General features: G+C 32.2%; 2 protein-coding genes and 1 long non-coding RNA gene across 4 annotated transcripts; all 3 read left to right on the forward strand.

The window, feature by feature from the left end:
* Nucleotides 1–15,803: 15,803 nt before the first annotated feature.
* Nucleotides 15,804–35,857, forward strand: LOC134694327 (A disintegrin and metalloproteinase with thrombospondin motifs 16-like). Its single transcript, XM_063555331.1, has 16 exons — nt 15,804–15,821; nt 16,998–17,000; nt 17,276–17,353; nt 20,856–21,003; nt 21,260–21,362; nt 21,834–21,927; nt 22,203–22,280; nt 24,816–24,967; nt 26,673–26,710; nt 28,081–28,186; nt 29,211–29,375; nt 30,204–30,348; nt 31,005–31,121; nt 32,326–32,377; nt 34,686–35,414; nt 35,838–35,857. The coding sequence occupies exons 1-16, from the start codon at nt 15,804–15,806 to the stop codon at nt 35,855–35,857; spliced, it is 2,046 nt and encodes a 681-aa protein (XP_063411401.1).
* Nucleotides 35,858–35,988: 131 nt separating this feature from the next.
* On the forward strand, nt 35,989–37,365 carry LOC134694834 (uncharacterized). Its single transcript, XR_010102620.1, has 2 exons — nt 35,989–36,042; nt 37,127–37,365. It is a non-coding gene; the product is annotated as an uncharacterized LOC134694834 (long non-coding RNA).
* Nucleotides 37,366–41,981: 4,616 nt separating this feature from the next.
* LOC134694699 (sodium/hydrogen exchanger 9B2-like) lies at nt 41,982–60,243 on the forward strand. Of its 2 annotated transcripts, none has more exons than XM_063555743.1 (12): nt 41,982–42,351; nt 49,537–49,995; nt 51,678–51,768; nt 52,131–52,313; nt 52,911–53,086; nt 53,678–53,784; nt 54,455–54,619; nt 55,094–55,202; nt 56,274–56,410; nt 57,855–58,026; nt 58,463–58,867; nt 59,499–60,243. In XM_063555743.1, exons 2-12 carry the CDS (start codon nt 49,554–49,556, stop codon nt 59,984–59,986), a joined length of 2,475 nt encoding a protein of 824 aa, XP_063411813.1. In that variant the 5' UTR covers nt 41,982–42,351; nt 49,537–49,553; the 3' UTR covers nt 59,987–60,243. The 2 variants fall into 2 exon arrangements, with proteins under 2 accessions (XP_063411813.1, XP_063411812.1); XM_063555742.1 differs by having other exon boundaries at nt 41,982–42,191.
* Nucleotides 60,244–64,137: the final 3,894 nt, after the last annotated feature.

Here is a 64,137-nt window from a genome sequence, read left to right on the forward strand (position 1 = left end):
AGTAATCGAAAGTGCAAAAGTTATCTAGTATCCTTTAAATTCATTCGTGGGGGGAATGTAAGTTGACAATGTCGAAAACTAATCATGCACTTTCGACGAATAAATTTTACTTATTTGGAAACATAAGTATAAACAACCAATTATAACTTCAGAATGATTTAGTATATTGTATGTTGGTCTTATACCTACAATTGATAAGTTTGGTTAATGTTACATACATTTGAAAATGCAAATAGTATAATCTTAATTTTATATTGATATTATTTATTTGGCACATTCAACCTTCCATGTTTAAAAATTAATTGCTTGTTGTGGAGTATTTATCTTTATTAATTATTATGTTCACTTCCTTGTGCATGTTGGTGCGGTGGTGTAGTAGACTACTAACACAAAATTTCCTGGTTAGATACCCGTTCCAGAGAAAAAAATTCAAGGAATGAATTTTCGGTATTCCCTTGACACCATTTTCCAGTATGGTCTTGAGAATCGAGCCATACATCTTGCACGTAAAAGATACCGTTGTAGACTGCGGAAAAGAACAGGCAAAGTGGAAAAGGATAAATAAAATTGCAATTACTTGTTTCCCAATCCACTATAAATAAATGTGTTTTTTATAAATTTATGAACTTACAGCCTCGGAGATTAATATAATACAATTTAAAGAAAATGTTCGGCTCTCTAGAATATAAAAAGTAGAATTATGCATAAGTTAAGCAATTTACTTTCCTTCTTTTGTATCATTTAATAACCACTTGGTCGATGCCATTGATGGTTAAATATTTCGTCCACATGTTACCAACAACTCAGTTGTCAGCACATTGTTTTGACACGAAATCACATAGATTTGGTAGTTTCCTATAAACAAACACATCTTAGATACCAAGCTTAAATATTCTGTTTAATATCATTTTAATAATTCGAAGAAAAAAATGGTTATTCATTCATAAATTCATCATAACATAGACGGACTAATACGTACTTGTGATTATGGACTTTCCGAATTTATTTTCCTCTAAGTTCCGTATTTTTGTGATTTTACTTTTTATACCATTTTTGGAATGTTCAGCATTAAAATGATCTATAACGTTTTGTTTGATAGGGCATTCCAACTTTTAAATTCGAGTAGATGATCAAATATATGCCTTGCATCTATAGTAAGGTATTGTTTCATTGCCGTGTTCAATCTTCATTTTATTTTCTATTGAACTATTTTCTTCCGTGTTAAGCAGTTAATGATTTATTTTATTCAGGTGTAAAGAAATATTATTAAAGTGATACTTTGTATCTTAACTTTGATGTTTTATTCAATATTTGATCTTTATATCGATAAGATATATACTTGTGTCGAATTGTTTAAATGGAACAAAAGATGTTCTGTTGCTTTCATGACTAAAATCGTGTATGATAATCCAAGGTTAATATTATCAATCATATGCATGATGACATGTAAAACCGGCAAATAATATATTTTAACTTCGAACATACAGTCTGCGGAATTACATAAGAAATAAAACACTACTCCCCAGGGTAAATTCTCAATTTATTCAAAAGTCCAACAAATTCATGGGACTTTTTTCAATAAAGAAAGTTCAACATATATATATTGTAAGATTTTTTTTAACCTTGCAAATATAATGCATATATTTATACATACAAAACATTTTCCGGAATTTTCACAGTTTTTGATTTGGAGATTCGAAAGATAAAAAAAAGCGTATATAGCAGTTCCCAATCAAAAATATCATTTGTACTTTGAAGAGTATATTTAATAATAATGGACTCATCTAGCTAAGGTTGTAAAAAGTGACTCGAGACTAAAAATGTTTAGAAATAGTTCAAGTACTGATTTATTATTATTTGTTGGATGCCAATTTTCGTGGTAAACCACGAAATTGAATGTTCGACGAATGACAAATTTTCCATAGGTTTGTATGCAGAACTCGGTAAAACCACGGAATTAAATCTCCACGAACATAAAAGTTTTTATCCACGAAAATTGGTACCAACGAAAATAAACGAATCCGCAGTATTTGAAGACAGCTAAAATCTTTATTTAAGTAACTGACAAAAATCTGTGAAAATCTCAATTTCAAATGGTTAACATTTTGAAAAAAGGAACTTATGAAATTCTGTGAATAATTGGTGGTGTTGCTAACAGTGAAAACATCTACTCTTAAAAAGACTCACTTTGAATTGTTTACAGTTTTTTTAATTGTCATCGTGTTTGTTGATTTGAAGTTTTTCTTTAAACAGGAAGGAGGTAATTGAAAGTTATATTTTTAGTTCATTGCAATAGTGAATCAAATCTTTCAATGCCGAAAACTTATCATGCACTTACGAAAAATTAAAGTTATGTGATTGGTATAGTGTTGATATATATGTTACAGATTACAAAACTCAGAACAATTTATTTTATCGCTATATAGGTCTTATTCCGTAAATTATTAGTTTTAATACTTTTTATAAACATTGTTAGCATGCATATATAATCTCACCGTATTTCTCATTATTTCATATAATCTACCTTCCGTGTTTAATTTTGATTTACTTATTATGGATTATATATCTTACAGTTAAATCAATAAGTCAACTTCCTCCTACCACGAAACATAGCGTTAATTAAATATTTGACGGGAAAATTTTTATATATATATATATCTTTATTCTCATAAAGCCAATGCATAACATCAGTACAGAGATAACAACAATAATTATTTACAATATATACAAAACAAGGAGAGAGGTTGCAGAAGTCTCTAGCCAGGAGGACAAACACAAGTATTAATATGTTTTATAAATAAACAAAGTTTCTTCAGGACTGGTTTTCGTGTACTCGACATAAGTTCCAAAAATTTAAATGTATTATGTCGTTGCACAAAATAGGAGGATAAATACTCTGTACGTTTTTGATCGAAAAAAGTACATTCCAATAGATAGTGATATTCGTCACCAATTTGTCGATTTTTACATAGATGACAAACATGGTTTTCTCTCAGTACTTTTTGCCACCTTCCTGTTTCAATCGGCAATTTGTTATTGGTCGTTCGAAATCGACAAATAACAACGGCATCTTTAAAGTTCAAAATGTTAAAATATTCCTCAAATTCTCAGTTTTTCTTAAAAATTTTGTAGTTAATAGCTTTTGGCGAATTTTTAATTAGCGAATTCCAATTCTGAAGAAACTGGTCCAACAGTCTTTGCTTTATTACAGTTTTTAACCAATCTTTATCTATAAAATTTTGTGTTTCCCATATATATGAGAAACCACAATCTTGAAATATTTTTTTGACAAAAAGAATCCATTTAGTCTGCATGTTAAAATGAACGTTTATATGGCGGGAAAGTTGATACAATATACAGGAAAACTTTGCTTGTTTGCCGGATATCAAATTTGCCCAAAATAATACTGCTCGAATTTTTATATCGATGTCAACCGGATGGCGACCTAGTTCCCCGTAAACCATATAGTTTGGTGTTGAGGATTTTAGATTTAAAAGTAATTTACAGAATTTCAAATGTATCTTTTCTAATACCTCATTATTACTAAAACCCAATATTCAGACCCATACAACAATATGGGCGTGACAATTTTGTCAAAAAGATCTAGCTGACATTTTACGGAGAGCTGATACATCCTTCATATTTTCAGGACTTCGTACATGGCTTTTAAGGCCTTATCTGATAAATGTTTTTTGTCATATTAAAGTTCCCCGTTTTAGTAAAAATAATTCCCAAATAGGTACACTGCTTTACTATCTCAATGTTAGTGTTATTGTAAGAAAATTTGAGATTTTTGGGCAAACGTCCAAAGCCAAACACTAAAGCTTTGGTTTTGTCAACGTTTACTGTCAATTTCCAAACCTTACAATATTCATGAAAGGCATTGAGTTGAGTCTGCAGGTCCTGTGCTGTTTCGGCCAGCAATACCGTGTCATCTGCGTACAAAATTATAAAAAACTTTAAGTATATTTCCAAGTCTCTTTCCAAATCTTCTGAAATAGTTTGAAGTCCTGTGATATTTTTACTGACTATGAAATTTTCTAAGTCATTCAAAAATAATGAAAATAGGAAAGGTGATACGTTTTCCCCTTGTCGTACACCATTATCACAAGCAAAGTATTCCGAATAACAATAATTATATGATATACGAGATTTAATATCACTGTACAACAAAACAAACCATCTCGCCATACAGTATCAAATGCCTTCTCAAAATCTACAAAGGCACAATATAACTTCTTCTTCTTACATTTCAACAATTCAAAAAAAGAATATAAGGTAAATATATTATCTGTAGTAGAATAATCTTGGCGAAAACCACTCTGGTTTTCTTGTATGATAATAAATTCATCTGAAAAATCATTTAATCTTTTATATAGTATTCCAGTAAATAAATCCCAAGCAACTAACAATAGTGATTGGTCTATAGTTCTTTGGATCTTTAGAGTCACCTTTATTTTTAAATACTGGTTTAATAGTACCAATAAGCCAACTTTGTGGAATTAAGCCTTTATCGAATATAATATTAAAGAGTTTCTGATAAATACAAATAAACTGGGTAGATGAGGATTTTATGTATTCATTTATAATTTCGTCTTCTCCACAAGCTTTTTCATTCTTCAGTTTCTTAATGCACCGAAGAATTTCATCTTGTGAAAAAGGCGAATTTATATTCTCATTTAGCTGCTCACTTTGCATGGGATCAATGTCGGGAAAACGCACAGTTTGATCATCTTCCGGTGCAGCGTTTAACTTTTTGAAAAAATCGTGTAATTTTCCAATATCAATATCCGGTTGCTTTTTCTTCTTTCCTTTATTTAAAATTTTCCAAAATTCTTCGGATTGTTGCCACGCAAATTTTGATTTTTGTTTGAAAGATCATTTCTAAAATTTCTGTCTTTGTTATCGAGAACCTTTTTATAAACTTTTTCGGCATTTAACATGTCTAAATGGTTTTGGCAACTATTTTTAGACTTAAATCGTCTCTTTAATTTTCGGTAATTTTGGCGCGTAAATTTACATTCCACATCAAACCATGGTTTATTTTTATTTCCACTTTCACCTTTGTTTATATTCCGTTTTACGGAAGAAATACCAAACGTAGCTTGCCCACACCTGACAAAAATGTAAAATAAGTCACCTATAAATGTATTATAACAGGAAATTAGATAGATATTACTATCCATATGAATGGTATATGGATTTTTCCTAAATTGTGAAATTAGCCGTTGTGTTGATTCCCGACAGACTCTCAACAGACGAACTACATCTGTGAGAGCTGGTTCTGGAATCTTTACATGTTGTGGGGGAAACTAGCTGTGACAATGCCAAGGATGGTACATGGCATTGCTGCCGATATAGAGGCAGGCCGGGCGTAATTGCCGATGTAGAGACAGGCCGGGATCGACTGACACCTAGAATATCAAGAAACTCGCTATTTATTCAATAAACATAACATCAAAGTAATTACAATATAATTTGTACACATTTTGAAGTCAAAATAAGTTGAAAACAATAATAAAATACTACAAACAATTCCAATTCAATACCAAATAATAACAATAATACTTGCTGTTAAAATAAACATCTGAATTTAAATATTAGTTACTTATAAGCTTTAAAATTATTTATTTTTTTCAAATTAAGATTAAAAGAAAATTGTTTTAAATCTAAATTATTTTCAAAACTAAGAGACTCACCAAGAAACTCGCTATTAATTTCATAGCGGCTTGATAAGTTTATATACTAAGTTCTGAATGTCCTAGCAACCCTTAACTGACTGTAACAAACAAAAGAATGTATGGTTTGAGAGTTATTGACAAAATGTATAATACACAAATAAAGTTGCTGACGTCGCTTGACCGTTGTCCGAACTTTTAAGATGCTCTTTATAACTTTACTAGACATATATATAATTTGGTAACTGCTGCAGTCTCATTGTCCAGACAAGTTCAATAGTTTATAAAAGTGCTTATTTGACATATTTGAAGTATCCAACGCTTGAAAAATGTATAGAACATTTAGACAATAATTTTATGTAAAATAGTTTACAAAGTATAACCCCCATACATTAACTAATAAACCATGTGAAATAAAATAAACTACCTTTTTCTATTACAATAATCGCTCTTGCTTTGAAAAAGAGATTGTTCCACCAATCTAAATATATTAGCAGACAATAACACGCAATAATAAAGCAATATTTTTTTCTTTGTTTAATATTTTGTTCTTTGTTTCTTTTTTCTTTTTGAAACTTCATGTTAAATGTGTTATTTTTTTATTTTATGTTTAAATCTTTTTAAATTAATTGATGTTTATGATGTTACAATACTTTGGTATTAATTTTAAATCGCTGCTCTTGATAGGAATTGTGTACAATTGTATGTTTACTATATCAATTTGAAAATGGATTTATAACTTTTAATTATTAATGTAAGTAAATAATCAATATCCATATTTAAACCTCAAAACAATAAAGAAAACAAGCAATTTAGTGATGAAAAACCAATGGATATATAAAAGTATAGCATTTAGTTTTTTGATTTTAAGCGATAAAAAAAAACTTGAACTTATTTTTGATATTTGTCTTATCATTTTGATGGCGTTTCTGCTCCTGAGGTAACCCATTTTGTCAATTATATGTGGCGTCCCTGCTCCTGAGGTGACCCATGCGTATATTTTTTTATGGTGTTCCTGCTTCTGAGGTAACCCATTATTTATTATTTGTGGCGTCCCTGCTCCTGAGGTGACCCATTATCTATCATTTGTGGCGTCCCTGCTATTCAGGTAGCCTGAACATTATGCTTGCCTGCATATGTTTATATAACTCTGATTTCTTCAAAATGTACAGTAAACGGGAACAAGAATTTGACTAACTTGTTCCTAATAGGTAACTTACATTGTACAAACAAGGATATTTACTTTATGTAACCCTTAATGAAGTTTGAACCTAATCTTAAAGACGACTGATTGCAAATATTAATATTGACATGCGTTTGAAATACAAACATTCAGTTCTAATTAACATCATTCTGAAAAGTTATTCAATGGATGATGTAAGGTAGCACAATACAAAGATTTTTTTACTTCCAATCACTAATCTTTGAAATGCTGTAACTTTCTTATGAATGCATAGAAAATAATAACAGAGGTATATATAGATAGATAAAAGATTATTCTTTTAGATGATTGCAATATTTTTATTATGCAATCATTATGTAATTAATTATTACGTAATTAGTGGCAAAATATAAGTAAGTTCACTTGAATGAATTTAGCTCTATCATCTCTTGTACTATACAGAAAATTTTAAGGAAATCTTAATCAACACATCATGGGCTTCAAAAGGATGTCTCAGATTGTCTCTTTGGTATTCCATTCTCTCATAAATCTCTAATTAGTGTAAACATCCTAACCACATAAAAGAAGATAATGTTTAATTAGGTGTAAAATTTGTTCTATACATTCTATCTGAAATCTGAGACATCCTTTTGTAGATAATGGCCATAGGAACAACATGTTATAAAATCAACCCTCTAGGGATACCTATGCAGAAGCTAATTTCGTTTGAAAGTGGAAATTTGGTGAAAAATATTTTAGACACAGTTAACATTATAATTGGTTACATAAAATTGAGAATGGAAATGGGGAATGTGTCAAAGAGACAACAACCCGACCTAAATAAAAAAAACAACAGCAGATGGTCACCAACAGGTCTTCAATGTAGCAAGAAATTCCCGCACCCGGAGGCGTCCTTCAGCTGGCCCCTAAACAAATATTACTAGTTCAGTGATAATGAACGCCATACTAATTTCCAAATTGTACACAAGAAACTAATATAAAAATAATACAAGACTAACAAAGGCCAGAGGCTCCTGACTTGGGACAGGCGCAAAAATGCGGCGGGGTTAAACATGTTTGTGAGATATCAACCCTCCCCCTATACCTCTAACCAATGTAGAAAAATAAACGCATAACAATACGCACATTAAAATTCAGTTCAAGAGAAGTCCGAGTCTGATGTCAGAAGATGTTACCAAAGAAAATAAACAAAATGACAATAATACATAAATAACAACAGACTACTAGCAGTTAACTGACATGCCAGCTCCAGACTTCAATTAAACTGTGTATAATTGTTTTCATAATACTAACATTGCATTAATTTGAAGGAATAATCTGTTAGCTATCCAAAACTACCTCTTTTATAAATTTTCAAGCATTATTAAGAAAGTTACAGCATTTTAAAACTTGGGAGTTGGAGTTATAAAATCTTTGTATTGTGCTACAAATGTACCTTAAATAAATAAAGTTTTACAACATTTTGACAAAAATATAATTTTATAACTTATTTAAAGTATTTAAGTCAACTTTTGCTTCAAGACATGAAACGCAATATGGTTTGTGAAATGAAATGAATATTTTGTTTCATAGCTGAAAATTTTAAATTAAAATTTTAGATTTTAAAAATAAGCTTTTGATGTACTTACAGTTTTATGAAAATATATGTTTACAATCAAAATACACAACACTTATAACGTTAGAGTTCTTAATGTCACTGATGTTGATAATAGTTCTTTGTTCTTTAAAAATAATGCATTATATTTTTCTTTAATTCTGATGGCCTTTCTTTAGTTGATATCGTTGTACAATTGTGTATTTCGATTAAGTCACAAATAAATCATTAACTGGAAACAAATTAAGGAATAACAGTACTGTAGTTGAAGAGTTGCCACCGTCAATTGTAGATTTGACGGTCGCAAATGCAGTTTTACTGGCGACGCGTAGCGGAGACAGTAAAACGGAGATTTGCGACCGTCAAATCAAAATTGACGGTGGCAACTCTTCAACTACAGTACTGTTATTCCGATTCTAATGCATTACAAAAAGAAATGATACGATAAAACTTGAAAAAAAGGTCTAAATTTGACAAATAAAAAAAATCCGCGAAACTTCATGAATGATTTTGGCACAAAGACGTCATGGCTAAACGTGACGTCATACAAATGAAAACTTACAAACTGGAGGTTTTTACTTTACCTGTTCGCTTCAAATTCGGATAAAATTACATTAAAACGGCGAATTCGAGGTAGGTGTTGTTTTATTTGCGATTGTATAGTAGTAATTGAACATTTGTTGATTCATCAATTCAAAATGGAGGGTCCCTCCTTAGTTACGCCTGGTCAACTGTGGATTTGACGGCAACTTTTAGCCAATGAAAAAAATTGTTACATACAAATTGCATTAGAATGTATAATTGAATAGTCCGATAGGTACAAAACTAATGTTCAACTGTAAATATTCCGGTTCGAATTGTCAAAACACTGTCTTAGTTTATGGCATGCTGTACGGTCTGGATGCCGATGTTGGGTGTCAGGTTTTAAATTTCGTCCTCCAGTTATTGTAGAAGTAAATGTTGGTGTCAGCTTTATAATGGCTGCCGCAATATATTATAACACATAATAATAGACCGGGTCCTCAACATATATTATAACAAGAAATTAGATGCCGTTACTAATTTGGTAACTGCTGCAGTCTCATTGTCCAGACAAGTTCAATAGTTCAAAAGTGCTTATTTGACATATTTGAAGTATCCAACGCTTGAAAAATGTATAGAACATTTAGACAATAATTTTATGTAAAATAGTTTACAAAGTAGAACCCACATATATTAACTAATAAACCATATGAAATAAAATAAACTACCTTTTTCTATTACAATAAATGTATTAATTACATTTTTATTAACATCATTCAAATCAGTATTACAAAGTTTGTATTCTAATTCCACAACTTTTTCAACGTATTAAAATGACTATTACAATCAACATTTTCTGCATGGTCATTTACAACATTTTTATTACAATTAAAAGTGACAGAAATAGGATTATGAACATCTGACAATAATTTACTTGAATCTAAAACTTCAAAGTCCTTAAATGATTTTTAGAAGTCCAGGACTGCTGATATAATAATCAACTACACTGGCATTACGACAAGTAAATCGCCCTAAATTTTGATCCCTTCCCATTCTCCCATTTAGTATGAAAACGCCGTTACCTTTACAAAAATTCAACAGCATGTTTCCATATCTAATTTTCCTTTATCCATATTTACACGTTTAATAGGAAAAGACAGATCTTTGAGAGCATTAACGGGATTTTCGATAAAATCAGATAAATTATTATCACCATGTTCATTTTCATCTATAATTATAAAATCATCATCACAACCTGTTCTGGCATTAAAGTCGCCTAAGAGGCATATATAATTTGAATAATTTGAAAAGCGTAAGTATTCTTGTTCAATCTGATTAATTGCTTCATCTGATGAATACTTAGTATATTCCGGAGGAATGTAAACAACGCCAAAAAACAACGGGTTTGTCTAAATTAAAAACTTTCCCGTTTACTTGAAACCACAGAACGTATTTACAATCTGTTTCTTTAATTTCTATCATGTTCTTTAACTTTTCCGTATAACCAACTATAATACCTCCTGATCGTCTGCTAGTCACCGTTTTTCTGTTTTTCATTTCAAAGTGAAAACCAGGAAAATTTATGACATCAATATCGTCCGTTTTCGTCTCAACAAAACATACGATATCGTGCTTTTTAATTATATTTTCAAATTCTGGATATTGCATTCTGGACTTTATGCCACAACAGTTTAAACATAAAATATTAACATCATTAATGACATGATTACTGTTAAAGGTACTATTTACATTCGGTGAACGACCACTAGTGTCATAGAAATATGAACTATTTAAATCTCTGTCGTATAAATCATCATTGAAAAAATCTGAATAGAAATTAGCAATGATTTCTGAAAATAAATTGTATATTTCAACTGCAGTAAAATGGTCTGTTAGATTTAAATCATTACACAATTCAAAGTACGACCTTTTGTCTATGTAACATGATCGACTACTTTCACACTGATCAACATTTTCATTAGGTTTAATCTGTGTGTTTTGATCTTTAACATGTACAAGTATATTGTCATTATCAAGTATATCTTAATTAGCAATACAGTTTACATTTTCAGATAGACAACTATTGGTTTTTTTATTTATTACATTGTCATAAAATTCAGTAGTATATTGTACTCCATGGCTATGCTAGACGCCATTGCCATTCACTGGTGGGGATGAATCTGAGCGTCTCATCCTTTTGTACGGCCTGTCAATATCTTTTGGCGTGGTCAAAAGAGAATCGCGATAACTGTAAGGATTATCACTTCGATGGTTACCACTTCTCATATCATCATGTTCCATGTTTTCATCAAGGATATATTGTTTGCCGTCTATAAAGAGTTTATCACGGACAAGTACAGTATGTTTACCTGAGTATTTGGCTTCCTTCTGGATAGGATATAACTTCCTACGACGATCTTCTATTGCACTCGGAAACTGTTGGTGAATACTGTAGGGTGTCTTTTTTAGCCATCTGGCATTATCCAGCACCATCTTGAGGTCATTGTGGTATAGAAAACGCGCCACGATAGGCCTCGGATTGTTCCTAGAGCGTTTACCGAACCGGTGGACGTTACCAAATTCGATTTCATGTTCTATACCCAATTGTTCATATATAAAGGTACGGAGTTTTTGCTCGACATCTTCCGTATGTTGTTCTTCCAAATTTTTAAATATTAAATTATTCTTCATAGAACGACATTGAAGATCTAGAACAGTATTTTGTAAAGTTTGTATTTTACTTGCATCATGTTGTTGCGTGTTCGATTTGGTGTTTCCTAACTGTTTTTCAAGATTTTGTATTTTGCGCAACATTATTTCAGAATCGTTGTTGACTTTTTTGACTTCATCTGAGTGCTTGATCAACTGGGCCGTATGTTGACTAAGCACATCGTCTCGTTTGTTGCTTTTCTCCTTGACATCGTCAAATAGATCGCTTAGCACTTGGCAACTAGTCTCTAACTGCTTTTGCGACTTAACAATATCTGTTACCGAAGTTTCTAGTTCTCTAACATGCGAGGACATGAGGAGAAGATCCTTCCTCAAATCTTTTACGGACTCAACTGATGTTTCGATGGATTTCAGTCTGCCGTCAATAGATGAAACAATACGAAGAAGCATGTTCAACATCACTGGTGTATTTATGCTAACATCATCACTCTCGTTAAAAATCTTTTGACTTTCCGTCAATAGTTTTGAAGTTTCCTCGAGCGACATCTTTAAATTGATATTATATCTTTAATTAGTACCAATGAGTGTTGTAACGATAGCGTTATAATTTACGGTCAAGGTTAAAAGTAGAAAACAGTTCACGCTCTTGGTAGTATTATCATTTGTTGTGAGCACTTTTTGGAATCTTATTGTGTTGTGAAGTTTCTCTGACAGGTTAAAGGTCAAACTAGAAAATTTTGATGATAACTCCTTTAGATCTTTGTTTCCAGCAGTAATACGGGTATCAGGACTACAAGCTACCCGGGGGCCGGGGTCCACAGGATGGTCATATTAAACTTTAACGTAAATGTAAGCCCGAAAATAAGGTGTTTACTATACTTTTACCGGAGCTAGATTTAACCAACCTCCATCTTGGCTTTCGGAACCTCTCTCTATATAGAAATGCTGAAATGTATATTTTAAATTATACATGAAAATAAAGATTGATTCTTAAATTTTCACATTATGATAGAATAAATATATGATATTCATAGGCATAGGAAGACACAGAATATCCGAAAAACGTTTACTTAGCGTTGTCCCATGTAACAAACTCGAAACTTAAAACTCGAACAATTTGCGAAACGTTCCATAACTCTTCGAAATTTTGCATGAACATTCTATGACGTGATATATTTCAGTATTGGTGAACATGGCTGTCTCAATTTAAAATGTGCGTACATATTTTCAAAAGAATATGATGTACGGAAATGTCCCATCGGAAATTTAATTTGGAAACTTGAAACATTTCAGTTCAAAAATAAAATTTTGACAGATAATTCATTAAATTGTAAGCACGATCGTTTTGTACTAAGTGTTAGCTCCCAAAATTCGAATTGAAAAATAAATTGAGCTACATATTCAATTCAAAACAATACATTTGCAATGTCTTGCGGAAATGTCCGAGTTAAACTTTCATGCCTTCACAAAACTTTTACGGCCAAAAAAACAGAGATTTGATTTCGTTAAGATTATTTTTCGGCTTTGATAATTATACCAATAAAAAGTACTTTTAAAGTTGAAGTTGGTACACCAAGTAGCATTAAGATTACAGGGTTATCTATAAAAAATACGGATTAATGAAAATGTCTTGCAAGTTTGTCCGTTATCATTATTTGACGTCGAAACCAGCGTAATACGCTAGGTGCGGCATGAACTGCATTCGCGTGTTCCTTCCTCCACTAAATATAAATGTCCTGCTTTCAACAAAACGAAATGATGTACACATTACAAAAATACACATCTATAAGACGATCAAAAAGTAAGAAAACTTCAGTATCATAAGTATAAGCTATTGTATGTCACTGTTTGAATAAAATCATACTCGGGTTGAATATGTAATGTATAATGCAGCAATATTCCTCCAAAAACACTAGCAGTAAAATTGAATTTCCTATGTTAATCATAAAATCTTATTGGACGGCATTTATACTTGTGTGTTATACTTTGCATATACCAATGTTTACCAAAAAAGGAAGAATTAGATAAAGCGCGTTTCCAATTTAACGTCATTTTTCTGTTACACTAAATGGTAGCAATATCTGACGTTGCGTCATACCATTTTTTTTTTACCTTGACAAAATTATACATTTAAGATGGTTGTCTTTCGATGAAAGTGACGGCCAGACGACAACATATATCTCAACACAATTTGCAGACCAGAAGCAATCGTCTTTATATGGTCTAGATACTGGTTAATATTTCATATTCATTTGAGGTGTCTACCAATTTGAGTTTGTACTTTTTTTGGTCCTTATATAAGTTTCGAAGATATTTTGAAGACGAACACGCGGATTTGGCCTACAAAATTTTTAACAACTGGGTCGATGCCATTGTTGGTGGAGGTTCACTCCAAGAGTATAGCACCAGCCTATGCCAGTAGTCAGCACTTCAGGGTTGAAATATCATTGATATGGTCATGATTATAAATTAACAGTTTCATTCTGTTTTCTGGCAACTTTGTTTTTGAAATAATGTACTCATTGACACAATATATTGATAGAAACCCCCTGTAAAGACTCAAAGGATACCACGAAAATTCTCAAGCCCAAGGCTTTGTTCCGACACGAATATAGATAAAGGAAAATGACACAAGATAGTATTTTCATAAATAGGTTTTGTGAACTAATGCTGTTAATTTTTGTATCATTTGGTCTCTTGTTGAGAGTTGTCTCCTAAACAATCATACCACATCTTCTTTGTTTTATGTTTGAAAATCATAACATTAATAGATTGAAACATAATCACACGATATATCAATTCAATATTGAACATAGGATGAAACAAAAATATCACAAAAATGAAAATAAAATAACTTAACGAAAATTGTTACATTCACAAGAATGCATATAACTTTTCATTAGTGTAACACTTTGATCTTAAACCAAACGTTAGTATGTAGCGTTGCTTTCTTTGGGAAATAAGTAGAGACGTTATCGGACACTTTTTTATTAATTGTAGTTTTATGTTGTTTTCGTGATCACAAAGTCGGAAAACCATAATTAGCTCTGATAATGATAATGTTTGGTTGTTTCAAAACCAATGATTATGTTTTTCTAAGGATTTCGTGTGAACATGTCAAATTTTGTCAAAACCCAGTGAATGTCTACAAATGAGCAGCAGTAGTTGTTTTCTTTAATATTCAATTATTAAACTGTAATAAACTCCACTTTGGGCTGCTAGGCTGTTATATCATCATGACTTTTTAGTGTGGGAGTACCCTCGAAACAGTATATCCTTCAGGAGGAAAACTGGCAATTTTTGTCAATTAAGATCGAAGCCCAACGCTCCTCGCCACGATTAGGTTCGAACTCACAACCTCGGAGTAAATAATATATCTATAGCAGAAAATGAACTAATTGTATCACTTCTTCGTAAGAAACTAAAATTGACAATTAAATGTTTTGATAGATAAAGTTCCAGTAGATGGTCATCATTAGATAATTTCTCGTTAAACAACAGTTGAAACACCGCTTTCAGATGTCCACCGTGACCTGCTGAAACTGTACATTTCTGCTTTTAATGCACACACTATTTTCCAAGTGCTACTCTCAAAGTTCCTCTATCTATCATTGGCATTACCTATATTTATTGTTTTAAAGAGTAAGCATCCTGATTATGTGTGAAATATTAACCACTGGACGTTAAATACAATATTCATTTAATCAATCTTTTCGAATTCGGAATTCAGTACAATGAACTACTAGGTACACACGTATTTATCAATTTTTTTTTAATCCCAAAATCATAAAGAACTCAATCTATCTAATAAAATATTTATGAATTATTAAAAAGTCACGGTATGAACTATTACAGTGAAATCAGTCACCCCTGACTCCATCGCACGCAATAGAAATCTCAATAAAATTTAATAGATAAATGCTTTCATATGCAAGTTTATATAAGGGTCATAACACACAAAAGTGTTAAGCTTTCAATAGTGGCATAAATTATAAAACTTAAGCATCGGTACGATAAATTCAGCATGTGTAACGTGTAAAATTTAAACATTGCTATTGTGCTTACGGAAGTATTATAGACGAAATGCAAATATTCATTATCATAAGTGTACTGTTAATAACAAGGAGTCATTGTTTTCTAAAACTGTCATTTAATGATGAAATGCAATATCACGGTAAGACTGAAACACATTTTACGGACCTTTAAATACATTTGTTTAAGGAATACAATTATGCATGTACTATACTAGTAACATAATCTGTTCTTTTATGCATTTATAATTGTTTTTGTCGAATTGTTATCTCTTTGACACATTCCCCATTTCAATTTTATACTGCACATTTGATTTTTGCTAACTGTCCACTTTGCCGATAATATCACATTTATTAAGTGTTAAAAAAATGTACATCAAATACTTGCCACTGGGTGCTAAGCAATCAACTTCATTCAATCATATGTATTTGTCAACCGTTTATTTTAACGAATCTTTCATTTTAATAATTATGAATTTGTCCTGAATATACATAATATATGTATACATGTGTATTTACCAATAGACGTTAAGCAAACAACTATCAAGCACACTGAAAGTTGATAGATCTTACTTGTTATTCCTCTTTTACTCATATAGCTCAAATCTTTTAATTAATATTATCTACTTTTAATTCCACCAAGGCTTTCAAGTATTTTAAGGTTTGAGCGTTTAGGACGCATGACCTTGAAGTGTTATTTTCATTATAAAGAACCATCTCTAGATCTAAAATTTGTTCAAAGAAGCTATAATTGTCTTTACTCAATTGATTGATTAGTTGGTATTTGCTTAATGCTCTTCTTTTTAACCAGTTTATAAAAACTCAGGATGAGAAAAAAATCAAATAATTATATGTTTTTTTTTAAATAAAGAAGACAACTGTGACAGATAAAACAAACAAGCAGAATTTATTTTGTTAAAATCAAAAACATCCCAAAATAATTTGCAAAAGCACCTGCCTCATTTTTTTATGAGAAATTAAACTGAAAAATAAATGTCTTTCATGATTGAAATTTATTGTCTTTACTTTTAAACGAAATTGATATCAAAATATCAAATGGACAACGATCTAAGAGGTCTACAGACAGCTTAAACGATATAGAAATATATGACCTTGACTTCGAAGTTGAAAGGTCAAACATAAAGCTTCACCTTGTACGGAATGACGAGATTCATACGAATGCTCCAATTTATACGATGAAACATGGTTCAGCGAAAAAAATCGATGGACGTGAAAAAGAGGTTTAGTTTAATACATAATTTATATTGTTTTTTTTATTATTTCATTTCAATTCATGTTTTTTTTTTGTTTTTTTTTAGGAAGTAAGTGCTTTTTAGGATGTTACACTGTTACTGTATCAACCACTGATTTTACTGGTTTATTCTGTTGCTTATATTCTATTCAGAATCGACTTTCAGATCATAAAATAAAATGTAGCATATTGTCTGTTCCGTCCAAATTAAGGCATGTCAAGTTTACTTTTTAGAATAGTCAAATAGAAACTTATAATCTCAAAAAGACATTCTTTGTCGTTTTGAATAGCAAGATAAATTGAATGTATTTTTAATGTTATTTTTAAAACTAATTTCATTTTTAGATCTCCATTTTTTATCAAGACGTTAAAAATGGTGCATCATTTGTGATTCAAAGAGATCTTCAAGGAAAGCAAAATATGGTAAGTGTGTGTTTCAAAAGCGCTAAAAACTGGAATTCTGAAAATTCAATATGAAAAAAGTAGAAATTTTAACCCATACCTGCTGTTACGTATGACTTTTAGTGGAGTTGCAGTTAAATTATAGGATGTTCGTTCTATTGTTTAAAATGACAGGCGTTTTAAAAGACTGCTTTTAATTGATACTTTATAAATATCGGAACTTAAAAAGCAGATAAACATTATGGGTAAGTGTCCTTAAGTTTGTTTATGAGAAACAAATATTTTTAATAAAAAGCTTTGAAATGATAACAAGAATTTTATAAGATTTTCAAATATGGCTTTTGAATATTTGAAAATACTACTACATACCAAGTTATTACATGAAAGCTTCAGTAATAAAAGCATTTATAAAGTACAATGCCACATCGTGTGTGACTGTAATTTCTTCACCACAGTCACAGCTTGAATATACCGTTAAGGATGGTATACATGTGATTATAAAACGATTTAAGAAAGTTCACTTCTTTCACATTAAATATACGGGTACAAATCACAATGTATTCCATATTTGTTCATGACGATTATAAATATTCCATTTTCAATATTTATTTTTTAATAGTTTGAAGTAAATAAAAAAAATGTGTTTACCGTACCTAAATGGTAGTTATTTACAAATTTCTTTTTCAAGCTTTTTTATTATTATAACAGTGTATTAAATTTCAAAGCTCAATATTGAAGGTAATACGATATGAATAAATTGGAAGTGAAAAGAACATACACGATGTCTAGCACGACCGTCTATATTTTGTGGGAGTTGATATTTACAATGATGATTTATCAACCAAATATGTTTTGTGGGAAAAGAAATCAAAAGCTCTGTCAATATTGTTAACCTTAATAAATGCACGTAGTAACCTTTTAACGACTTTTTGTCAATTAAATTCCGTGGACAAGCAGTTTAATTGAAATTTTATCATAAGTAAACAACCTTTTATCGTTAAAATGTAATACTTTGTGTGTTGCATATTAGGTACAGAGAATAGTATCGTATTTTACAATTTGAATTTAATTCAATTTGAATTTGAATTAGTTTTAAAAAGTCAACGACCGGGTTTGTCCTTATTCAAGATATATTCCTTTAAGTTTAAAAGAAATGCGAATAAGTAAAGATCCTCAAGGACAACACCTAAGCGACCATAAAAAGAACAAAAACGAAAAGGGCTCGCCAATTCATGTGTTTTGCCTGTAATTGCTGCTGTCTGTGTAATTGACTGCCAAAAACTAAATCAATTTGTCAAAATAACATGCTGATTTTTTTACTTGTATCTACTGAAAGTTTTGTGTATCGATTAAAGCAGTAAGTCCCCATTTCAAAAATCATGCACTAATAGTTATCAAAAGCCTGCATAAGACTCATCAGTGAGACTCAGATCAAAATAGTTATAAAGCAAAAACAAGTACAAAATTGAAGAGCATTGAGGACCCACAATTCCAAAAAGTTGTGCCAAATACGGCTAAGGTAATCTATTCCTGGGATAAAAAAATCCTTAGCTTTTTCGATAAATTCAAAGTTTTGTAAACAGGAATTTTATAAAAATGACCATATAATTGATATTCATGTCAACACCGAAGTGCTGACTACTGGGCTGGTGATACCCTCGGGGACGAAACGTCCACCATCAGTGGAATCGACCCAGTGGTGTAAATAGTTATCAAAAGTACCAGGTTTAATTTAATACGCCAGGCAGACGAGCGTTTTGTCTATATACATAAGACACATCAGTGACGCTCAGATCAAAACTTATATACATTGTGAACATGGCTTTAAATTAGAAAAAAAAAATGTTCATTACTTGAAACACATATGGAATCGGATCTGCTTGCCCTTCCGGACCACCTACTTTCTCCCCAGTTTTTGTATGTGGATTGTGTTGCCCAGTCTTTAGATTTGTTCATGGTATGTGTGTCTTTATCAACGGTTTTCGTATTTTACAATGGCGTTGAAAGTTTTTTTTTCTAAATCTATACTATTAAACGAGAAGACCTCATTTTGGGTGTCGCTTCTCTCCTTTCCACAATTAATTGATCAACACGCCTCTGTGTCCTATAGGTACAATGCATAGTGCCATTTGTCATCCATTCATATGATTATGTAGATTGAGTTATTTTTGGAGAAAAACGAGAAAAAAGGCATCCGGATATTGTCCCGTCATTGGACGAAATTTTAAGTCAGATTAGACTTCCGGTTTGCGTTTTTCTGTATACTTTGCGATACATATACAAAGAATAAAGTGTATTTTCAGAATTCTATCTATCATTTTCAAGTTTACTATTGACGGCAGTCACATAGCTTATTAAATAGAGAGGGTCTGTATACTATATCAAAGACCACTATGGATCGATTAGTAAACGTAGAATTGAAATTAAAACAAATGTACACTATATTGTGGGTCTCATTGGGGCCTAAGCGTGACGCGGGATTGCCGATTTTTTTAAAGCGTGACACGTGAAAGTCAAATTATTGTGGCGTGAAAACGGGAAATGAGGTCTTGTGGGACCCGGGAAATGACAAAAAAAATGAAAATTGCTTACGGGATACGGGAATCTGACAAAACAGTTAGCGGGATCCGGGATCGGAACCCCCAATAAGACCCCCTATATTTATATAGTAATGAATGTTCATAATATACAGATAAGCGCTAAAAATATTCATGTGAACTTTTGATACCTTTTCTGAAATTATCCAGTCATTAAATCTTTTACAAAATTCATTGATTACAAAAAAAAGATGTAGTATGATTACCATGTTGAGACAACTCTCCACAAGAGACCAATATGACACAGATATTAACAATTAAAGGGTTACCGTACGACCTTCAACAACGAGCAAAGCCCAAACCGCATACTCAGCTTTAAAAGGCCCCGAACTGACAATGTAAAACAATTCAAACCAGAAAACTAGCGGCCTTATTTATGTACAAAAAAATGAACGAAAAACAAATATGTAACACATAAACAAACAACAACCACTGAATTACAGGCTCCAAACTTGAATGTTCATAACAAACTAATTGTATGTTCATATTGAAATTGATAGAAAACCAAAAAATGGAAATATTGGAAATAAAAGAGGAGGAATAAAAAAAAGCATTTTCCTGTCCCCAATAACCTATATATATATGACTTATGATACTTTTGCTGAAATTCTCCAGTCATTCAATATTTCACAAAATTCTTCCAACAACACTTACTTTATATATAATTAAAGACGTAAGGGAACGACCATTTTACTTAAAAAATTTCTATTCTGTATCAAAACATTTGATTCACTATTTTTTTTAATCATTCTGATCCCCTCTGATGAAAAAAAAATAGTTGTCAAGCAGATGACAAAAAAATTATTCAGAATCCAGATTCTCCATATACATGTACCTTTAGTGTTGAAAAACTAAAGAAAAAAAACATTATTCCACCTTTAACTTAAATGTTTGCTCCCTTATTGAATTCTATTATGTGATTTCAGTTCGGAACGTTCAGCTTTGGAGGGGAGGAGTATAGTATGCAGACTTCATCACAGAAAAACTTTTCCTCCTTTCATGGAAGACTTGAAAATGTTCATCTTATAAAAGAACGCAAAAGAAATGTTAATTTTGATGACATTTATAAAATTGGTAAATATTTTAATCTTGGACTATTATACTATAATAAACTATTTTGTTAACTTTCAAGCATTTATTTCTTTTTTGTATATCCTTTCAAAACGTAGACGAATTAGGGGTTTCATATCTTTACTGAATTGTTATTTTCTTTCGAAAGATCTTTGTATACTTCTGTGTTTGTCTTGTCTGTTAAGTGGCTTATGAAATTTCTGAGACTGTGCTTTTGTCTATTCTGTATCACAACATTGATTTACCATTTGAATTATAGGTGACAGTTTCAAAAGTCAGACATATTACCACAGACGAAAAAGAGCCACTGGAAGCCAAAAGATAGAATTACTTATATTTTGTGATTATGCTATTTATAGTTAGTAAGTTTTATTAAGCTTTATTGATTTAATTTTAAAAATTAAAATTCGATATCCATTTCATTAGCAGAAGTTAAGTGCAAATTCACCAAAAACAAATGGAATGTAAATCTTCTTCTGGAATATAGACGACGTCGTTTGCAATGTAATTTTGCGCAGGACCTATGTTATTAAAATGTGTTGCAGAAAAATCACATTAATTGTGATATAAATGATGGGGTGCTTTACGTTTTAATTCCGGTTTTCCTTTCAACAAAAATTTCAGTATCTAATTACAATTTGGATCACTTATCTGATCATTTTCAATCCAATCAGTGTTTGTCCATAAACACACTTATTTCATTCCCATATATAGCTCTTCAAAGTTAGAGAGCATGGGTGTGAAACTGCTCTCGTTTTTAGGATGTATCATGATTGAAACACTGTTTGTGATGTGATACGATGTTCCACATAGGATATTGAATCTTTTTTCAGTTGGTATGCTAAGAGTAAAAAATCCACAATACAAGAAAAGGAAACAGACGCCCTGACAACAATTCGACAATATTATGCTTTTGTTCTGAACGGGGTAAGCGTTGTATATATACTTAAGGTCTGTTTTGTAAATTCACATATACACTGTAGAAGTTAACTTAATAATTAAATTCATTTATCTAAACTTTCATGCTTGTGATATGATAGTATAAATATTACAGCAGCAACTCTCAACGTGTTGTTGTACGCTTTTGATAATATTAACTAGAATTAATTAAAATTTAAAACGGCAAATTAAACATATCGAGTGAACTCTATTTCAGTCCTACAATTCTAGCAGTAATTTTTCTGTTTATTATTTTGTTTTAGATGGACGCCATGTATAAAAATATACAAACTTCAGCTTACACTATATCTATTTTATTTACTGGAATTATTATTTCTCAGGTAATATATTGTTAATTTTAAGATCTTGACACTATAAACCATCTTATTTCTCGACTGGTCTACTATAGCTGTTCTCGACAATTCACGCGAATATAGGTCATCGCGATTATGCCATATATATGTATATTTTCTTATTGATTACACACATTCCCATATTCATAATCGCGTAAATTTATCATAACAAAAAAAAAGAAAAATTGATTATAAACGAAAAAATTACCCTCTGGACTCCTTCGTTTTCAGTGGTTCGTTACCTTCATTTGTCTGTTCTTTGTGGATTTACGAGTTAACTTCTTTCGCCTTAATATTCAATATTCAACTAAAAATAAGACTGTTACCCATCCATACTGTCATGTTAAGTTTTAAGCACACCTGGCCCAAAGGGCCAAGTGAGCTTTTTTCATCACTTGGCATCCGTCGTCCGGCGTCCGTAAAGTTTTACAAAAACCTTTTCCTCTGAAATTACTAAGCCAAATTTAACCAAACTTGGCCAAAATCATCATTGGGTATCTAGTTTAAAACAAATGTGTCCGATGAACCGTTCACCCAACCAAGATGGCCACCATGGCTAAAAATAGACCATGGGGTAAAATGTACATTTTGGCTTATATATGAAACCAAAGCATTTAGAGCAAATCTTACGAGGTTAAATTGTTCATTAGGTCAAGATCTATCTGCCCTGAAATTTTCAGATAAATCTGACAACCAGTTGTTGGGTTGCTGTCCCTGAATTAGTAATTTTAAGGAAATTTTTCCGTTTTTGGTTATTATCTTGAATATTAATATAGATAGAGATAAACTGTTAACAGCAATACTATTCAGCAAAGTAAGATCTACTAATAGGTCAGCATGACCAAAATGGTCAATTGACTTCTTAAGGAGGTATTGAATTACCATTTTTTCGTAATTTTTGTAATCTTTTAAAAACATTTTCTCCTCGGAAACAACTGGGCCAAATTTAACCAAACAGGTCCACAATCATCATTGGTGTATCTAGTTTAAAAAATGTGTCCTGTGAACCGGCCAAACAACCAAAATCGCCCCATGACTAAAAATAGAACATAGGGGTAAAATATAGATGTTGGCTTATAACTTTGAAATCAAAGCTTTTAGAACAATTCTTACTGGTTTAAATTGTCTATCAAGTCAAATCTATGTGCCCTGGAATTTTCAGATGAATTAGACAACTGGTTGTTTGGTTGTTTTTACTGAATTTGGTTTTTACCTTGAATACTATTATCATGATTATAGATAGAGATAAACTGTAAACAGCAATAATGTTAAGCAAAGTAAGATTTACAAATAAGTCACAAAATCAAAATGGTCAGTTGACCCCTTAAGGAGAAATTGCCCTTTAGAATCATTTTTTTTTTTATAATTTTCATTAATTTGGTAATTTTTTTGTAAATTTTTACAAAATATTTTCCTCTGTAACTAATGGGCCAAGTTTATTATTGAAAGGGAACATTGTAAGTAGCAAGAATATTCAGCAAAGTAAGATCTACAAACACATCACCATCACCAAAACTCAATTTTGTCATGAATCCATCTGTGACCTTTGTTTAATATGCACATAGACCAAGGTGAGCGACACAGACTTGAGAGCCTCTATATGGTTATTATCTTGACTATTATTATAGATAGAGATAAACTGTAGACAGCAATAATGTTCAGCAAAGTAAGATCTACAAATTCGTTAATATAACTAGACTGGTCAAATGACCCGTTAAGGAGTAATTGCCCATAGAGTCATCATTTACAAATTTTTCGTAATTTTTTGTTATCTTTTACAAACATCTTCTCCTCCTAAACAACTGGACCAATTTTTTTATACTTTGCTGCAATCATCATTTGGGTATCTAGTTTATAAAATGAGTTCTGTGACCCAGCCAATCAAACAAGATGATTGCCATGCTAAAAATAGAACATAGGAGTCAAATGTAGATTTTGGCTTATAAGTCTGAAACCAAAGAATTTAGAGCAAATCTGACAGGGAGTTTAATTGTTTATCAAGTCAACATCTATTTGCTCTAAAATTTTCAGACAAATTGGACAACCGGTTGTTTGGTTTCTGCTCCTGAATTCGTAATATTTAAGGAAATTTTGTCATGAATCCATCTGTGACCTTTGTTTAATATGCACATAGACCAAGGTGAGCGACACAGACTTGAGAGCCTCTATATGGTTATTATCTTGAATATTATTATAGATAGAGATAAACTGTAAACATCAATTATGCTCAGCAAAAGAGTTATTGACTTTTACAGTAAATTTTTAATAATTTTCATAAATTTTGTAATTTTTAGGTAAATTTTAACAAATTATTTTCCTCTGTTACTAATGGGCCAAGTTCATTATAGATGGACTCCGAGATAATTGTAAGTAGCAAGAATGGTCAGTAAAGTAAGATCTACAAACACATCACCATCACCAAAACACAATTTTGTCATTAATCCATCTGTGTCTTTTGTTTAATATGCACATAGACCAAGGTGAGCGATACAGGCTCTTAAGGGCCTCAAGTTTTATTTGTAGACACCAGGTGACGCTCCATGGACAGAAACTATTAAAAATACTGCATTTACCCCGAATAGAGTGGATTCGACTGTTGGTTTAAGTAATTTTCAGACATGGGTAAAGCAACAAACCAGCTTACCAGATCACGATCATGCAATGTTGTTCACTAGGTAAATATAAGAAGTCTTTATTTTATATATGGAAAATCTGCATTTTCCTAGTTTAGCAATCATTGAATAATGATTTTAGAGGAATCTTTGTCAAAACCATACTGCATACCCAATAGCCTTGATTAGTTGCTATTGTCCATATAAAAAAGAAGATGTGGTGTGATTGCCAATGAGACAACTATCCACAAAAAACTAAAATGACACAGACATTAACAACTATAGGTCACCGTATGGCCTGCAACAATGAGCAAAGCCCATACCGCATAGTCAGCTATAATAGGCCCAAATAAGACAATATAAAACAATTCAAACGAAAAAAACTAACGGCCTTATTTATGTAAAAAAATGAAATGAAAAGTTCTCGTTTATATTCTTTACTTTATAAAAAACTTAATACTGAACAAAAATTAACTCGCTAAATCAACTATACGAGTCAACAATATATTCAAAGAGAGACGGAATAGACAAAAGGGACATTAACACCATAAGTCGATGACAAACTGACAGGGAACTGGCAACAAACGAAAATCGATCAAAAGACAAAAATAGTATGAAAACAAATAAACATAAATAACCGAAGACTGAGCAACAGAAGCTCAAGCCGGGAGTGATTTCAGGTCACAACACCCTGGAATGGTAATCTGAAACTTCTCCACATATGTCACCAAAATCGTGTAACCGTCATTTTGTTTTTATTATTTTGCATTTTAAGAAATGGTGAAGTAGCAAATAGATGTAATAACATATGTAGGTACTACTAAATGAACCACCTTGAACTGTATCGTGCTTTTTTGTCTGAGCCTTTTATAGCTGACCATACCGATTGAGCATTGCTCATTGTTAAGTGAAATAATATAGTTGCTTGAAGGTAGATTTATCATTGGCAATCATAACACATGCCAGTTTTTTATACTACTAGAGCCCAAAATACGATTGGTTCTTTAAATCAATAGTTAGACTAGTTTTATATGAATTTATACTGCACTCGTTCTATTTGAGCAGTCAAAATGTGTTGAACGTATATTTTATGTCATATACAGTCACTGACCTGATATCACTTTTCCTCATGACTATTTAAATAGAAATTGTCGAAAATATATTTAATTATTCATACGACCTCTTCAACCTTTTCTTGTTTCCAATGTAAACAACGATGCGTTTAACGACTCAAATTTGTTTCTTTTACAATTTTTGGGCAAACTAATTCCACTTATTAATACTTTTTGTTTGCAACCTATAATACATTATGTTTTATGTTTATTGTTGATATTTTGGTCTATAAACAAACAAATTCGTTCACCATTGATTGCAAAAGGTAATGATGTACATTTCATCGTGTTGTATATTTCTCCGCCTGTGTGATATGAGGCCTTTCTAAAGGGGGATTTCCCTTACATTTAAATCAAATAAATAACATTAACACACTAAACAATAATTGCAAATGTTATTTTAGATTGCAGTATAAAGACAATAATAGTGCATTGTCTTGACATATCAACTATATAAGGATTCGGCCCGAAACGGGGAAAATGCTCGACACAGCCTCGCATTTCCCCGTTTCTAAGCCTCATCCTTATATCGTTGATATGTCAAGTCAATGCACTATTATTGTCTATTTATATGTAAAACCAAACAACATGTGTCTCCAAAGTTGTAATACTATATGTGTATCAGCCATTTAATGTTTACAATTTTATATTTAAAGATATGATCTGACAGCATCCGGGTTTACAGGAAATGCAGGTAAGTCTTTTACAATATCACGTGCCTATACGTAAATTTAATTTGGGATGTAACTCGTCTTCTAATTGGCTGACGTTATTCTGTTATGAGCCCATAGAAATAATTAAGTCATGTGACCATGACGTCATAAACGTTTATTCATGATTTTCTACGGTTTAAAATGGAATTTAGAATTGAGTTACAAGAAATGACTGTAATATTTTTCTGTCTATTCGAAATAACATTAAAAAAAATGTGGTGCACACTGTTAGCGAGACATAGACAAAAAAATATTTCAGTCATTCCTTAAGTGGTTTAAAGATTTTTAATGCTATCATCTTAAATGCAAACTTGAAAGGGATGTTTAGAAATAAGCCGAATATGATTTCCTTTCTTTCAAAAATTAACGAACATGTGAAATACAATTTTTCTATAAGCAGTCAGTTTGAATCAATTTCGTCACAACAAGCTAAAAAAAAAGCATCTCTTCAAGTACAAGTAGATTGTACCAACAACACCTTTCCTTTTTAGCTCACCTGGCCCGAAGGGCCAAGTGAGCTTATGCCATCACTTGGCGTCCGTCGTCCGTCGTCTGTCGTCCTCTGTCGTCGTAAACTATTTCAAGAGGGACGAAAGATACCAAAGGGACAGTCAAACTCGTAACATTGGGGTCAAATGCAGTTTTTGGCTTATAACTCAAAACCCAAAGCATTTAGAGCAAATCTGACATGGAGTAATATAGTTTATCAGGTCAAGATCTATCTGCCCTGAAATTTTCAGATGAATCAGACATTCTGTTGTTGGGTTGCTGTCCCTGAATTGGTAATTTTAAGGAAATTTTGCTGTTTTTTGTTTATTATCTTGAATATTATTATTGATAGAGATAAACTGTAAACAGCAATTATGTTCAGCAAAGCAAGATCTTCAAATAAGTCAATTTAACCAAAATTGTCAATTGACCCCTTAAGGAGTTATTGCCCTTTAAAGACTTTTTTCACAATTTGTTCATCATGTTGACTTACTTTAAAAAATCTTCTCCTTTGAAACTGCTGTATCAATTTTAGCCAAACTTAGGCTAAATGAGTTTCAGAGTATCTAGTATAAATTTTATATTTTATTTCCTTGTATGTCAAGAAACATAGCTCCTATGGCTAAAATAGAACATAGGAGAAAATGATTATTTTTTTTGTTTTTTTAAGAAAATAGGACGATCCAAAAGAACATTTAAATAAATTGAAAAGCCAAAATAATCATTGATGAGAGATTTAACCAAAAGAATTAAGGTGAGCGATTCAGGCTCTTGAGAGCCTCTTGTTTTTTATATAAATACTGTTTCATTATGGAAATGTTCATTGTCAAATCTACAACGAGTTGTGACTTATTTTAAATAGGTCTCGCTTTCACTAGCGCTGTGTGTACAGAGAACAGCCAGTCCATAGTAGAGGAAAGATTTGATTTCGTTGTCATAACAACAGCAGCACATGAACTGGGACACTGGTAGGCCGGCTATATAGTACTTTTTTATAGTCTAAGATTATTTAATTTTCCATACATATGCTCTTTCCTATTATATGCGGGAAATCTTCATATCGATTGTAACGTTTATAAGGATATGCATTCTAATCAAATTCTACAATTATAAACCAGATTTATGCATTATCATCCAATTACATTGTAAATAGAGAATAACAGGGACGTATCGAAATAAACCACCCACTAGCACTAGCCAAAATGAAATAAACATGGCTGATTATCATGTTTAGTATGGATAGTAAAATTTGGTATTTTCACTTACTTAAGTCGTTTAAATCACTCGAAACTATGTGAGACATACACAGAAGTGATAGATATGCATATAGAAAATTGAATATTTTAATAAATAAAAAAATTTAAAAAGTATCATATACCCAAGCGTCTGTGGAAATATATTGATATCGATTGATCTGAATGGAGAATGACTAGGATAAAATACTTACTTCAAATGTACGTAACAGTAAATACCATTCCGAATGTAATGACACGTGGTTTCTTTGGTAATATGCAAGTAAATCACATTACTCACAGGGAACCTCGAGGCTGAGGGTCTAAGTAGTTAATTTACGGAATAATTAGCTAACCAACATGGAGTCTGGGAATTTGAACCTCGCACGTGGCAGGTGCGTTCGACTCACGTCTTTTCCTACAGACGTTCCGCAGATGAACAATTAAACATAATTATATAGTTAAACAGAAATGTTAGTTATTTTTTTTATGCAATTGAATCATTTGTTTTTGTTTGCATTTGAAATTTTTACCTCTATCTTTGCTTGTGACCAGTGATTAATGTATTACTAAAGGTGTGGAGTTGGAATGTCGAAACATTGGAGATGGAAAAAGAGATAATTCACAAAGTTCTATGATTAATTTATTTTCAGATTTTTGCATGTTAATCGAAATGCATGCATATTGTGTATAAGGTGTATAAGCATCCAAAAAATATATGTTTACAATGCTTATATAAATTAATTGATTTTTTTTGTAGTTTGAGCGCTAACCATGACGGTACTGGAAACCTATGTAGTCCATCTGACGCATATATAATGGCACCTTCTAGTATGCCACAACAAGGTGCCAATGCAGCTCACCCTTGGATATTCTCTTCGTGTTCTACACAATATTTTACCTCATACATCGATCAACTTGATTTGTAAGTTTTTTAAGTAGTATTAGAGGCGAAACAGACTGGTGCGACATACTACTACTGGATGTCATATTTGTTAACTTGTGATAACTCAAGCTTGAAATAACAACATTCGTTTCAAATGTTTCTCACTACAACTTATTGTCAATAGAATATGTCAATAAGAAATCTACCGAAGAACATGAAAAATAAAAGACCTAACAATGTTGAGACCGTACGGTGACCTGTAGTTATTAATGTCTGTGTCATTTTGGTTTCTTGTGGACAGTTGTCTCATTGGAAATCATACCACATCTTCTTATTTATATCTATAATGTTCCACTTATGTTGCTAGCCAAGAAAAGTATACCAGAATTATAATTGTTTCCACCAGACGACCGTGTCGTGTTTAAAAGACCCATTAGTGACGTTTGGATCATTGTTGCCTATATGTGTTAACTTCTATGTCATTTGGTCCCTGATACAGAGTTGCTTCATCGGCAATAATTCCACATTATCTTATTTTTACATGAAAGTCATAATTATTTGTTTTTTTTTCGTTTTCTTACATGTTTGAATATAACCAAATGTTTAGTTGGATTTATAGTGTAGAACATAAAATGTGATACACTTTTGTTTACAACTTTAAAAAAATAGAGAAAATGTATCTAGAAAAATTGTATGTCGCTCATCGTATCCATAGGGCTAAATGCAACTGTATGACCACGTTTCTACCTGACAGCTCAGTCTCCAGTTTCTGGTACGACAAGTATATAATGTAGATAGTCAATGTGTAGAATCTACAAAAAAAAAATATGATTGTCAAAATAAATATGACACTCTTCATATTAATAGGGCTAATAACAACTGTATGAAGACATTAAGTCCAAGTTTTGACCCGACTGCCCAGTCTCCTTACGACCAGTTTCTGGCAGGACAGGTATATAATGCAGATAGTCAATGTGTACAGCTGCACGGAGATGGATCATACTTATGCAGGGTAATGAAAATACAATTATAACAGTCACGTGGCTCTTTTCACAAATTAATTGAATTCATCGTCGTGGCTTAATTCAAAAGTAAAATCACAAAAATACTGAACTCAGAGGAAAATTAATTTGGAAAGTCCATAATCACATGGAAAAATCAAAAAACAAAACGCATCAAAAACGAATGGACAAGAACTGTCATATTCCTGACTTGGTACAGGCAAATTATTCAAATAAGAATAAAAAAAATAGAGAATATTTAACCTAAAACTAAAATAAAAAAACAGCAAAACCAACTAAACAAAACCTTCACATTTGATGGATCACAGAAAACTTTAATTGATTGGTTTATGTATCATATATATAATCAATAGCATTATGAATGCTTTTACAAAGTAAGAAAAAATGTACCAAAATGATAACCGAAAGACCAACGGCATACTAGTAATATATATATAAAAAAGAGAAACGAGATGTGCGTATGAACCACATTAACAAACGACAGCCACTGAACAACAGGTTCCTGTTTCTGATTTTAGTGGAGAAGCTACACTATATATATTTATAATTGTATATCTGATGAAATGGCAAATAAGATAGTAATACCTTTAATAGAAATCTTTGCTGTTGTTATATAATTAATTACTGTGAATTTTTATAATTAAAGGAACAATATAACAGCGATTTTTCGACAATATGTAATATTCTTTGGTGTTACAAACCAGACGATGCCCAATGCCATTCAGCGGTTGCAGGCAGAGGAACTCTATGTGGCAACCAAAAGGTACGTGAATAAGAACTCAGTTGATCTTACCTGAACCCTTTACTTTTTTTTAAATATTAAAAGGCATTAGGGATATATCTCAATTATTTTATTAAAACTCTGTAGCTTCGTGTGATAAAGAACTTACATGACTTCCCTTGCCTTAAAAAGTGTATTATTAATCTGTCATATGTATTTTTAAACAATTTTTTTAAATCCTTTTATATCTTTATTATGTATTTTGTTGTAGAAGGTGTCCTTATTTTAAAGATAGGATAAAGATACCAGAAGTATATTCAAACTTATTCATGTTAAAAGTAAAAAACAGGATTATATCAAGAATGAAAGAGAAAAAGACAAAAAGACAAAAAGACAAAAAACATAACATATTAAGGATTATGTACCCTTGTGTAGATTCAATGCCAAACATATGGAAACTTGATAGAAAATCCACAGCCTTTATCTTTGTACTCTCATATTTGGCAATTTGATTACTGACAGATATAGAAATATTGCATGCAGTGCTATCATTGATTTCCTAAAAACAAATTTATTAATGTAGTTATTGGTTAAAACAAATAAAAATGTGGACCAAATCAAGTACACCTTTACGGGTGCGCTCAACTTTAGTGACTCAGCACGAGGTATTTTGGAATTTACAGATTAGTTAGAACATTTTGTAGAAAATGAACACTAGCAGATTATAGAAAAGCAAGTGAGTAATCTATGTTTCAAATTTTATAAATAAAATCTCTGTATTAAAGGCTATGGATTTTCTATAAAAATCTTGGGTTTTTGCCACAAAGTACTCTTTTTCTAGTAAATGCAATGACACAGTAAATAATTATGCTTTCCATCAAGTTTCCCCTTGCTATATGTTCTAAATGGCCTATCTCTATTAATCATTATATCTGTAGTTTTGAAACAATTGAAGTTTGAAAAATTCGTACAAAAATGGCTACAGAAGGGCTCATAAACCTTAAAAAAATAAAGACTATCACGAACTCCGCCCAAATTTGATCTTAGGTGCTCAATTTTAATTGTTGATTTGACATTATCTAATTAAATATTTACACATAAACTTAGCTAGAAGATTAATGTTTAGCAGTTAATTTGTAAAAACAAATGTGCGATAAAGAACGAAAACTTCAGTGGTATTTGTAGGATTACTATCAAACTTTATTGGTCAAGCAGTGTTCATATTAGATTTGTCTTACTATTGTAGTGGTGTGTTTCTGGCGTGTGTACCCAGGATGTTAAAGCCCCCAAAGGGAACGGTAAGGTTAATTCCTCGAACTATAGAAGAGATGCAACTTAAAACAAGCAAGGCGAAAGGAAGAAAGGGGACACAAAACTCATAACATAAAGTCGAAAAGAGAGCGACGAAATGATCACAACAAAACAAAAACGACGAAAGGTTTAACAGTAGTCTACGTAGAAATACAAGGGAAAATAAAAAAGCACATAGACAGTCAATGTACATAACCAAACATGAAAGACAAGAATACAAAAATGACAATTTTAGTAATAACACAATGGCAGGATGTATAAATTCCATATGCCGCGCCAAGAAAAATAATACCAAAGCATGAATCAACAGTAAAAGTTAAAAGTAAACATAACCAAATAATATGATAAAGATGATTTATAAACATCGTCAGTTCTTAGAGTTTATAGTTCGAAACCATCATTCAATATTTGGGAATTCGAAGTTGATACGGAATATGATTTTGGTATCGTTTGAAGAACCTATTTGAAAAATTCTTTTGCTATTATTTAGAGAATATGGTTGTAGCGGAAGATAATATCTACTAAACAATTTAAAAAGTTGGGCGATGTAGAACTTGGAATATTGTTGACTATTGTATTGTTGTTTTTTTTGTTATCAAATAAAGGCAACAGTAGTATACCGCTTTTCAAAACTCATAAATTCATTGTTCAGATACTGTCTCCATGGCGCAATAATTCACATCTCCATTATGCATTGCCATAAATAACAATTGCACCAATCAAATACGTTCCAAAAACTACTGAAATACTACATACATACACGAAAATAAGTACATTGAATTTCGTAATTTATTGTTTTTTTTATAACCATTTTATCTATCTAATTATTCATTGGTGAATATACTTTACCTACCGTGATCATTCATGATAATATTGTTATGACGAATGAAGTATCGTGGTATTCATGTTTTAGTTAACGAACAGTTGTAGTTCTAGCCTCCGTTACTTTGACGATTGGCTTTGCAAAGAAACACTTGATTTTCATAACGTCTGAACGATTGAGAATATTACAATTTGAGAAACAAAACAGAACGGCATGCAGCAGTTCAGTGCATTCTACTTTACCTACCGTGATCATTCATGATAATATTGTTATGACGAATGAAGTATCGTGGTATTCATGTTTTAGTTAACGAACAGTTGTAGTTCTAGCCTCCGTTACTTTGACGATTGGCTTTGCAAAGAAACACTTGATTTTCAGAACGTCTGAACGATTGAGAATATTACAATTTGAGAAACAAAACAGAACGGCAGGCAGCAGTTCAGTGCATTCTATAAATTAGCACGTTTTATTTGTAGTATCATTTCGAATTATTAGTTTGAATGTTCCTCTTGTTTCTTTCGCCACTCTTTTGTTATGTTAAATACAATGGCAATGATGTTATAGTCGGTCTAATTATGAAAAAAGGATTCGTTGATTTCAACTACTTGATATTTTTTTTTTTTATAAAAACAAAGACACTTACACTCTCCGTTTTGCCTTAAGTATAACACCTAGGTCCTTTACTGTTTAATTCTATTTTAACCCGAGAAAAAGGACAAAAATCTTAAAACAAAAATTTACCTATTATGAATGTGACTCAACATATTTTTTTATGTCTTACAAAAAAATTAAAAACTTCATTATTTTTACATTAATAAGGCCGTTAGTTTTCTCGTTAATTGTTTTACATTGTCTTATAGGGGCATTTTACAGCTGAGTATGCGGTATGGGCTTTGCTAATTGTTGAAGGCCGTACGGTGTCCTATAGTTGTTAATGATTGTGTCATTTTGGTCTTTTGTGGATAGTTGTTTCATTGGCAAACATACCACATCTTCCTTTTTATATTGCCCCTTATTTTCACATAGTTTGAAAATATATTTCATGAAAGTACTCATTCTTGCTCAGTCTTTTATTTTACGATTGAGTTGCGGAAATTGTTTACTCAAACAATTAGTACGTTATATATATATGAGTGTCAAGTAGACAAAACGCACATCTGCATGGTCGTCGCGTGCCAAATTAGTAGCCATGTATCTTTGATGTGTTCTAAATCCCACCAAACGAAGATAAACATGGATCCGAAAGTGAAATTAATATATACATGTACTACCAGTTCATTCTCTAAATATCAATTTCAATATCTGTTATGTTGATTGTTGTTGTTTAAATTGATAAGTAAAAACTATTCTTTATGTTATAATTATTTTCTGTCAAGCATAAACATCAATTTAGCAGGAAAGCTGTAAAAATAAACAAAATTTTACCTAGTACAAGACCATAGTATTTTTGTAATAAAATTAACTCTTTACAGAAAATTGTTTATATGGTGACAGGAAAGGTATTTTATTTAGTAACCTTGGTTGGACATGCGCAGATGCGTATGCTAACGATCCAGGCCTCTGTACTTCTCAACCTGCTGTGTCTCAATTTTGTTGTGGTTCATGTTTCCCTGAAACAACGACATTGCCTATTTCAACACAACATTATGTCACTAGTACAGAACATCTTACAACAGAGGGCTCGGATACAACAACGCCGGTAAAGACAACTCATATAGAACCGGAAACCACGTCAGAAACTATAACAACAATTGAAACATCTACTGAATCAAAAACTACAACTCCCGCAATTCACACAACAATGGCAGATACAACAACACCACAAGTAATAACGACCAACCCTTCAACAACTTTAAATGTGGCTACAACACCTAAATCATCAACACAGCAAGCTGTTACTACAACAGTTTCCGCTCGAACAACAAAAACTGAATCTATAACAACTGAAAGTGCGACAACAACAACGGAATTAACAACGACACCAGAAGAAACATCAATAATAACAACAAAACATGTAAAACCTACAACAACTGTTCAAACCACAACGGCCCAAAAAGATGTGACAACCAAAGCTGTTACTTCAACAACAGAATCAACACCCACTGAGCAAGTAACATTAGTGTCGACATTCACAACTCAGCAGCCAGAGACATCTACTGTCAATGTAACTAATGTTGTGGATAATATTTTCGATATTATAGGTAGGTTAACAATGTTAATTTTTTTACTTAATGTTAAAAGCCCTGACTTTTTTTAAACGTTGCTTTATATCCTAATACTGATTTTGGATTGAACATCGCTGATTTGCTTTTAGTTTTTCTCTATGAAATTGGCTGCTTATTTGTTCAAAAAATGAAATGTTGTTTTTTTTTTGGTAGCTCTTGGACGTTTGTTTCTGGGTTGGATTTACAAACGTTTTTGTATCAGGCTTCATGGAAGAGACCATAATTGTTTAAATGTGAATCTGGCGCAGTATTATTAAACAGTAAATCGTTTGGTTTCTTTTTCAAAGTAAATTTCTTTTATAACATATCTGCTGTTTTAACAATTTACTTAGATTACAGCGTTATCGGTAAACAGTAAGTAGTATTATTGTAACTTGTCGCCCTTTTTATGTTATACAGCTAACAATAGATTGAATTAATACATCAACTAAGATTACATTTCTGTCATATTGAAGACCCAGTTGTGATAGGAGTTGGAATTGCAGTGATTAGTTTGACTATCCTTGGCATTGTTATAGTTTGTCTAACAGTGTACTATAGAAGACAGGGGAAATCTTCCAAATACCACAGTCGGAATACAAAGGATTTCAAAAGGTCTTCAGAGGTATGAATCGGAATCATTCACACTGACGCATGACTTTTGTCATAGTTGTCACATTTTGAATAACGGGATTGGTTTTATTTTTAAATATCAAGTTTACTGAATAGCTGGAAAAAGAAGGCGTGCATTTCTTAAACACAAACTTAATTATTACCGAACACTCCGAATATAACTCTTGTATTCGCCGTTTTGGAAAATGTATAGGATGAAATTGCATGCTTGGTTCCAGCTTTTTAATTAATTGAATTCCAACCACCAGAACATCTTGAATTAAAAAAAAGAAAATCCAGGAAAATAAGGGGTTCCTATATAGTATCGGGGAGTGCGACGACATGGGAACTGTTTGGGTATTAATATTATCCTAATAAAGAAAACCTGATCATAATAGACGAAGACCCCATCATAAAAAAGAAAAACCACATCATGATAGTGAAAAACCTCATCATAATAGAGAAAAAAAACTCATCATAATAGACGAAAACCCCATCATAATAAAGAAAAACCTCATCATAATGGAGAAAAAAACCTCATCATAATAGACGAAAACCCCATCATAATAAAGAAAAACCTCATCATAATAGAGAAAAAACCTCATCATAATAGAGAAAACCCTCATAATTTAGAAAAACATCATCTTAATATACAAAAACCTTATTACAATAAAGAAAAGCCTCATCATGATAAAGAAGGAAGAACCATAAGGCAGTTAACTTTTTTTTTTGCGTCACTCATGAGTCTTTTGTAGACGAAACGCGCGTCTGTCATGCTAATTTGTACTGCTTTATTTTACTTATTGAAAAATCGATAAGCTTTCAAATCCTTGCTTTCTACCTAGAAATGTTCACACATAGTTATTGACTGAAAGAAGGTGAAGCATATACAAACGTACAAAACTTTCCTTATGCATTCATATAAAATCCAGAATACCGTTCATTGCAGGTTCATCGGTTTGACACTAAAGTTCGTCGCAAGCGAAATTTGAAAAAATATTGCAAAAAAACGAAACAAACACATTGACCTCGTTGAAATCACTTTTGATATAACTTAACACTTGCCTGATTCATGTGATTAATGTCTTTTGTTTCAGCCCGATTATTTTGCATACGACAACCACTCAACTCCAGTAAATGGTACTGTGTCAGGAAGATGGCCGCGGAGGGTGTTGCACGGTGAACACTATTCACGGCATGATATATACGACAACCAATCGACAATCTCAAAAGAAGTAATCAGACCTGTCTGGAATGCTCAGTATCATTATCAAGATACTTATTCAAAAATGGGTGCTTATAATTATGTAGACCGTTATTAAATGTGAAAAACTGATTGCATTTTCTTATTTGTACAAATTCATTCAAATACACATATTATGAAACACTACTGACTGTTTCCAAATATAGACATACAATTGAGAATGGAAATGGGGAATGTGCCAAAGAGACAATAAACCGGTGAATGGCCAGAAAACAGCAGAAGGTCGCCAAAGGGTCTTCAAAACAGCGAGCAACGCAAATCCCACACCTAGCGGCGGATTTCAACTGGCACCAAACTAACCAACATAAACAAGTTGTTTACCAGTTAAGATAAAATCGACATCACCCTAAACTCCAAAACATATAAATGAACTAAATATAAAAAAACAAAAAAACAAGACTAACAAAGGCCAGAGGCTCCGGACTTGAGACAGGCGCAACATATGTACTACTGGGTATACATTAAAGCGCATACCAAATCATCGTACGATACTTATTGTCAACAGCTAGCTAGTAAAAATGTACCGAACACATGGGTGAGAAGAAAAAAAAGAAAACAACAACTATCTACCAAAGACCAAATGACGTAGATGTAGGCAATTATCTATATAATTTCTTATGGTTTTCTTTCATTTTAAGCGATTGGCATTCTGCACATTTTGTAAGAAACAAAATCTGAAGTTTAATTTCGTGTTTTTATATATTGTCATTTGCCTCGATCGTGTTCAGAAGTAAATATATCATGCAGATTCAAGACAAGAATATTGTTTCAATTATAAATCGAAGTAATGGGAAGAGTTTTGCAAAGTTTAATGGTCAAGCTAAAGGGAGATAAATGTGTACTGCCACTGTAATGGAAGGTTGCCTCACTTTCCCCCGGCCGCTTTCTACATGTATATTGGAACAGTAAACTTTATTATATTATACCAGTATATTTGCTTTGCAGCAGACAAAGAACTCGTTAAAGTTTCCTCTTGTGTGAAGAAAGCGTGAAATTCTCACTACAGGAGACAAAACAACTTAACACTTGCATTTCAAACGAACGTGGATGCGTCTCTATACATCCTACACAATCAAACTATGCAAGTACGTACCGCCTAAGCGAGGATTTTGTTGCAGGATGCTAGAAGCCCAGGTGACAAGTATTCTAAACACAGTCAAATATGCATATCAATTATTTAAAAAAACGTAATGACAAAGAATGATGCTTTGTGTGATCTAAGACAATTACATATAACAAAGACACAGCAATGAATGTGTTTTTAATTTGATAGATGCTTTTGTGTTCTGTTAAGTTGTTTCTTTTGAAATTGTAACACGATGATGACTACTGTACCCATATGCCAGACACAGCAATGAATGTGTTTTAATTTGATAGATTCTTTTGTGCTCTGTTAAATTGTTTCTTTTAAAATTGTAACACGACGATGACTGCTGTATCTATATTTTGATTATTTTACGTATTATGTCTGTTTAGTTCACGCATCATTTAAAATATCACGGAATTTGATGACACTGTCGTATAAAGTGAGACGTTTAGTGCTATAAACCAAGTTTAATCCACCATTTTCTACATTTGAAAATGCCTGTACCAAGCCAGGAATATGACTGTTGTTGTGTTTTGTCGTTTGATTATGCCATGATTATTGACTTTCCTATTTGATTTTCCTCTGAGTTCAGTATTTTTGTGATTTTACTTTTTATATATGATACCTGGTATCTTCATATAATAAAGTATCTGTCTAGCTAATCTACATTTTTCAAGATAATATAACACTCGTATAATGAAGTTGTACATGTACATGCATTGAAAAATATGCTGCTCATTTCGACGAAATTGATCTCATTCTGGTTTTGTAAGATTTCAACTATTGTCCGGACTGTACAATATGTATACCTTAGCACAAACTGATGCTATATAAATAGAAATCAATATACTGCCTTCTTTGTATAAAATAATGTCTTTATAGTAGTTAGGCATTGAACAAAAAGAATGACGAAATGTCTTTTGTTTAAAATGTTCTTAGCTGGAAAAATACATGGTCGCCACTTTTTAAATGTGAAAACACGCTAAATAATGTTTTAAACTATTTTTGTCATGTAAACGTTCTTCTTGTCATATAAAACAAATATCTTCTGTCAGAGATTTCATTTTGAAAAGTATTGTCCTTTTCAAACAAATGAATATAACTAGGTTTTTCAGGAAGCAAAGGTGTAAAGTGTCAAGTCAAATTTTAAAACCTAACTGACAGTCAGAAAGGAAACCACACATATAAATAAACATAACCAACTAATATAGCTTTATAATGTTTTTCAATGTAAAAATCCTTCATCCTTGTTTTAACGTTTATCTAACAACTACATAGTACAACTATTAATTTAAGACATTAAACAACTTTTAAAAGTAATAAGATATCCAATCTTAGCACAAATTTATAGCAGGACATGTAGGAAAATCTTTTTGTTCGGATCTTTAATTTCTGTTCTGCCTTTTTATTTTTCACTCTGTTCGGTCCTGCCTTTTTTTTTTTTAGTTTAATCTGACTTTTTTTTTTACCTAAATCGTCGTCCTGACTATTTTTTTTTTGCAAGTGTCTCATCCTGCCTTTTTTTTTACTCAAAACTCCTGTCCTGCCTATTTTTTTCAAATTTCATCCTAGCTCCCCCCCCCCCCCCCCATAAAAATCAAATGGTAGCTCCCTTATGAATACGGGCCCAGACTTAAAACTTATGTTCAAATACGCTTATTGAAAATCTAGATTTTTTTTCTGTCTGAAGATTTTGAATATTATAATTTCAGGCCAACCTTTCATTGCACTCATTCCAAAATGAAGCGTGCTACGCAGAGGATCAGAAACAAAGCACAGTTTAATATATCATCGAATATGTATGTCCTAAATTTAGCACCTCGCTGATTACTTGTTTTTGTTTCGTCCTAAAAATAGTTTGGTGTTAATTGCTGATGTCTGGTAGTCTGTGTTTCACTTATTTTTAACTTGTTAAAAGTCTGGAAATATACCCCTTTGTTTACCTATAAAAAGTGTTTATTTAATACCGTTTATTTAATGTGCATTTGTTAGATTGTTAACGTTAACTTGCAATGGCGGATCCAGAACTCTTTTCCTAATGGGGGGGGGGGGGGGCGCTGACTGACCTAAGGGGGGCCGTTCCAGTCATGCGTCAATGATTCCCTATATAATCAACCAAATTTTTCCCACAAAAGGGGGGGGGTGGACACCCAGCCCCCCTCCTGGATCCGCCTATGTTAAGGAATATGTTATGTTTTCTGGAAACAGATAAGCTGTATTTCTGGATTTCGCTGCTAGTAGGAAAACTACGTTTGCCAAAGCAAAGTCAACATATTTTAAGCTTTCTTTTCTTTAGAAATCAAATTTTTACTAGATTTATAGCGTAGAAGTCGGTTCTTTTGCATCTTTCCTCTGCCTTACTAGCAGTGGTATGATCAACGACTCTTTGATTCTACAATGTATGCTGTAAAATCAAAGGGGGCTCAATTCATTATAAGTATAAAAAGAAAATGAACGAATTTATACACAACATTTGTATATAAAATAACATGTCATAAGGAAAACATTCGATTTTTTTGGCAAAAAAAAAGGGTCGTCCCTCCCCCTGGATCCGCCACTTGTGCATCTGTTCTATTATGCGTCTAGTTACGTCTCAAGGTGGCCCTCATCAATATGACTAAAGATTGACCAGTGTCATAAATCGTATTTTATTTCTTGTAAGTTGTCACACCTTTTTTATTTATCGTTTTTGTGTAAGGTTAGGTAACGAAATTAAACGGCAAATAGATAACCAAAAACCCGTTGTTTGATGGTGGTTAGCTACCCGTACCTCATCCCCATTCCTTTCGGTGGAGGCAACCGCAACCGTTCACAAAAAATGTAGTAATTCCACTCGGTTCCATGTAAAATTCAATCTCTAGATGTCCCACATCAATATGACTAAAGATTAACCAGTGTCATAAATCATATTTTATTTCTTGTCACACCTTTTTTATTTATCGTTTTTGTGCAAGGTTAGGTAACGAAATAAAGAGCAAATAGATAACCAAAACCCGTTGGTTGATGGTGGGTAGCTACCCGTACCTCATCCCCATTCCTTTCAGTGGAGGCAACCGCAACCGTTCACAAAAAATGTAGTAATTCCACTCGGTTCCGTGAAAATTCATTCTCTAGATGTCCCTCATTGATATGAATTGAGATCCCTCCCCATCCCTACCAGTGCCGGCATCCGCAACCCTTTAGTCCCAATGAACTGCGTCATCTTAATTCCATGTTAAGTAACGTCTCTAGGTTTCCCTCATCAATATGACTCCAGATTGACCAGTGTAATAAATCGTATTTTATTTTTCTTGTCACACCTTTTTTATTTATCGTTTTGTGCAAGTTAACGTCAAGTAACGAAATTAAGAACAAATAGATATACCAAACATTCATCGTTGGATGGAGGATGGCTACCCATATCCCTCCCAAGCCCTATTAGCAGCAACAAACCCCTTCCCCGACCTCTCAATTCCAATATAGTGCCTCCGCTTATTTCCGTGTCTATATTTACGTCTCTAGGTGTCCCTCATCCATATGAGTCAAGATTGACCAGTGTAATAAATCGTATCTTATTTCTTGTCACACCTTTTTTATTTATCGTTTTGTGTATATACGTAAAGTGACGAAATAAAGAACAACTTAGTATAACAAGACATAAAATTCTGTATTCTAAACAATTACGCTTTTGACATACATACGTCCATTGATGCATTGCCATCTTACGGTTGTCATATGTTAGAGTGACAGGGCGGACTATTAAGATATATATTTTTTTGTCACTTGGAATTTTGTTTGTTTTGAAAAAGAGGCTTCAGTATTGCGGAAACAGGTACGAATTTTAAAATTGTATTTAGTTGTGTGTTGAAATAGTGTTTGTTTTGATATTGGCATCGGAATCGCGGAAAAAAGGTACGATTTTTTTTTATTTTATTCAATTGTGTTGGGATTTTGTTTGTTTTGAAAAAGAAGCATCGGCATTGCAGAAACAGGTACGAATTTAGATATCTTATTCAATTGTGTTGGAATTGTGTTTTTTCAAGGGTCATTCCTTAATTATTGTAGAATAATATACGCCAAATAGTACGAATTCCAATATTTTATTTTGTTTATATTTGTTACTGTATGCATAGCATTACATATATTAAGGACTGCAGCCAATTGTATATCACATATAAATGTACTCCTTTTTATTATTTTGTGTGCTATACGAGTGCGCTTAATTAGTGCAGTCACCACTATTTTAAAGCAGAAATCTAATTACATGCTTCTGAACATTTTTATTCGGTTGCAATGTAAGTTTTTCAATACCGTATATGTTGTTGATGAACAGTTTCCAATGATAAAAAAAGCCTGGGAAAATCTCAAAAATTTAAGAGTGAAACAAATAATAAAAAGTTTGAGAATATCTAGTGCATTAAGGTCAACACTACAACACAAGTATCGGTCAATGCATATCACGTTAGAAAAGAGTATGTCTTCAGATATTTGGAAACTGGCGAACGAAACTAACTTGTACAACTCTTTTACATGCGATGATATTCTTAATATAAGTATACTTTTTTATTTAAGTGTATGTTTTACTGTATTCTTAATAAAGCACTTTCTTATACTCATCTCACCAATGAATTAGCCAGTACAATTTTATCTTGTGGTTTGCAAATGTTTGTCAAAATCTCAGGAGGTCTTAGTATTAGAAACAATTTTCTACATTTGTCAGTAGACCAAACCTTTTCTCGATTGTTAGTGGTGGTACCAGGATTTTCAAAAAGGGTTCAGCAAGGACCGACAAAAATATAGAATACCCAACTGTCAAAAGTCACTCTGGAAATTCAGTTAGAAGCGCCCCCTTCAGCATTTTTTGGAACTATATATAGATATAGGAAGATGTGGTGTGAGTGCCAATGAGACAACTCTCCACGCAAATAACAATTTATAAAAGTAAACCATTATAAGTCAATGTACGGTCTTCAACACAGAGCATTGGCTCACACCGAACAACAAGCTATAAAGGCCCCTAAAATTACTAGTGTAAAACCATTCAAACGGGCAAACCAACGGTCTAATCTATATAAAAAAAAACGAGAAACGAGAAACACGTATAAATTACATAAACACGACTACTACTGTACATTAGATTCCTGACTTAGGACAGGTGGAAACATTTGCAGCGGGATTAAACGTTTTAATGGTACCAAACCTTCTCCCTTTTTCTGAAACAATAGCATAACATTACAACATAGAAAAACACACGATAAAATATCCATGGTTGTAGAAGACTAAGAAGTTGGGGGGAAAGATTCGAAATATGTTGTTTTATAGATATAATGAGATGTGGTATGAGTGCCAATGATCTGGGTTTTTTTTCTTCTTTTTTTTCTTTTTACTAAAATACAAAAATACCCAAAACTGAGACGATGTAATAAAGGCTGGCACGTTAATGACATTTATGACATTTGTCCATAAATGGTTGATAGATATGTTACAACTATTCTTGTCTCGTTTTTCACTTATCTGACACAAAACATCATAAATTTGTTTGGCTCGGACATTATTTTTACCACTTGTCAAATTAATACGTCATACCGGGGGACATCACATCCATGTTTTTATTTTATTTCTTAATTTTTCCTAAAAATGGAAACCACTCCCATTGTTAATGGTTTCCTTAATTCGTTCTAATTCTTTTCTTGTTTTGTTTCTTTCTAATCTCATTAAACTTCATATATGTGGAACTCCTTTAACTATTTTATTTTGTATGTATGTTTCTCTTTTCGAGTATCTTACGATTTGATGTTATTACATTGTACATACAATGTAGCATGTTTACGGATGACATGTGGGTGCAATTTCTTGAGTCAAAGTTGACAGTTCTTTTTTAATGCTGTCATTTCAAAATTGACAGTTACAAGGTCGGAGCTTACCTTTCAAGCATCCAATTTGGAAACTAAGAAAAGAGAAATTTCGAACAGAGAATGTCCCAAATAATATCTTGATTAGAAATGTAAATTAGGATATCGTCAACAGCTACAATTAAAATTGCCAATACATACCATTAAAGAGAACAACAGCATGAGATATTAAAGGAGATTTAATGTTGGAGCTTTGCACGTGTTATCTATGTGAAACATGATGTTTTATTTTTCATCCTATTGCCTGCTATCGGTACGACAACTATGGTCAAAATCTGCTATACAAGATTGCTAAAAAATTTCTTTAATAGCAACCAGGAATACTGGTCCTGTTGTGTCTGACGTATCAGGCATGTTCTTTGTTTCAGAAATTATCTAACTCTATAGACTATCAGATGGAATGTATGTAGAAAAAAGAAAGAAAAATTGCTTTATATGTTTAAGGTGGTACCTAACACTACAGGGAGATAACTCTGTAAAATCAGCTAAACGTTTTAATTACGTTGTGTTGTTAAGGGAATATTAAGCTTCTCAATGATCAAAATTATTGTTTGTCAAACTGCTATATTAACAGTGTAATTTTTCTGATAAAACGGTTGGTTTAAATTTTCTAAAACTTTTATAATTTTGTCAATTGGTCAAAGTAAATACTTTGTACAAATTTAAAGAAAATTAAACGAGCCAAATTAATTTTAGTCAAAGTGTTGGGTACCACCTTAAAATCGATCTATAAAGAAATTTGTTATAAAATGTTACTCATTATCATCTGAAATAAACTACCTTTAGAAGACAAAGTTCAATGATAATGACAAAAAAAGTTTATAAAAAACGGAAAAAGAGCTAGTTCTGTTTGGACTTAAAGAGAAAACTTTGACATAGTAAATGTCTTGTACTAACAAGTTTTTTTCTATAACTAATTATTTAATTATTGTCTCCATGGTATCCTTTCCCTCATTCCTCTTTTTGAATACACATTACGATTTTTTGCAACTTTTTATCCAAAAAAAAGATATCTTGAGCAAACAGGTTTATAAAATTAGATTTAACAATTCTTCCTCAGAATTTACATCATTAACAATTTAAAAAACACACACCAAAAGGCATGTTGTGGTCATGCTGTACATAGTCAGTATGTACCATCAAATGAAGAAGGTCTAAAAGTTACGTGTTGTTTTAAATGTCATTTCATGCCATCGTGCCTTAGGACAGTAAATGTCGTAGTGTTTTAACCTTGTAAGAGACAAAAACTACAGATAATTAATATTTAAAACATGCATTATCAACGCAAAGATATGTTACATAAGTAATTATATTAACTTTTACAACTTTATAATTTTCATTAATAAAACTTACCAAAAAAAAACAATGTAATTCCGACCTCAGAATTCCGTTATATTATGTTATTTGACTAGTATGTGTTGTTTAATTATTTGTAACAATTATTGAACAGCATTCTAGTGGTTAAATTATTTAAATCAGGAAATACCACAGGCATTCAAAACTTAGTACATGTATATTTTGACCTACTATGTGTTTTTTTAAAAACTATATCCAAATTTAGTCAGAATGAGATTAATTGCTACCTCTTGGTGTCATTCGTTTTTTTCTACATCTTTTTGTTGTTGTATTGCTGCTGTCTCATTGACTTTATCCTCTTAATCTTCGTGCGCGCGACACACATCAAAGTACTGTTCTTTGATGAGGTCGTTAATGTGTGCACTTATAAGGGATCTGAAAATATATATTTTCGAAATCAAATTACCAAAAATTTAAAAACAAACTAGTTTTTTTTTTAGTCAACTGATATTAATTTTATTTGAACATGTTCAGATAACAGAATTTATCCTGAAGAAAGTAAATTCACTAATATCAATAGACCAAGGTTGTCTCACTAAGACGCCATTATAATATTTTCTTCTTCGATAGAAAAGAAAGAATACAGAGTTTATACATCCGTGACACACAAATCAATACATACACAGCAAACCACAGACAACGCAAAGGAACAGTGCTTGTATTGCCAGGCATAGATTACCGCAGCCGTATTTGGCACAACTTTTTAGAACTTTGGGTCCTCATTGCTATTCAAATTTTTACTTGTTTGGCTTGATAACTATTTTGACCCGAGTGTAACTGATGAGTCTTATGTAGACGAAACGCGCGTCTGGCTTATCAAATTATAAGCCTGTTACATTTGATATTATTGCGGTTATTCATCTCAAAGTCTTATTGACAACATGGAACAAAACCTCTCATTCATCTGCCTAGCACCGGTTACGTTTATGTGGCTTAGTTTAAAAAAAAAGGGGGGGATGAAGGAGAAAATACAAAGAGGGGTATCACAAACTATATGATAAAAAAAGACGACTTGGCCAAAAGAAAAAATACGACCAGACACATACAAACACAGTTCACAAACACTTAACAGAAATATAAATGTTTAGCAAAACTATCTTTAAAAAATAATGCAAGTGAAACCAGGTCTTCCGAAAGTGAAAGTAATTCCAGCTTCGCTTGTGGCACCCGTCAGAAATTAAATCAAATTTAAATAAACATAAACTACTGGATAATCATAAGTATCATGCATGTTATATGTTACATTACTTGAACTGTTTAAAGTTTAGTATGTTGACCCGTATAAACTTTTATCCAATATTAAGGTGAACATCAAATTTGGACGTACGTACTAATCGAGGATAATAAACCTTATCAGGTCAAGCAAGATTTTTTTTTTATCTCATTGGAGAAAGAAAAATGTTAATTTTAAAAGAAAAGGTTTAAGGAATAAAACTTGCAAGGTGTTACAATGGGTAAGTTAGTTGTATATCTCAAAGTTAAATTGATGAAATTAGAATTTGTTTTGCAGACTAAACACATTTTTATAAAACTCGTATACATAGTGTCGAACTTTTTTTTTATTTAAAAAGGGTGGTTATGATTTAAAAAGATGTCTGTTCAAATTCGGGAGCCTAGTTCAGTAATTGTCGAAGGTTCATGTTTGTCATATTTTATTTTTTTGTAAATTGGTTTGACAAATTGTAAAAAAAATATGCACAATAGGCTGTTAGTTTTCAATTCATTTATTTCATATTTTCCCTGCATTTTATAGGCGACTATAAGATATGTTTTCTTTATTGTTGAAGGGCGTACGGTTTCCTATAATTGCTTACATCCACTTCATTTGAACTTTTGTGGATAGTTGTCTATTAATTTTGCTATCATACCAAAATTTCTTAGTTTTATATTAATCAGAAATTAATTTAGAAAATCATCGATAAATACTTGCGTCCAAATACTTCCAATGGTAGGGAGATAACTCTGTAAAGTCAGCTAAACGTTTTAATTACGTTGTGTTGTTAAGGGAATATTAAGCTTCTTTATGATCAAAATTAGTGTTTATTAAACTGCTATATAACCTGTGTAATTTTTCTGACAAAACGGTTGGTTCAAAATTTTTGAAATTTTTATATTTTTGTTAAAGGGTCAAAGTAAATACTTTGTCAAATTTTTATGAAAATTAAACGAGCCAAATTAATTTTAGTGAAAGTGTTGGTTGGGTACCACCTTAAAGACACCATGATAAATGATGTCCGAGAAACCACACTAGATCATTAGTTCGAAATTGTTTAATATTGATTAAGAGAAACTTGAAAGGACTAAGTTCGACATTTATTGTACATAAAAGAAGAAAACTAACTAAGTCAGACGGAAAGCTGAAAAGAATTCTAGATAAATACAAGTTGGAGTATTTTCCCACAGAGGTGAATTTCGTTTCGTTTGCTTACATAGTTTCTTTTACAAAATAAAAATTCTCCAGAATTTGCGTAATAGGTTTCTATGTATTTCAAAACTAATGGCGCAGACATATTATTGGCGCAATAAGGTGTGGTCATAAAGGACGCACAAGACTATGACAAAATTAAACCAGTGCGCTTTATCTTTTGTATGCGTTGACATTATAATAACAGCATAATTATGTTTAACAAACAACAATATGCCTCGAGGTATATTTTCATTGTACAGGTCATACACTTATGTTTTTGAAAAAAAATTCAAGCATTCATTGTATATGTATACTATGTTTTTAGTGATTGACGGTCGGTGATATACTATAAATAATGTCAATACCCCCAAAAACATTAAATTATAACGTCACACAGAAATTCGGTGGATTTTTAATTTTTCCACAATGAGGTCTTCAAAAGGTTGACATTTGACCAATACTTGTTAACTAATTCGTCCAATCCGTGTTTGAGTGACAAGGTAGCAAGTGACCGATTTTTGTTATCAAATTGGTTCAAACCGATTAAGATTTGGTATTGACCGACACAAGTTAACATATTGATCCAGTCCGTTATAGATTGACAAGTGACCAATTATACTTGTTAACAATTGGTTTTACATAAGTAAATTTAAAATATTTTTCTATTACTTTGATGTTTAAAATAAAATTTCAACGAATTATGAAAGATTACCATTTCTGTCAAAACAATGTTCCAAATTAGAGGACACATGAAAGACTCCTATCGAGCAACAAATAGTTGTTTCCTCAATACGTTCCATCAGAGACATATACTATTATATATTACACATATGTCTCTATTAGTTAATATACATTAAAAGATACCTATCTTACTAAAATGACTAAAATTAAAACATACTGTGGTTGTACAATTTAAAAATAACATATGATGATGACTTCTAGTTTTATATTGTTTTCGTCTGTTTATGTCAAAAACGAATACCCATACATGGCATATGATGTTAAAGTCTGGATATGGACTACGGAATAGGGAATACTATTTGCAAAACGTGCAGAGTATAGGGTGACCAAAATAAAGAATCGAGGAAAATGGGAAACAAATGAAGAAGAGAGAATAAAAGTTCCCTGAAATATAAAGACAGGTCAAAATGAATAAAGAATAGAGAAAAATGATTAAAAAAAAAAGTTATAGAATAAATAAATAAATAAATGAAGGAATCCCTATCCAGTTCCTCATGTGTAATTTCTCATACTCATAAATATATACAGTGAAACCTGATTAAACCGAACCCTGAATAAAACGGAAACCTGTCTAATCCAAACTTGTTCTGAAGACCAATCATACCACATTTTAAGCATTGTGAACCTGATGAAACCGAAAACCTGCCAAGATCGAACAAAATCTGAAGTCCCGAAAGGCTTCGGTTTAGTCAGGTTTTACTGTATATGCAAATACAGCGTATGACTTAAATATGATCTATATCCATTTATTTGTTTTTCAGAACTAATTGCAATAAAAATGAATGGAAAATCTGAAATACGTCAACGTGACATCAACCATGGGGCCGGAAACGGAAACGGAAAGATTCCAAACGGACATAAAGATGAAGATGTAGATACCAAAAAAGACCAAGAATCAAAGAAAACACCGAGTAGAATAGATCAGATACAAGATACTTGTACCACATGTTGTATACCTTGTCTTACAAGTCATAACCCCCTTCCGGAGTATCCATCACGAATACAGCGGCTCGGGTATGCCTTCATGTTGCCTCTTCACGGAAACGTGGCCACCTACCTCCAGTTTACTGTCGTCTGCGTCCAGTTGTGGATTATTATATATTCGTTAACTCACGGACAAGCACTTCCGGGAGGAAATTTGTTTTGTTTACTGATACTGTTTATTGGTTGTGCTATTGGAGGCTATCTGATTTCTCTTATTCGACTACCTCCCTTATTAGGTGAGATAATTTAAAAAAAAAAGAGAATTTTTCATATAAATATTATTTATATTCATTTATTTCATTTAAATTATTTCACACTGATAAAATTTTGTATTTGATATACTTATAAAAATGGCATATTGTGTATAAATTAAACAAAAATGATAAATGTCAGAGAAACAAACATGGTAACATGTTATTGGTACATAAACATAACAAGAACTATCTTTAAAAAGATATCCAACGTATTTAAATTTGAGTATATGGTTAAAACTATCTTCCGATTATATTTAAATAAGTGATTTACCATTTAAATAACGTTTTCTCTGTTTGTGTTCAGTATTCTCGGTCCTCGTATCTTTCTGTTTACATTCACCAAAACCCCGCGGAAATCTCACATGCGTAGGTGCGTTCTAAAAGTCATGTACGTTCGTACAACAAAGTTTACATTAAAAACTATATAATTGTCCCGAATAAACAGCTGTCATGGATGCAAAGAGTTATTGGAGAAACAATTATTTTAATAAAAATATAAATCTTTGGAAGATCTAGTTCAAATATTTATAGTTTTTCACTTGCTTTCCATCACGATATAATTAACGAGACGTTTTTTCAAACACAACCAAATCACCCACCATGACAGCATTTTGTCCAATCACAGAAAGGATTTTCGAGCATGCGTATTCTGTTGCCAGAGTTAAGCGTCCTTAAGTTCAAAGGGCACAGACCGAAATTATACCGACTACGTCGGAAAAAGGTACTTTTAAAAATGAAACTAGACAATCAAAGACGAAATATGATGTACAGAGTATCTAAAGAAATATTTGCCCGAACCAGTTAAAGGAGTAATGGTTGTTGCGCTTTACACTTCAGCACAGAAGAAAATCAATGTCAACACCAAATAAAATGTATCAAAAAAGTATATTAAGCAAATTGTTTGTGGAAGAAAACACTATATCCTTCATTCATCGTATATACTTGTTACTTCGCATCACGGTGCGGAGCTATTAGTTTCAGTCGAAATACACGCCATCTTGAATAAATTACTTGTCACGTATAGATTCTAATTGGTTGCATTATAATGAGGCTGAGATACAGCAACAGCTATTGGCTTAAATGAGATAAATAATTACAGACTTTTCTCGTCCAGGATAAGACATCAAATGCCGGATAATTAACCATGTGTATTTCAGTTTCGATCAACTGTCATTAACTCGTATTATTATGCATACATTTCACAGATGAATTCAATATTGAAATATCAATTATTAATACGTGTTTAATTGCTTTGTTACTCTGCAATTTGCACGATTTGCTTTGCTAAACAATGTACCTATACAATGTTTACAAACATACTTTATCTGTATTTTATAACTTCTGACAATATAGGCACACCTCCAGAAAGGCACAACTTAAGAGTCGTGTCTAAATTTCTAAATTTCTAATTGTTTTAATTTTCAACAAGAATTTTTTTAATTTTTTTTAAAAGCATGGGTGTATAACGCACACTCTTAAAGTACATCCATTTTATATCAATCAATATCTAAATATACCCCATTTCCAATACTAATTTAACAACCACATGCACACATATAACCTTAAATTAGTGTAGAGCGAAGCAGTCCATAGCTTTTTAGAAAGCTAAAACTTGTAGTACTTATAGTTATGCTGATAATGAGTTTATTGTATTGTATATACAGGGATGTTGATTGTTGGAGTATTACTTAGAAATATACCTGGTGTCAACACAGTTGGTGAAAGTATTGAGTCTAAATGGTCAGGTGCACTCAGGCAAGTTTTAATTAATAAAAAGGGTATTGGCGGTATGAATTGACATTTATTTTTATTGATACATGAACATTTATTTGTACGTGTTCATATAAACATGCTTCTTTAAAATTCGTGTACTCGTAACATTATATTTTGAAGGACAATTACTTGTATATATTTACACCATCTATTTACAGTTATTTTAGGGTTTAGTGCTTTCCTGGTTTTTATTGTATGTGTTTTTGTGTATGCATATTTGCCTTGATTTACGCCAACAATGAGCTTGTCTAATTACTTACATAATTAAAAAAAAATATTTCAATAGCATCGTTTTCATTCGTAAGTCCTAACGTATTTTTAATGTTTTACTTATATCTTTGCAGGAAAATAGCCCTAACTGTCATACTAACCAGGGCAGGACTTGGTTTGGATATTGTGAAGTTACGGAAGTTATCATGGGCTGTTCTACGATTGGCATTATTACCTTGTACTTGTGAGATTATAACAGTGGGCGTAGCATCACACTTTATACTCGGGTTTCCATGGATATGGAGTCTCATGTTAGGGTAAGTCAAAATGAATAGATTTGTTTCGCATCATACTCCGGCTCTGTAGCAGAAAAATAAAGCTACCACTGTTTTGGATTTGTATTCGAATATCTAGAAGTATTTCTATGGTAACTTCATTTCAACTTATGATGGTTTAAATGAGGTTTACACAATAGAATAGAGAAAAGTATTCAAAATAGAGAATAGCAGGCAGATCGAAGAATAATGGTAGGAACAAGAAAAGAATAGAAAAATAAGCATAGACAACAATGTTAATGGGATGTTGTAATATGAATAATTGACACAAAAAAAAAGAAGGAATATAGAAAAATCGCCTGTAAATTAAAAAAATATGAATTAAAGCAAAACTCCTACATAAAAATCCTTATTTATACTTTTGGAATGTTCCCTAATATGTCATCTTACTATCCTAAAGTGTAAACTCATTTCTAAAACAGGTAAAACCCGTCAATGTTACGTTTAACGGTTTATTTAATAGTCTACTGTTCTACCACCAAGGCAATACAAGTACTGCTCGAATGATATATTTATTTCGTACCTTGTCTTTAATGATAAAAAAAAGATTCAATAAAATATTTTGTATTTCAATTAAAGATGCATTCTGGGAGCTTTGTCACCGGCCGTAACAGTACCCTCCCTCGTGAATTTACAAGATCGTCAGTACGGAGTGGAAAAGGGAATTCCAACAATGTTATTGGCTGCTGGAGGACTTGACAATGTTTTGTGTGTCACGGGATTTTCTGTCTTCATGGGAATCATATTTTCTGAAGGTATGAACTACATCTGTCAAAGTAATAAGTTTATGATTATTAGAATGTATATAACCAGTGATGTTTTTTTTTTCATTCTAAATCGTTGGAAACATTTAAGATCATTAAATGCTATGCATATGTAAAAGTAAACACGTTTCGTATAGGTCTGGCAAAGGTTATATGTAAAGCAAATAAAAGTTTGCAAAACCAGATACAGTGACAGTTCATTTAGATTCTTTTCTAGCTATGGTTGAACTGTAGTCTGTTTTGGGGATACTAAAGGAAAGACAGCATTTCGACTATTCGCTTGCGACGTCCGTCTTCTCGACAGCCGAATTTATAAGGTTTTGAACGAATGCGAATGTAATTTTTTCAAATCCGATACTGTCATATGCAACAAGAGCCGACAGAACATTCCAACAATCATATTAAGAAGTAGCTAGACTAGTCGGATGTCTTTCTTGATCATACGTAGTAGAAATAAAGGAGACAAGGGGTATACATTTATAAGATAGCAACCCAACAACTTAAATTTATAACCAAAAGATATCTAGGTGAAAACACATTCTAAAACGATAAAACATGTATTTCTTCTTTTTTGTCTCCTAGGTGATCTAGCTGTGACTATTGTGAAGGGTCCTTTAGGGGTATTTGTAGGCATAGTCTATGGATTTGTAGCAGGGATATTTCTATGGTACATTCCTTCAAAAGACAGCGTAAGTAATGATTACTAGTATTCAAGATGCATGTTAAGCTATAGAAATATAACACGTTACATGTGTGCTTGACAGTGGCACACATTGTTTCGCGGAACATGGCCAATTGCAGGATACCAACCCCAAAAATAATTTCTTCAGGAAAGTCACAAACAAACAGATCGTCAACGATAATACAACAATACTGTATTTCAGAAGTTTAGGAGTGCTTTTATCATTGCGATTGCTGAACTACGAAGCTATTTCTGAAAATGCTGCCGACAAAAACGTATCAGAATTACAAATGCAAATTTTGCGAAACCTATACCACCACAATAGTACAATCATCGCATGCATGCATTCGTTTCTGAGTTTACATTAGATAGGACAATAAGAAGTTACGGTTTATACGTAGTCAACAGATGAAATGGGGTCATGTTTATTTGATGCACTTATTGTTATCTAAACATACGTACTAGAGTTACGGTTAATACGTAGTCGAAAGATGAAGAGGGGTCATGTTTATTTGTATGTACTTATTAATATCTGAAAATACTAGACAAAACTAAATTTGTAAGAATCACAAAACTAGATTCAACTGGATACCAGTAAAATTTCTGTATCAATTTATCTTTGTAATGTTTACAAACATGTTTGATTAAAAGTTCTAATCAGCATTTTATATTTGTAGGCAAATAAAGTGTTTTATCGTTCTTTGTTATTATTTGGATTCGGGATGATAGCCATATTTGGTAGTTCAGAAATTGGACTATCAGGAGCTGGTCCCCTTGGGTGTCTTACAACTGCAACTGTTGCAGGCTACAAATGGCGCCTACGACGTAAACCAGGTGAACAGGTAAAACAACTACCATGGTGCGAGGGTGTGAATGACAGGAGTCTTAAATTATTGTTGCAAACTTTCTCCATTCCGTTCTCTATTTATTTTGCCCATTATTCTCTTCTTTTTTAAATATAGCTTTCTATTATTCTCTTTTTTTATATTTTGACCTATTTTTTTCGAAAAAATTTAGAAGTAAACATTTTCTTTAAATTTTTGGTCCATTAATTACTTTTCTGGTATTTGTTAATGGCCGAATACTATTGGGACCTCCTTCCCAAACTACCTAACGGATACAAAACAACATGACTAGTCACTTTCTTAGAAGATAAAAATGTTACAAAATAGGTTCACACATGTGTACCGTGTTACAATGTATTAACCTATATTTCAATAAAATTTCAACAACTTCAACACGTAAAGTAATTTGTCCTTTTTATAGCGGCAATTTTTTTAAATGTAGAATATTTATTTACATTTTCTAACATTTAGGACGAAGTATCCAGTGTGATGGCTTTGGTGTGGTTGATTGCTCAACATTTTCTGTTCGGATTGATTGGTGCAGCAGTTGATATTGGGAAAATACAGTCAAGTACTGCTGGTGGGTACTAATATGACATGATCAGTCAATACTATTGTAAACTTGAATGCTCTAATTGACCATCTATGTCGGCTTTTGAATGTCTTGGAATTTTATATTTATTATATTTCCAAAAATAGACGGAATCGTGTTTGTTGTATTTAAGACAACACACTTATTTGTTTTCATTTGTTCAATCTTTTGTTGCCTTTTGCCTTCACATCATTTCTCGACAGTTTCTCGCTGTTCGTCAAAATGGAGGGAAAATGCATTTAACGTAATGAAGCAGTACATTGAATGAAAACAAATCGAATAAAACAGCATATTGTTTGTATAGCAACAAGAGCCCATATGTGCCATTTAACTCGCATGAATTATCCAACCTTCTATGAAGATCATCTCAATTACAAAAAAAAATCCTTCGTGTCGGGTTATCCCCTTTGTGTGAGGCCCCTCATGGGGGGGGGGGGGTCCTAGTAATCACATAATCACCATTTTTTTGCCAATATAATCACATAATCATTAAATATTTGCTTATCTTTAGTTATCAAATAATCATAAACTAAAAATACAGTCCTAGGTAATCAAATAATCATGAAATATTTGGCTTAATAATCAAATAATCATTAAAAAAACGGCCAAGTAATCACATAATCAAAAATCCCATGAGGGCCCTCTTGTGTCCCTTTGCAGTCATGTATATTCATTTCTAATGTCAGTTTAAAGGACATCTCTTTTATAATATATATTTTCCCTGTTACAAAAGATGACCTTTATAAACAGGTTTAGTAAGATGTGGTATGAGTGCCAATGAGACAACTCTCCATCCAAGTCACAATGTGTAAAAAGTAAACCATTATAGGTCAAAGTATAACCTTCAGCACGGAGCCTGGGGTCACACCGAACAGCACGCTACAAAGGACACACACAATGACAAGCGTAAAACCATCATCACTTATGAACCACATCAATAAACGGATATCATTGAAGATCAGGTTTCTGACTAAGGACACTCAGATGCAAACAAATGCATAACTGTATTCGTTATCCTAGTGTTGATATTTCATTAAACTGTTGTTTTTATCTTTACAGGTTTAGGAATCCTTACACTAGCTATTGGTCTAGTGGTGAGAAGTGGTGTAGATTTTACAGTTACTCTACGTACTGGATTTAATATAAAAGAAAGAATTTTTATTACTCTTACCTGGTTGTCCAAAGCTACTGTGCAGGTAATATCATAAATAAATAAAGGCAACAAGAGTATACTGCTGTTCAAAAGACATTTAACTATTTAGAGAAATCAAACCGGGTTACATCAACTATAATAGGAAAATAAAGAAACAAAAGAAACACCGAATTACAACTACAATAAACGTCAACACACATAGGAATGAACTTTTTTAAACCACTGTTTGACACTGAATGTTAAGCAAAGAACAAGCAGTCAATTCCTTTTCCTGTAAACCACATTGAAACAAATGACTTACATACACATCTTGTAGACAAATAGTGGTCCGTATTTTACTTTGAAATGTAGTTTATATTATGAAATTTACAAACAAACAAGATATTGTTTCGGGGATAACGACAATTTTCCATAGACGTAGAAAAATAAAAGATTTTACATGAAAAAAAATCTTTGAAGATAGGTCTATTTAAATAGACCTATACATGTTGTCTTTTATTTCTGTCTCTAACAACGACTTCACAGTCGTAACCGATTCGAAATGAGTACTTTCTTTTTTTCGCGTTTTGTTCGTCACTTTTATTTAATAAGTTTTGTTGACAGTGTTAAAAGTAACAAGTTATAACGTGATCGGTTGGATAATATACGAAAAGGAGACTTGTACAACTAAAATAAGATGAATCAGAAGAAGAAGAAAAAACGCATCATTGATACCTGAACTTATATTGTGATGTTTGCAAATGCATTACGCACCTGCCTCACTTTTAATTTAAAAAATGTTTTCAATCTCATAAAATGGCCTATGGTATATTTGTTAGGACAATAACAATCAAAACTAAGGAGTTAACAAGGACTCACAAAACCAAAAGACATTTACATCAACAGTTATGAATAATAAATAGACTAAAACCGGGAGTGAAATTAGGTGTTCCGAAAGGATAAGCATTTCCACCGTATACGGCACCCGTCGTGTTGTTCCTTTGTTCAGTTCGGTCATGATGGAAGACTTTTATGACAAGGAAGAATATCGGATATGATTTCTGACACACTTTTGTTATAATGGCCAATCAGCTCATGGTGGCGACCGTAAAATTTCTTGAGTGATGACCATAGTTTTATTGATTCATAGTCCTGTCTAAGCAACTTTTGAGAAAGCAGTATTCCTCGTTCAAAATCAACGTACTTTGAGCTAGCTGTAGAGTAACGTATCAATTAAAATACGTATACTCCGATCCATATGCTGGTACCGCTAGGATGATGCTACACAGAAATGGAAACTTGACTATAGGAAAATCAAAATCATCGCGTTTGTCATAAATTTTGGTATTTAACCAACCATCAATAGTCATTTCGAGAAAAAATCTAAATATGAAGCAAATTCATCTGTGTCGGTAGTATCTTTAATTTCAAGTTCACTTAAGATAGAATGGAGGAACGTGTAAAGTTGTGCAACGTTAGAATAAAATTTCATTGTTTGTTTTTTTTAGGCTGCTATTGGAGGACTTGCATTAGATAAAGTAAGAGAAATGTCAAATCCGGACCAAGAAATGTTGAATTATGCCACAGATATTTTAACGTTGTCAGTCCTTGCAATTATAATATGTGCACCAATAGGAGCAACCCTTATGGCAGTTTTAGGTCCAAAATTTCTACAAAAAGGTAATCTATTAAATTATAAAAGAGGGAAGAAAGATACCAGAGGGACAGTCAAACTCATAAATCGAAAATAAACTGACAACGCTATGGCTACAAATGAAAAAGACAAGAAACAAAATCTGATCTGAAAATGGCTGATTACGATTTTTGTATCTTTTGAATTTCTTGAATTAAGCATTTCCATTTGTAAATATGATGTAGAAAAGTTAATAATACAAAAATACCTTTCTTCCCTGTTTTAATTTAACGGTGAAGATCCGGGGTTTGTTTATCGTGCTGTTTTTATCTAGAATAATGCTTTGTATATTGAAAACTTATCATGCAAATTATTCTTGCTTTAATATTTCATAATTTGCATAATTTGTTAGTTCGTGTTGTTGAACAATCAAAATATGTTCAACATTGAAACCCCAATTATTGAAATACATTTCTTTCGTAGGATACTCAGAGGAAGAAGTCATCGAAGTTTGCACAACAAGCCCGGATGTTAATAATAAACATATTCAGATGATCGATATGACAAAGATGAAGGATGAACCAATTGAGTTAAATGGAAAGCCTGAAATGACCGAGATAATTATAGAACCACTTGAGAACACGAATCTAGAGATTACAAAACAATCACATGATGCCAAGGATACAACGACAGACATCGAACCTCAAAAACCATCTTATGATGTCATCGACACAACGACAGAAGCTGAATCTCAAAAGCCATCACTTGATGCCAAAGATACAAAGACAGAAGCCGAATCTAAAAAAGGCTCGGATGTAATTGAAGTTCCTGTTCATAATGAAGAAAAATTAAGTCTAGTTAATGATAAAAATATAACTTTAGAATCAGGTATGTATTACTAAGCAAATCTTTATTAATTACATGTTAGCTTACTGTAGGAAGAAAACTATGCTAGTGAGAAAATGGTCATAACAGCACTTTTTTGAACAAATAGAAAATTGATAATGCTTTATACAAATGTTTATAAAGAAATATAGGGTATTGCATTTGAAATTATCTCCATATTAGTCCAAAATTGTATTTTTCAATTTGATTTTCTATTTATTCTTATGCGTTTAGTATCATGTCAATACATTTTGTCTGCGTTCTTTTGGCAAACGTTAGAATAGTTGAAGAGTGTGTCTTGTATATTTATATGAAATCAGGAGATACAAATAGGGAAATCAAAGCTCATAAGACCAGGATAAAAACCGACAATATCATTGCAAAAAAGAACATAAAAAAGTATACGAACACTTTAAACAAAAATTTAAAAAAATGAGCAAAAGTTTTGATGTTCTTAGATTCTACAGAATGGTTTTTAGATGCTGATCGTCATGTGGCATTCGTCGTGTTACTTCTATTATATCAAATGATTTCGCAATAAACCTGTAATTTACTCTTATCTTACCCTTAATTGTCACAGAATTATTAAACCATTGGTCAAACCCTAAAACTGTTTGCTTGTTTTGTTTTGCAGATGACTTTGACGATACGATAGACATAAATCATCCAGATTATCCAGAAGTCTACAAATCTCATTTGAAAGTGACTCTGTCAGATTCTAAAATAAAAGAAACTGTTTCAATAGTTCAAGTTGAAAACCCAAAAGTAAAAGACAGTGATTCAATTGTTGAAGCTGAAGACCAAAAAGTAACAGACACTGAATTAATAGTGCAAGCTGCATACCTAAAAGTAAAAGACACTGAATCAATAGTGCAAGATGAAGACCTAAAAATAAAAGACACTGAATCAATTGTTCCAGCTGAAGACCCGAAAGAAAAAGATACTGATTCAATAGTTCAAGATGAAGAACTGAAAGTAAAAGACACGGAACTAATTGTTCAAGCTGAAGACACATCAAACAAAAATGAACACAAAGGATTAGATAACCCAGGCTTTCAAAATACAGACAGTGGAGACAAATCTCTGGACAAGAACATGGATGAAAAAACAATACAAACTTGAAGATGAGATGGCTTGCTATCATTGGCTAACAAAGATAAACACAGAAGGATGTTTGCCCCGCTCCGGACGTCGTGCGCGAACATGATTATCCTAGGTGTAGTATCAGGTGTGTGTGTGTACTGTAAAGGATTAATATGACCAGATTGACATTCAAAGTCAGTTGTGTATGCAATTTGTACTATACTGAAGTCTTTTTTCTGTTAATTGTTATTGTATTGTTTTTACATCATTAATAATAAAACATTTTGTGTATTCATTATTTTGCTGATATATGCGCTTTCTATTATATCTGAGATCTGAGACGAATTCAAGAGTAACTTATACATGTTATATTTTATGAGAAAAGCAGTCAAAAAGGCAAATGAGGTATGACATTTCAATTCACCTGCATTGTCTTGAAATACCCTTTAAATACAGGAATTTGATTTTTTTTAAAAGGGCGATGAGGAAATACATGTAACAAGTCACCGACCAACTGATTTTGTGGCTAGTAAGTTATATTAGGTGGTAAATAGCTTTTTAATGATCTAAATTTGAAAATATAACCAATCAAAAATTAAAAATCTGTTCGACTAGTGGTGTACATGATTCACTCGACGTGTAATTTAAGCCTTTGTCAAATATTACTGAAACAATCATAATTTTTTTTTAAATCAAAGGACTGTTTTACTAAATACATGATTGCAATCCTGATGTCTATGGTGAGTGTTTTTACCGATATCTGAATGTCTATGATTGCAACAAACATTTCTCATGAAAGTTGAGACAGAGACCCATCGTATACATCGCCCAATTGATAGTGAAGACTGAAGAACTTGTGAAATATATATTTCAGTCGATTTTCCTCATAATGCTGATTGCAAGATTTAATTTTTTATGCAGCACAATAAATTGTCAATATTTCAATAAAATGTCAAGTCCTAACGTTTCAAATATTTAACCCAATACGGTAACCATACGTTCGGACGTTTACAAGTTAGTTGTTTTAAAACTTAGTTGGCGATGAAGAACGAATTCCCCTATACCAGGAATCTCAAACAACAAAGTTTTCGTTAATTAATTGGAACTTAATTTTAAACAAGAGACCCCCAGTACCTTCTACTCAGTTACAAAGACAAAACTATTTAAAATCACATAGTAAATAATACGTATGCAATAGTTAGATGTCAGGAGCCAGTCGTAGTCGTTTATTGGACCTGGTATAGTTTATGTTCCTCATTTCTGGTTTTTAATTTATATTATTCTGGTGGTTCATGTTTCAATTGTTTTACACAAGTCATTTTGGGGCCTTTTATAGCTTGCTGTTTGGTGTAATACATGCTCCGTGATGAAGTCCGTTCTCTGACCAATAGTTTTTAACTTTTCATACATTGTGACTTCAAGGGAGAGTTGTGTCATTGCAACAGATACCACATCTTAGCGTTTATATTTGAAAAGCCTTTATGAAGTAAAATTATGGTAACTTTTGTATAATCACTTTATTCACGGAACTCAATCAATTGTGTTGCTTTTAACAAATTTGTTATTTAATTTTGATTACACGAGAAAATACGACGGGGCAGACAATAGCAGCACCAAATAGAAAAATGATGAAAATAATCAAAACCACTACACAGAAATTGATGATTGTGCAATATGAGCTCCACCAAAAACCGGTTGTAAATCAAGTGTTTTATAGAGATTAATACATGACCTTTTCCATATCAGCCTGGGTATCATACCGAGACAGGCAATAGTTCTATGTAAGGCAAATAAACAAATGCAATAACTTAAAGAGCCAAAAACTTTATAAAGAAGTTAAATTATGTATCAAATATACTATACTTGTCCAACGACAGCATCACTTCCTTCATATATATTTATGGTAGCATTTTTTAAAGAGGCATTTTAAAACATTGAAAAGTACTAAACTATCCCCACAAAAGTATATCTTGACGTCGTCATAAAAAATATCTGACGTCACAATGGAAAAGTAAACAACCGATACCGGAAACACTGGAAGTAACTTTGACGAGAGGCACTATTATGGGTTTTGTGCACGAGATGCACCTGGTATGGGTTATCAGCCCGGGTGGGAAATTATGGCTTATGTACTTCCGATCATTACACATATAAAAGCTATCATATCAATGCTAAGTATATGACAAATAAGGATAAACACATGATATCCCACTTTTGGGATCGTCGTGTGTATAAAAGTGTTTATATTTTCGGTGATTTATCAAACTAGGTGAAGAGGGTGGCAATTTTTTTTAGCCTCAACACGTATACCCAACTGTTATTAAGGCCGGTGTAAAAGTTTTCTTATTGGTATGTATTAGAAAACAATTACCTTTTAACACGATAAAAAAATGATATATCTTTTGCATCACTTCCTAATTTCAGTCTGCATATAGAGCAGATGTCCATAGAAATATTGTAATGTAGTGTCCACCACTTGTTTATTTGGCTTAAGGGAAATGACGTCACTTATCTTGTGCAATTCAATTTGATACTTTAGCAAATAAAAAATGTTCAGATATTTAGCTGTTGTATTAAGTTAGTTAGAAGTTTTATATCTATGATTGTGTTTGTATATTAGAAATTAAAAAGAGATCCAATAATAGTAATATTTGAACAAAAATGTGTATATGTCAGGCATAGATTACATTAGACGTATTTGGCACAACTTTTTGGAATTTTGGATCCTTAACGCTCTTCAATTTGTACTTGTTTGGCTTTATAAATATTTTGATATGAGCGTCACTGATGAGTCTTATGTAGACGAAACGCGCGTCTGGCGTACTAAATTATAATCCTGGTACCTTTGATAACTATTTACTCCTTGGTTTTGACTGTTATTGTCTTTAGCAGTTTCACTTTCTGTTTACATTTATTGAATCCAATGTATAAGGCTTTAATTTTTTAATCATGTGAACATAATCGAAGTTGAATACCTCTAATTTCGTTATTAAATATATGTAATATGACTATAACAGATAATTTTGGCCATATTGATAAAGACTTAAGTAGTATACGGGATTCTGTTTAGCATGTTGTCAACCGATGCGTACATGATGGCGTCTGTAAATTTACGAAGGGTATGAACAATACATGTAAATCTATATCAGATCTTGACCTTTATTTTATAACTGCTATGAGAATTGGTTGACAACTTATCTTTACGACAAAGAAAAATGATTCCAGCTTCCAAACAGTGAACTCTCCATATCTAAGTGGCAACATTAAAGTCACGCATTCATATTTCTCTCTGAGTTTATACAATATTCCAGATCTTGCGTTTCCATACATGATTTGATTGACAGAGGGTTGGTGTTTACAAGAACGCTAACTTTTAAAGGAACCACGAGTACCCAGTGGTCATCCCTTCGAAAGTTTGAGGAAGTAGTCGTGAGTATGGTTAACAGCATTTCTCGTTTATTCTAATTTAGATTGGACCGTTGGTTTTCCCATTTGAATGGTTTTACACTAGTAATTGTTAGGGTCCTTTATAGCTTGTTTTTCGGTGTGAGCCTAGGCATCGTCCGTGTTGAAGACCGTACCTCAACTTATAATGGTTTACTTTTATAAATTGTGACTTGGGTGGAGAGTTGTTTCATTGGCACTCATACCACATCTTCCTTTATCTATGAGATATCGTTGTCGATCGCAGCTGACCAATGATACTTTTAAAACTTTCATAACCGAAATTCTTGTATCGTTCCCTCCATCGAGACATCGTCAAATAAGTGTACATGTTTTTGGCATGACACGAGTTATGTTCTCGTATATTTCATGACGGTGTAATACTAAACCCTTAACGGGAGGGATTGTGCCTAATATTCATATGAGGAAGACATAATCTTTTAATCAGTTTAATTGAGGTCTGGAACTGGCATGTCAGTCACTGTTAGTAGTCTGTTGTTATGTATGTATCATTGTCATTTTGTTTATTTGCTTTTGTTTCATTTTCTGACATTGGACTCGGACTTCTATTAAACTAAACTGTTGTGCGTTTGTTTTTCTACATTGGCTAGAAGTAAAGGGGAGGTTTGAGATTTCAAAACCTGTTTAAACCCGACGTAATTGTGCACCTGTCCAAAGTCAGGAGCCTTTAGCCTTTGTTAGTCTGCTATGATTTTTAATTTTAGCTTGTTGTGTATCATTCGAAG

This window comes from Mytilus trossulus, chromosome 13 (assembly GCF_036588685.1).
Source record: "Mytilus trossulus isolate FHL-02 chromosome 13, PNRI_Mtr1.1.1.hap1, whole genome shotgun sequence".
NCBI lineage: Eukaryota > Metazoa > Mollusca > Bivalvia > Mytilida > Mytilidae > Mytilus > Mytilus trossulus.

Coding starts and splice junctions, on each gene's coding strand:
- LOC134694327 (XM_063555331.1), top strand. Junction 21,363..21,833: donor GATTATGCTATTTATAGTTA/GTAAGTTTTATT, acceptor ATCTTTTTTCAG/TTGGTATGCTAAGAGTAAAA. Junction 22,281..24,815: donor CTGGAATTATTATTTCTCAG/GTAATATATTGT, acceptor TTTTATTTGTAG/ACACCAGGTGACGCTCCATG.
- LOC134694699 (XM_063555743.1), top strand. CDS start 49,554: ATGAATGGAAAATCTGAAATACGTCAACGTGACATCAACCATGGGGCC. Junction 51,769..52,130: donor AAATGGTCAGGTGCACTCAG/GCAAGTTTTAAT, acceptor ATATCTTTGCAG/GAAAATAGCCCTAACTGTCA. Junction 55,203..56,273: donor AATACAGTCAAGTACTGCTG/GTGGGTACTAAT, acceptor TTATCTTTACAG/GTTTAGGAATCCTTACACTA.